Source organism: Anastrepha ludens, chromosome 2 (assembly GCF_028408465.1).
Source record: "Anastrepha ludens isolate Willacy chromosome 2, idAnaLude1.1, whole genome shotgun sequence".
Taxonomy (NCBI): Eukaryota; Metazoa; Arthropoda; class Insecta; order Diptera; family Tephritidae; genus Anastrepha; species Anastrepha ludens.
In genome coordinates, this window is record NC_071498.1 from 54,411,651 (window position 1) to 54,483,739 (window position 72,089).

The following is a 72,089-nucleotide window of genomic DNA, read 5'->3' on the forward strand; positions in this document are numbered from 1 at the left end:
TAGAGGGGGCAAATACGTCAGCTGAACAGGTGAACTTGTAAAAAAAATTGAAAAGTAAAACTACTTTATGCCGATTGAAATTTTTTTACATAATTGTAGGTAATAATAATAATAATTTTTTTGTGTAGTTGACGTGTTTTTCCCCCTCTACCGCGCAGCTGACTATTTTTTTTTTTTTATTCTAATAATTGTCAACAATACATAAAAAAATTTCAGCCGGTATAAAATGAGTTGATAGACATTTTTTTTCGACACGTTTCGTACCCAAAATCGACCCCTGGCCCCCGGACTATAATTAAAGTGTGACATTTGTGACGTAAAACGCATATGTATTTTGCCGAAATGCCGTAAATTGCAAAATTTTTCGAAATTCAAAAATCCGGCTGGGTGGACTATAACTACAACTTTATTTTACAAGAATTGTTTACTTTTTACAGATCCATCAACATTTCAAGGAGATATGATGCACGGAGGAGCTTTTTTTCATTGTACTTTGGGTCGCGTGATTTTTTTTATACTAATTTTTGTAAAAAAAAATTAAAATAAATTTTTTTATAAAATTTAAATACTAGTAAACAATGTGTAAAATTTTTAAATATTTATTTCTATTGTTATCCTTTCTACAGACAGTTTTTCTTTTAGCGCATTTTTGGCGCTGCTGGGCGCAAGTAACCCCTTAAACTATTTATAAAAAATATTCAAAAACTTAAAAAGGGTATCTTTTTAATATGAAAAATCTATCTCAACAAATTTAGACATTTTTTAAACTCAATTCATAGGAGCATTTCGAGCGTAAAACGATTTAGCTATTTCAGAGCATCGAATTTTCTCAAACGATAGTTACGCAAAGTCATTGGAAATTTTATCTGATTTGTAGTCTTAGTACTTAAGGATGTAATAAATCCATTTACTTGAATAAAAAAATAAATATTTCTTGGGACTTTATTTTAAAGGATGTAGAGATTTTAAGCCAATAAGCTAAAATTTGTCTACTTAGGGTATTTTTATTAAAATTATTAACATTTATTGAGCAGTAAAAGGCTTAACCTCAATACGCTACTGATTCGAATAAGAGCAGTACACTTTTTCTTCTCCTAAATCAAAATTGGAAGGTCAGCCGAAAATATAGATATGCAAGCACCTAAAGCATTTTTTATGACGTTCCTTAAACTTGCGATGATGATACACGTCTTATCACAGACTCATGGGCTGGAAGCTTAATGACAACAAGGCAAGAATTATCAGGCAAATATTTACATGCAAAAAAGAACAAAAAACAAAACAAAACAACACAAAAGAGTCGATTGGAATGAAGCAGAGTGGAAGAGAAAGCTGGCATATAAGTTCGTAAAACAGTTATAAGTCGCTGCTTGAGAATAGTTTAAAATAAAATACGTCTCGCTAGCGTGACAGGTATTTGTAATTATTTTTTGCCAGTCTTTTGTCAGCACAACAGGAACATATGAAAGTGTATTGCAAATATTCAGAGAATTACTTAAATTAAATTGGAAAAGAAACCAAAAAATGGCCCCCCGACCATTAACTTCGACTGCCCAACCGATCATCTACACCACCCACGGTCGGGTGTGTGGCCAACGGCGAAGAACGATTTATAATGATGAATATTACAGCTTCGATGGCATACCTTATGCCAAGCCACCACTTGGCGAATTGCGTTTCAAATCACCACGACCAGCAAACCCTTGGGTGGATGTGCGCATTTGCACGACACCGCCGCCAAAATCGGTGCAGTTCAATCGCTACACCAATAGGATAGAGGGTTCTGAGGATTGTTTGTACTTGAATATATATGCAAAAGAGGTATGTAGAGTATGTTTGTGTGTGTGTATGCATATGTATTTACACACAAAAAAAAAAAAAAAAAATAATAATAATAATAATAATAAAAATACAAAAAATCTCAGCTTAAATCCAAAGAACCTTTGCCGGTGATCGTTTTTATACATGGCGGTGGTTTTACGACTGGTGGTGCTTGTCGTCAAACTTGGGGTCCAGATTATTTTATGATGGCGAATGTAGTACTCGTAACTATTGGCTATCGCTTGGGAGCGCTTGGTGAGTATGAAGGGTTTAGTGAACGGGTGTCAGAGATTTGTGCAAATGTGTTTAAAAGTCATACATTTTTTTATTTAAAAATATTTACTTACGCGTATTGTTACTTCCAATAAATTTTGCCTAGAATACTTGCACGCAAATCTTCCATTCTTCGAAGCAAGGCTGCATGCATCCCACTGCCAGCTCATGGAATATGCGTACGACTCTCTCTCTCACAGCTTCAGCGTACACAAATATTGCTCCTTTTACTACAAATTACGCTTTACGAGGCAAATATGTAGGATATAAGGAAAGTCGAACTCTGGCATGCCGTAAGCTTGGCTCGAACCCACCTAACAGCCGATGCGTGTAAGCCGACGTATTTCTTGCTTTATTATTAAATTAAACAACTGTCGGGCACAAAAAGAAAATAAGAATCGAAAAGCTCAAATGAGGCATTAGGCTTTGCTGTTATCTTAGCAAAAGATGGTGAGTTACTGCATTCGAAAGAGCAGGCGAGAGCAGGCTTTACGCTAAACAGTTGGCGTTCGCTGACATTTGACGCATGCATACTTCTGCTTTTGTAGCATTAGCCTCATTGGGTAATGGCCACACATCGTAATTCTATCCTAAAAATAATTCGCATAAAAATGAGTCTGCGGCTTATAACTTGACCGCGTTCGATTTGTGACAGAATATTTAGACATTCTCCACAAGCTCTACGAAAAATTTATCCCTACCAATATCGTGTGAGTAACATAATTAAATTGCATTTTCTTTCAGGTTTCCTTCATTTCCCCGAACCGGAGTTGGAAGTGCCTGGTAATGCTGGACTTAAAGACATTATAATGGCTCTAGAATGGCTCAAATCAAATTACTGCAGATTTAATGGCGATCCCACAAATGTTACACTCTTTGGCCATAGTTCAGGCAGTATGGCAGTACAGTTACTCATTACGGTACCAAAATGCGAGGGACTATTTCACAAAGCAATTCTAATGTCCGGTTTTTTACTGCATATTCAAGATCACCCTGAACGCATCCATCAATATGTCACACACATTGGCTATAGGGGCGTAAAAGATAACAAAAAGATTTTAAAATATTTATGCTCACTTAAGGCGGAAAAACTGTGTGACTTGAAGTTTTTAGTACTAGATGAAAGAGATCAAGGTACCGGGTATATATTTTTCCCCTGCATAGAAAATCCAAGCGTGCCCGATGCTATAATTACAAAAAATCCACTCGATATGTTAGCTGACGAGGATGCTTGGTATCATGACATTCCTTTGATGATGGGCTCTACCACTGCTGAGTCGATGGTGCGCTATAAGTATTTAACGGAAAATCCGGAGGTATATAAAGTATTTGGTGAACGTCCGGAATATTTGGTGCCGCAGGAAGTTTCGCATTATTGTGATTTGACGACGCAAAAAAAATTTGCGAAGAAACTCATCAAAATGCATTTGGGCGAGAAGAGTCTGAATGCGGCACATGTAATGGAAATTATAAATGTAAGTATATACGAGCAGGGATTCAATAAGTACCCGTGCTAGAAATGAGGACACCGTTTTTTTTTTTTTCACAAAAAAAAAAAATTTTTGTTTTTTTTCAACATAGTCTCCTTTTAGAAAGATGCACTTCTCTCAACGCTCTCACCAATTTTAACCCCTCCAAAAAATTTTATTTCTTGAACTCTCCAAAATACGCCTCTGTCTCAGCGAAAACTTTCTCGTTTGAACGAAATTTTTTTTCCGCGAGCCATTTCTTCATGTTAAAGAACAAAACGCAGGGAACCAGATCGGGTTAATACGGTTGATGTGACAGTTTAGCGGCGACAACTCCGGTTAGATGTGCTGGTGCGTTATCGTGCTGAAACAGCACCTTTCTTTTCGCCAAATGCGGCCGTGTCTCCTTAAAATTTTTGTAAAAGCGGTCCAATAACTCACTGTAGTATTGTCCAGTGATCGTTCTTCCTTTTCCCAAAAAAATGCATGAGGAAGACGCCGTTGGCATCCCAAAAAATCGTCGCCATGACCTTTCCGGCCGATGGGACTGTCTTCGTCTTCTTTGGAGCAGATTCACCGGGAGAAATCCATTGTTTTGCTTGTTGCTTAGTTTCTGATGTGTAATGATGAATCCAGGTTTCATCAACGGTGACAACTCGTTGCAAAAATTTCTATGGATCTCGCTTAAATTGCTCAAAACAATGCTTCGAGTTTAACAGCCGCATCCGCTTGTTGCCCTTCGTGAGCAATCGCGTCCCCATCGGGTCGGCAATTTTTTCATCGCCAACTTATCATGTAAAATATTAATTGCCATTCCGGTCGACACAACTATGACCTCTGCTACTTCGCGCTCTTTCGTTTGCCGATGAGCGAGCATAATTTCGTTGACTTTTTGAGTGAGTTTTCTGGGTAACCACGTCTGCCGGACGGCGTGGGCGCTTCTCATCAAAACGAATGCTCGCTCTATCTAACTGTGGTCATAGATAGCGTAGCGTCCCCATAGACATCATCCAACTTTGCTTTTAGCTCTTCGCATCTTTTCCCATCCAAAAACAAAAAGCGAATTACCGAATAGCTGCCAAATCGAAATTAACCCTACAATCAGCCTGAAATTTGTTTTGCCGTCGTTGGATAGATAACAGCCTCGACGCTAACACCAACTTCCTTCAGGAACGCCCTTCTTCCTCAAACACAGGTACTTAAAGAACCGCCCTCGTATAAGGAGTTTTCGTATTATTATAATTCCATAATTGAAATTTAACGAATTTGCCTTTTCTAACTATATTCTGCCATATAGCTTTTATCATACGGTTTCATGTACCATCCACTGCACCGCTTGGTGAATTCGCGTTTAATACGCTCACAAGCGCCTACATACCTCTATCGCTTCGATTTTGATTCGCCACGTTTCAATTTGTACCGCATAAAATTGTGTGGACCAAATGTGCGAGGAGTTTGCCATGCGGACGACCTTGGCTACTTATTTTACATGCCTGAGTCTTTTAAACTCGAACGGAATTCAGACGAACTCAAAATAATCAAAGTTATGGTTGATCTACTCACCTCTTTTGCCGCTGTTTCGGATCCCAATAGTATGCGATTACATCCCATCCATTGGTATCCGAGGGCATCATGTGATACATGCCAGTGTTTCCATATTAGTAGAACGATATCTTTTGTCGAGTGGCCCGAGCTGGAAAAATGTGAACAGTGGGATAAGCTTTACATGGAATTCGGTTTGAGGTTATATTGAGTAATTAAATTTAAGCAAATTTTATTACATATATACATATTTTTATTGAAACCGTATACAGAATTTGTAAATAAAATAAAAACGGTTACATTTTTAATTGAAGTTTATTTCTTTATCCGTGGCAAGCGCTGCATCTGCACTTGGCTGTTTCAATGTTTCTTCCAATTTTTGCAACACTTTTGATAGGATTATTAGGAAATTACCGTCAGCACTTTCGTTGAATTCTCCTGCATCGCTTCAATCAACTCAAATTAATTTTCGTGAAGTAATAACTTGTTCATAGTAAAAGTCCCAGAAGGCAATTTGAGGTAAATATACAGCTTGTTAACAATAGAGCGAGGAGCTAAGGAAAATCGCACTGCAGTGATCGACCAGATCCATGTCAAGACTAATTAGAGATGATATCCACATGAAAACCTTCCGTCGTTCAACCTGGTCATCGTTTGGCAACGCACCTGAAGAAAATTAGACTCAACAGATGCAAGCAACTTCTTCTGTGGCACGCGGTCAACGACCATGAAAATATTATTTTCACAGATGAAAAAATGTTCACTGAGGAAGAAGCTTTCAATGAGCAAAACGATAAAATTGATGCTAAAACTTCTAGAGACGCAAAACATGTTATTCCAAGGGCTCAGCATGTCCATCATCCAGCCTCCGTAATTGTTTGGTGGGAAGTGTCTTGTAAAGGCGTTACACCTCCTCCTCTCTGCGAAAAAGGTGTTAAGCGTGGGGCATAAGTGTACCAGGAGGATGGGTTAGAAATTGTGTTGAAGCAGTTGAGGAATACTCTCTTCAATGGACAGCTTTGGATCTTGCAGCAAGATTCCACTATAGTCCATAAGGCAAACACCATCCAGCAGCGGCTAAAAAACACTATTACTGGTTCATAGCCTGGTTCATTGACTGTCAGCAAGTCCAAATCTAAGACCATTAGACTACAGTTTGTGATTAGAATTGCAGAATATAGCCTGCCGAAGGCCGCACAGAGAGAGTCTCAAATAATCTTTGGATCAAGCAGCGACGTAAATATCAATATCCAGCAATCACTGTTTAAATTTATGAAAAAAAAAATCACATTTTTACAGTGCTCCCACAAAGGAAAGCCTTTCGCATCTACTTATCTGTGGCCGGAACAACGACTGATTGAACGAGTGTGTGAATACGTATGAAATGAGCGGACTCAATTTCGCTGATCCAAATTTTCACTATTTTTGAAAGTATTGCCAAAGGTCAATTTAACCAAAAGCAGCAATGAGGTGCTGGTTTTTTTTTTTTCTTGCAAAACGGTTCGTTTTCTTTACTTGAAAATATTGATTTACAAAAAAAGTGCAGAATAACGACTCCTGATCTCTGGAAAAAAAATAAAAAAGTTGTCGTGGCTCACTCGCATGGGAGCCTTGACGTCCGGCGGCCTCCGAGCCACGAGCACGCTCAGGATCATATAACCCTCAATCAATAGAATTCTTCTCGCTGTTGCTGCAGTATAATTGAACACTGTTCTTTCTCTCAGCGCAGTATTATGGATTGCTGTTTCCATAACTTTTTAATATTTTGTAAAAAAAATAAATAATATAAGAATTGTTCTCTTTTGGTGGACTGGGTTTTTTTCTTGTTTCGTATTATTCTTTACACGCTTTATTTTGCACGGTTCCCAAGATAATTTGTAATAATAGAATTTTAATAGTAATTTTAGTTAAAATAGCTTTAAATCAAATCTTTAATTGATAAAGAGTGTTTATGAATGAAAATTGTCAGTTTTCGGCGTTTGTATTTAAGTAAAATAAGCGCCTGTAATTGAACATTTGTTCAAACTTATGCAAAAAAAATAAGCATTTTTCACGTCCAATATTGCTATTCATTCTCAACGATGATTTATAAAAGATACTATGAATAAAAAGGCTAATACAGTGACTGTATAATGTAATAATTTTCAAATTCCGTTCACGCACTTAGACATTATAAGCAAACATTTCGTGGTAGTAACAGAAAGCCAACCCGCCGAGTCCACTATGACATGAAAGCCGATTTTTTCTCACAATTTTGCCTCGATTGGGCAAACCTTGTAATCTATCATGCCTTGCGTCGTATTAGCTTTTCAACAGCCACGGATGCTCTTAATTTTTTTTACTAACACAGCGCCTCACCTCACATTCATTTTCAGTGCACACACAAAAAACTGACAGTGTTACAATAATACGAGTATCTGATTCCAAAATATGTCCATATTAAATACGGTATATGGACCACCCTGTATAAGTATGCACAATATTTCGGTTTAGCTAATCATTTCATACGCCCACAAACGTGAGTAACAGCAAACAAATCATTGAGTACTTAATATATGAGTACCTATGTAAGTATATAGAAGAGTGCACAAAGAGCCCAGAGTGTGCACAAAGCCTACGCTCTCAGCGCTCAAATGATACTCACTCAGCTGAGGGTCAATGCGCTCACGATCAATGGAAAGCTTAGATACTGATTTTCTCACTAGCCTATACTCGTGCATGATACTATTTCTGCTAGCGTCAATTTTTTCATTCATTCTGCTTTGCTTTCTCATTTTTTCAAAGCAACTAGTCTTTTTCACGCCATTCGTTTTAGTAGACGTTTGTGTTTCTCTATTTGAATATTTTTATTTTATTTATTTATTTTTTTCTTGTGCTATCTGCTTGTGTTGATAAAATATTAATTAACTGCAGAACGAAATGGCATCAACCGCTCAGGTTTTTCAAAAAAACAAGTAAACAGAAGCTTATCAATTATTATTACTAATGAAGAGTCAAAAGAAAACAAAGAAGAAATTTTTTTCGTGCAATATTTTTTAAGCATTTGAGGAGGTTGCTTGCACTTGAACAGCACCGCTCATCGAAGTCAGCTGACGGAAAGGCAAACGGGCAGCGAAAGGCGTATAGATAAAGACAGAGAATACCTACATATATAAAACGTAATGAGCGACGAGTAAGTAAACAAATGAAAATAAAAGTAAAACTAATAATAAACTAAAATTAAAAATAAAAATTAAAATTTTGTTAATTAATTCAAACTCTGCAATTATTTGCAGCGAATCTCAAAAGGCAGAAGAGCTTCTCACCCTGCCATTGGGCACAATTAGAGGCCGGCAATGCAAATCAATTTATGATCATAACTACTATAGCTTCGAAGGTATACCGTACGCAGAGCCACCGCTGGGCGATTTACGTTTTCGGGCACCAAAACCAGTCGCACCATGGACGGACATCAAAAACTGTACACAGTGTGCAAGTAAACCTTTGCAAAATAATCCTTTGACCAATGAAGTGGAGGGATCCGAAGATTGTCTGTACCTCAATGTTTATACGAAAACGGTAAAGATTAGAATAGGCAACAAAAAAACAAAAACGTATTTCAAAAGACGCGCCTAGATGTTGTTTTAAAATATAACGTAAAAATTTAGTCTGCTTCAGATTTCACTATTTTTATGCGAAATATGACTTAATAATTATGTGTGAAAAATTACATCCTTTAAATGTTCGCCATAGGCAGGTCTACAGGTAAAATCCGCAAAACAGTCGATTCATGAAGGCCCAATTGTTGAGCACACGGTGATATCTCTGCTGAAGATTGTTCAGTAACTCTTTGCGCTACAACAGTAATACTCTCAACAGACCGCCCAGTTTTTGTTTGCCACTTCTTTTTCTATCCTCGACTGAACCAGTTTCTTGAAATTTGTTCAACAACCTTTGAATGTCGATTCATTCGGATGAAAAAAATCAAATCAAATCAAAAAAATTCGGAAAAAAATCAAGAATTTTGCGACATGTTGCTTTTATAGATTGGCCATTTTCATAATAAGTTTCAATTATTTTAAAGCGTTGTTCAGTACTGTGAAATTGTGCATCTGTATACTTGAAAAAAGTCAAAGACGTCATAAAAAGGCACCGTCTAGGGTTTCAATAATAAAAGGTTTGCTCAGCAACCAGCTTTCTCGTTTTCTCTTGACAAACCGGCTTCCTTAGCAAGACACTGGGTTGCTACTCCAGAAATTTTGAGTAGAAGTGGAGGAAAAGTAAAATTTGTAAGAAAAACATTTCATTTCATTGACAAACCGGCTCCCTACTCTAGAAATTTTAAATAGAAGTGGATGAAAAGTAAAATTTGTAAGAAAAACATTTCATTTTCAAAAGCGTGTGCTATGAGCAAGAACTTGCTCGGTATGTCTAGGACCAAAACAATATGGAGTACATCGTGATATGCGGCTTAAATCAGGATATCACAGAGATTCTTGTTGGGGCAATGGAAGATGGAAATTTGGACACTCTCAGTCCAATGCCTTTCAAATATGGTTGCGGAAGTACTTACTGGGTTGCTTAAAAAATAAATAAGTTAACAACAATAGTCCATTTAGCAATGCAAAAATGTTAGGAATGTATGTATGAATACCCAAGACTTTGACGTCAAAACTCCAAACTTACATGGGGAAAGCATAATAAAGTAAGGTAACATAATAGCGTCATATTGGCGAAACTTCCCAACTTCGTGATCAGTTTTCAATTTAAAAATTAATTCAGAAATTATCATTCTGGGTTTAACCTTACATGTTTTTTTAATATTATTCCTAGCAATCTCCGTTTGTATTATTTATAATTTAAGTAAAAACAAAATATTTGTTGTTCACGACATTTATTTTTTTAAGGTAATTTGTTTCAAATATCGACCGCGACGTAATTCAGCCTTCCGTCAACACCATTTTTTAATGATTCGTTGAGGGACTTCGGTCGGTTTTTCGTGAAAAACTTCAGTAATATTGGCTTTCAAAGGCCAAAAACATGATTCAATAATTAAATGTTTGCTCAGTAAGCAGCTTTCTCATTCCCTCTTGACAAATAGGCTACCTTAGCAAGACACTGGGTTGCTAACTCTAGAAATGTTTATCAAAAGTGGAAGAAAAGTAAAATTTGTAGTAAAAACCATTTGTTTCTCGGTATGTCCATAACCAAAATGGTATGGAAAACATCCTGAGATACAGCTTAAAGCAGGATATGATAGCGCATCTTTTTGTGGCAATGAACGTGAAAGATGGACGTTTTGACAATTTGAGCCCGATGCCTTTTCAAATATAGGTTGGGAAAGAACTTACTATAAGGAATGGTAAAGTAAAGGGCCGTGTCTATGTTCAAAGTTTGTTTTTATTCAACCAACCGCTTTTTCTATGAAAGAATTCAAGGTCATAATATTTAGGTAACATAATAGCGTCATATTGGTGATACTTCGTAATCAGTTTTGAATTTAAAAATTAATTCGCAAAATATAATTTTAAAGCCATTTTTTTAATATCATACTTGGCAGTTTCCGTTTATACTATATTTTGTTTATAATTTAACTAAAAAAAGGACTATTCTGATACCATTTTAAGCAAAAAGGTACCTAATATCTCTATTTTCTCCATCCTTTTTAAATGCGACCTTTTGTAAGGGAGTGTCAGAATTCTATTGTCACAAGTGAGCAAACCTTGAATAATTGAATCATGGGCTAACAAGAACATTTTCAAATTAACATGTCACTTCAAAGTGAAAAACTAACAAATTGCGCATTTTATTATTTTTATTTATTTATAAAAACGCTTTTTAATTTAAATTTACGTAACAAGTTTTCAATTCTAACCCTTTCGAACCGGAAAACAACCAGCGGGAACATTTCGAGTTTAGTGATATAGGTATTTAGCTTCAGTACAGGCCCTGAAATTAGAAAATCTGAAAAGGAAGTCCACCACCCCCTCCAGGGGCTCTAGGGGGCGTGGGTTATATGTGTCCCATTAGGTGTTTTGAGCGGGACCTTTAAGACCCATTAGGTCTCTATATCATACTAATAAATAAATACCAAATAATAAGTTGGATGTTTCGTATCAACTAAAATAATGTTTTTCATTTATTTTGAGAAAAAAAGTTAAATTATATTTAATTCAGATATTATAGCAATCAACGCTTATGATAAGGAGCGAAACAATTCTTGCGTAGTGGAACTTCACCTTCTTCACATATTATTTTAGTACGCCTTTCAACATTTTTGAGGCGACAGCCAGCGCACCATCGTCTTGTGCTTCCTTCGATTGTTAGATGAGTAGCGGACTTTCCATAAGTCTTTTTCCTTTTGGAAATGTAACCAGACCTTCCACTGCGAATATTGGATGCCGTTTTCTGACCTTCGGCAATCAGCTCTTCTGCCAAAATTACCATGAAATGAATCAGTGGTATCTTTTGACGACGTCGTTCTGAATATAAAATCCATGAATTCACCACGGACATCATCAAAAGTCGATAAAAAATTTTCTCCACCACTTATTTGATTTTCGGTTCAAATCATATAAGTCGGCCATTTGATCTGCTCTATCGACTCCTCCCATAACTTCGCGATAAAACTACATCATCTTAAGACATGGTTTAGGTATTATTTGGCCATCCCTCTTTTGTATGCAGCCATTTCGGGTACATTAGTCCAGAGCTGCTTGTATTACAGAGTCAGATCGTCCGATATGTGAAGAAATGATGGGGGTTCGTTGAGCTTGAACAGTCTTTTGTTATTGGAAATTTTCATCAGGTATTGACCAAACCGTAACATTTTCAAATGTCGTCACATATTATTTTATTTATTTTATTTTCACCACTTTCCGTTGATTGCGACTCATCGTTTTCAGAAGAAGTATTTTTTCCGTTATCTTCGCTAGATTTTTCTGATAAAAAGCTTTCCTCTTCAGAGGGCTGGTAATTATCGTCACTGCCGTCTGAAAAATCGACGTCACCAAGGTCACAAGAATCGTCATACTCCATTAGCTGGGCCAATATATCCTCGTCATTTAATTTTCTCGACATATTTCACGGTTTTTCTGAATCAAAACAGGTTTATGATTAAGTATGTTAAACATTTCGAAAGGTTAGAGAATGTCGACAAGCTCTAAACGGGACATATTTATACCAATAAATAACGGGACACATAGATCCCATAAATAAAAATAATCGAAATAAAACTTAGAACTGAAATAATGCAAAATTAATTCACTTACCCAATTACGGTGATCCAATTCGAACTTAATTTTAGTAAAATCTACTATTTTTTACACTTATTTTCACTGAATCGAATATTCACAAGAAAATAGAAATTGGTTCAAGCACAGTCACGTTTAGAAGCAAACTGAGCGGCTTCTGTTTACTATTATTATTATATTACACAGAACCGTTACCTAAACGTCACTATACCAGACGGGACAGTTTTCAATGAGTTTTAATGGAAAATTTAGACTGAGTTATAAAAAAAAAATACCAGTCTAACGGTTAGACGCGATAGAAGTGAAACCTTCCGTAAAACAAACTGAGAGAGAATGAGACGAAAGAAGCATTAGGAGCGGGATAATTATAGGTTCATTATAATATTGCTATAAAGTTCATATTTTATTTTCTTCATTTTATTATTATTCATCCTCAATGTTTTCAATTTCAACAAATGATACGAGTGGCTTATGATAGCTAAAATATGATACAAATGCTTTGGTTTCGATGTTGTCAACATGTCTTTGAAATACCGCGTCAATGGTTGTTTTTGATCGTGTTGTCGATTCAGTGCGATTGTTACACATTTTTAAATTGAATGTTGTATTGAGAACGTCAATTAAAGGAACCGCTGTGTCCAATGCAAAATTTACGTTAAAATCGCGACTTAAAATCATTGGAACTTTATTGTAATCTTTTCTAAGTATCCGCGATACTTCTGGTGTATACTTTATTAAATTTTCGTGAATGAATTCCGTGATGCTATTTATTGATTGATTCGGTGAAATATAAATTGCCCCAATTAAAACTGTTTTTCCATTGCTCAATCTGGTTTCGCATGCACATATTTCTCCCACTTTAGAGAGCTGAACAGACAGTGATTCTAGTTGCTGTGCATTCAGATCTATCTGTGGAGTTACAATACGAGCACCGTCATTTTGATTGTGGTATACTGCAACACCGCCTGCAATTGCGGTAAATATTTAAAAATGAAAATACGAAACGAATATAAAAATACGGCCGCAATACAGCACACGCGGTTGCTATTATGAGCGTCGTAACGCATATATTACACAGACGTACTAACATACATACAAACATTCGTAGTACTCTTGGTGTAAGTAAGTATTAGGTAGTGTAGTATAGGTATACATAATGCCTTCTCGCTCACCGTGGCTCCGTAATACGCAGGTGCGCACACATACGTACCAGCATACATACAAACATACATACGTATGACGCTTGAACTAAACACCAAATCAAGTAATAGGCAGTGTAGTATACATACTACAATACTCACTATACTAGCGTGGCTCAGCAGTACGCAGCCACACACATATACGTATATCAACATATAACGCTTCGTAGCCAAGAGTGTCGCTTTTTCGTTTCATCGAGTCTCAAATCACTCCCAACGATTCTAAAGAAGTGTTCACTTCAAAAACTTTTGCTGGGACGTATGTGTCCCAATAGGTCCGAAAGGCTTAAAGTAACAAATTTGAATGTACATAGATAATACATTTCGTAATTTTATTTTGTGCTGACATCCGAATGTACACGGCGAAACAACAAAAAAAATAAATCGAATCAGCTGGTCTATGCTTACTTACTAACTTAGTTCGCACTACAGTCAAATGTTGGCCGCCGAATCCAAAATAGCGCACCAGCTGTTTCTGATCTGCGCTCGCTGGTGTCAATTAGAAATCCCGAACGCTTACAGGTCCTGCAGCACTTGATCCTTCCAATGAACATATGATCTTTCCCTTCCTGGTCCTTCTTTTTGGGGTACCGTTGCGTACCTTCGACTTGCTGGAGCGTCTTCGTTGATACGGCTGACACGGCCAAGCCAGCGTAGCCACTGTATGTTTGCTCGCTTAACTATGGCCACGTCCCTATGTAGCTCATACAGCTCGTTGTTTCAACGTACGCGCTTATACTCACCAACGCGGAGTGGACCGAAGCTCTTATGCAGAAGTTTTCTTTCGAAGCTGGTTTACGCAACGACCTTTAATAGACTCGTCTTGATGTGACCATTGAAAAAATGTGTTAATTTTCTCAACAAATTAAAAAAAATTGCTATTTTTGGAGAAATTTATTTCTATAGAAAAAAATTTCTGCAAGAAAAATGTTATTATTGAGAAATATTTGCTTGCTGATTGTAAGAGATTGAGGGGAGGAAAAAAATTAAATACATTTAAACAAAACCAGCAGTTGGGTGCGAAATTTTATATTACCTAGTGTTATCAACCCAGGTCATTCATTTCAGTTCTGTGCGACTTATCGCTAAAATTTGCGTGTACGAAAAATGCTTATCTATTTATTTATCTATTTTGCAGCTGAAATCCGAAAATCCACTGCCTGTCATGGTCTTCATCTATGGTGGCGCTTATAGTATTGGTGAGGCCACACGAGAATTATATGGTCCCGATTATTTCATGAGCGAGGATGTTGTGTTGGTGACTTTTAACTATCGTCTCTGTTCCTTAGGTGAGTTTAGAAAAATTTTCTTTTTTTTGGCTACTACAGAATGCTAGATTTTTAATTTTCTTTTTCGCCTACAGGTTTCCTCAGTCTCGCCGATCCCACGCTACAGATACCTGGTAACGCTGGTCTCAAAGATCAAGTGCTCGCTCTAAAATGGGTAAAAACACATATTTCACATTTCAATGGTAATCCCGAAAATGTTACTATCTTTGGCGAAAGTGCCGGTGCCGCCTCAGTGCACTTGCTTATGCTCTCTGAGCAAGGGAACAACCTTTTTAAACGTGGCATAGCCATGTCTGGTTGTGCCCTAAATTATTGGGCGAATATGCCACAAACAAATATGGCATATCGTTTGGCGAAATTTCATGGTTACACGGGTGAAAACATCGATAAGGCTGTATTCCAATATCTAAATGAGCTCGAACCTAACAAGCTGGTCGTGCATTCGTTGTTGAACGAAGAGGAGCAACGCAACTTATACATGTTTGCTTTTGCTCCCATTGTTGAACCGTATGTGGCAGAGGGTTGTGTTATACCGGAGCGGCCTTTTAATATGCTGAAGAAAGCGTGGAGTAATAAATTGTCGATGATGATTGGTGGATCTTCCTTTGAGGGTCTGTTTCTGTATAAGGTCGTTAAGTCAAATCCGGATATAATGAAACGTTTCTACAATGAACCAGAATTGTTATTACCCGAGGAAGTGCGTAGTGCGCATGATAAAAAAAAGAATAGGAAAATGGGTAAAAAAATGTTAGCGCTATACTTTGGTGACGAGGAACCCAACGACAGCGCGATCTTGAAATATTTAGAGGTGAATATGTGCCGATTCAAAGCGAATCTATTAAAGGTGGTGTTGGTAAATCAGCTGATTTGTTTTTTTTTTCTTTCGCCATGTCCTTGTGGCTGTCAGCTCAGAATGAAACAAGGCAAATTCATTATTTGTTTTCTAGTTTCCTCATGCTTTGATAATCAAACGTACAAAGCATTGTTGTTGGTATAGTGCCACCACCTTTAATGAATGCGCCTTTTGCCGATTTCAAATATTGAATTATCACTCTAACATGAAACTTTTCTTCTCTGCATGCAGATCTTAAGCTATAAACTTTTTTGGCATGATATCCATCGCACCATTATGGCACGTCTAAGCTTTGCACTGGCGCCCACTTTCCTCTATCGTTTCGATTTCGATTCGCCGGATTTCAATTTGAACCGTGCCAAAATTTGCGGTACGGATCAAGTGCGTGGAGTTGCACATGCGGATGAATTGTCCTATTTATTTTATTCGCGTCAATCACATAAGTTGCTTTCCAACTCAGCGGAGTATAAAACTATAAGACGTTTGATTGGCATGTGGACCGCCTATGCGAAGAGCGGCGATCCGGACTGCGACGAGTCAAATCCGATTGTATGGGATGCAGTGTCGAAGTACTGCAATTTGCGTGCAATGAATATAGGTAATGAGCTGGAGTTTAAGGAAATTCCAGAGAAAGAAAAATTAAAAGTGTGGGCCGACTTATACACAGGTCCTTCACAATTGTGTGGAGCGTCCTCGGTGACGGACTACGATTGGGGCAAGCCGATACCTACTATAATATAAAAAGTGCAATTTCAGATGTATCTGTAGCAAATGTTTTACCTCTACTAAAAATTCACGTATCAATTACGGTTCTGTTTTTATGCAAAGATATTTTAAGGTACTCTCAGGGGTGTGATAAGAATTTTTATATAACAAAATAATTTTATGTAGTGTAATAAATTTTTTGTAAATAGTTTATTTCTTTCTGTATTGTACTTATTCTCTATAACGCAGGTACGGTCAAGACTGCCTCATAGGATGCATTTTTGTAAACTCTTCGAAAGAGTTATCATCGAATTTGAACCGCTACCAGTCGGTGCTACGCTACCTAGAATACCCGGGTTTGAATCCGCTTATTGACTATCACTTCAGCAGCATTCCCCAGGAAATTTAGTGGAGATATTTTACGCTGCTAGAAGAACAACAGCTGAAAATGATAATTCGTACCTTGTAGAGTGATATCTGGGCGTTGAAATCGTTAACTTTCAAGGAACCCATTGAAAAAGTGAGTGGAAAGGCAACCATGGAAGCACTGGCAAGAATTATGGCCAACATTGGTGGTCCCACCCAGAGCAAGTGAGCGCTTGCCATTTCCATGGAATGACTCGGGTTTTTCTCATTCTCATGTCAGCCGGTTCTACGTTACCGAAATGACTCGGGTTTTTCTCATTCCCATATCAGCCGGTTCTACGTTACCGGAATGACTCGGGTTTTTCCCGATCAAGAGCTGCCGGCCCAGTAAACTAGTCCAGTCTAGTGAACTGTTTATCAGCGGTCTCAACTAAAGTTGACGAGTCCTCACTTATATATGCAGCACCCATGTGGGGAAAAATACTGACACAGAAAGAAGATGGAAATAGTTTCGAGAGTAAGTGCCATTCGAAATACCTGCGCTCTTAGAATGGTCTCATATGACGCAGTGAGTGTCATATCGGGCATTATGTCGAATATGCAGAATACATGGCAAAGTCAAAAGTCTAAATAGACGACTTACGGCTGACGAACGATAAGAAAGACAGAAGAGTATGGCTGACTAGCAATATCGCTGGGACTAAGCGACAAAAGGAAGGTGGACACACATACTTATCGGTAACGTACAGACATGGGTCGCGCGAAGACATGGTGAAACGGATTTCTAACTGTCACAATTCCTAACGCGACATGGCTGCTTCAGAGAGTACCTTCATATAATATATAGATTTGGTCATGATAGCGCAATGGAGTGCTCGTTCTGTGGTAGTTGCAGTGAAAATGCGGCACATATCTTCTTTTCCTGTCCAAGATTTATGTTCGAAAGGACGACTATAGAAACGATAGTTATAGAAAGAGTTACGGCAGACAATATGGTAAAGCACATGTTGTTATCGAAGTTGGGCTTGACCAAAATGAAAAACAGGTCCGCGAATGTGTTCCAAGAGCTATAAAAGAAAGAATGGCAGAGCAGCACAGAAAGGAGACAACGAAACAATGGAGAGTAGACCAATGTGTAATGTGAAGAGACATAAATGGTCCAATTTGGCGCTGCGAAACAATACCCCACAGAGGTTGGTGTTAAGGGTTTAGTACGTAGGTGCACTGTTTTATAAGTCTCATTTAATAAGATAATACTGACTGTGCGTGGTCCCAAATGAGCGAACGGCATGAATCTGCTGGACTTCGTTAAGTGCTTGAACCAGCTACCAACATTCCAACGTTAAAGTCGGACGAAGTGCCCAAAATAAGTAGCAAACTATTACCTCGAAAACCACCAGGAAAAGACAGTAACGTTTCCACGACAGTCGGTTCTACGTAACCGGAACGACGGAACCGGAACGGATTTATATCGGACCAAGGACTGTCAATTCAGCTGCGTTCCCGGTATATACATGGGGGAATGTTAATGTTCCTATAACAACAACAACAACGGTATCCCAAACATCACAGCTGAAAAAGATGTTACAATAAGAGGTGTTATTTTGATATTCAAAGACAAATGCTATTTTTTAATGTAAATAATCGGATGTTTATTTCATTATAAAAGGGAAGATATGCCGTTAACAGTGCAAAATAACATCAGGCAAATGACCACCCCGCGACCACGCTTACAGGACAATATCCTTTTCATGAAATTTTCCATAATCTAATTGCAAAGTGGCTGCCCTATGTCATCGATACCCTCACGAATTCCATCTGAGAGGTCTTAAATCGACCCTGGGCTGTTGGCGTAGACCTTCTCTTTCACGTGGTCCCAAAGAAGAAAGTTACAAGGTGTTAAATCACAAGAACTCGGTGGCCAATTGTGATCACCTCTTCGAGAGATAACACAGTCCGGAAACATTTCCCGCAAAATATCAATGGTTTCGTTGCTTGTGTGGCACGTAGCGCCGTCTTGTTGAAAATAAACGTTGTCCAGATCAATACGATAGCGCAATCCATTCACCTGTAACACCTGTTATTGGAAAACCCTTTTATATTCAAAATGTACCCGCAAGAACGCCGTTTTCTAAACATCTGGTAACTGTAAAAATTGATACTTATACCAAAAAATCCAGACGGTTGTCCTCCTACTAAATTTCGTCCCTTATTCACGATGAACCTCAAGCTATTTGAAGTTGTCATCATAAACCGTGATTGGACCCTTTTCTGTGGAACATCATACAAAATTACATTTTGCGGCTCAAGGTACACAAAAAAAGGGCCTCATTCATCGGTTTTGCGGACTATGTGTCAATAGTTGTAAACGTGAAAACTAGCTTCTACTAGCTATGTAAATGGCTCAGTGATGGCTAGGGGCAAAAAGTTAAAGACAGGAGCCGAACTCATTAGCTACCGTAAGTGGGTTGAAAGGGCCAAGCTCATAGTGAGGTACTGAATTATCCAGTCCAAACTATTCGTAGATGGATCATCGAATTAGCTTCAAGGATCACTTGGAGTACGCTAGAAATAAAACTGTAATTGCGACAGTAGCCCTAACCAGCATAATAGCGAATATTACAGGAACAATGCCGCAGGCAAGACAAGTTCTAGCTGAATTGGTAAGGTCTATGCTCGACTATGGCTCGACAGCCTAGTGTGACGCATTCATGTACACTACATACTTATGTGTGTAGGGAACATTAATTCCATGTACCGCGTATGTCCTGTTAGAGTCTGCTTTACCTTCCGAAGAGTCTCAGAAAAAATGGTGTCCATAATAGCTGGCCCATGTCCACTCGATCCGGAGGAATAAGACTACTCGACCTCGGGGAATTAGACTATCCAAATCCTAAGTGGTCACAGCTGCTTCATATTGTATCACTGTTGCTTTGGGCACAAAGACATTCCATATTGCGAGCAGTGCACACCAGCATTTGCAGAAGATGCCAACAGGTGCTTTTCGTGTACCTCTGATTCAGTGATCTAAAAAATAAATTGGAAGATAGCCTCGATTGCAGCGTCGCGCTCGAGAACTTAGTGCCACTGATACTGAAGAGACACAACGCATGAAACGAAGTACAGAATATGGTTGCCAAAGTGATGCAGCAACCCCGCCAGTTCGAGAAGGCAAGTTGGATACGTGAATGTCAAGAAAGTGCATACGTGAATGGCAAAGGAGTGCACCATCAAACCTATGCAGAGATGAAAGAGCAGGTCAATTGAGGATAATACACTTAACAACAAACTTCTCTATGGTATGTGCAAGGACATGGTGGGTAAGAGCGTACAGATCCACCAGGAGTGACTCTCTCCTGAAATGATTTTAACTGCGAGTGATAACAGATAGATGGAACTTCTGACGTATTGTATGAGGACAGTAACTGACGTTGAGTCTAATGCTGACACAGCATACGGGTGAAATACTTCAGGATAGTACCGGGATGATCAAGATAGTACCGGAAGGAGGTTTAGTTCGGTTTAAAGTCCCACACTGACGGAGTTAGGCTTTCGTTGCTTCCTCCTCCATCCGACTTATCGACAGTTATCGGACTCTAGTGAAAAAGGGTTATCATTATTCCAAAAGTGATTACCATTAAGCCAAAAAAGTTACTGAACGCATCGCTAATAGGAGGTAATTTCTCTTCTTGATTGGCGCGATAACCACTTATGCGATTTTGGCCGAGTTTGGCAACCAGTCGCACCCCAGTCATTTCTTTCTCATGCTAATCGTCGCCAGTTGAGCACACTAAGTGAAGACAAGGTCTTCTCCACCTGATACTTTCTCGTCCTCTGCTATTGCCAACTGGTACCGGATCAACTATTAAAAAATCGTCTACAGAAACTTTCTCTCAAACACTCCAAGCGTCGCTTCATCGGATGTTGTCACTCTCCACGCTCCTGCGCCATACGTTAGGACGGACAGAGTTAGCTTTGTTCGCCGAGAGAGAGGACTTTACTGCTCAATTACTTACTTAGTTCAAAGTAGCACTTGTTCGCAAGAGAGATTTATCGTTGGATTTCGAGGCTGATATTGTTATCGGTGTTAATGCTGTTCTTAAATAAACAAAGTCTCTTACAACCTCGAAATTATAATCGGAAGTATATTACAGGGTCCGGCACTGGAAGTATAACCAACAAAGGCACAGCTGTCTGTTAGTTGGCTAAACGACAGTCCATAGTATTGTTTACAAGCACGCGGAAGCATATTGCCGAGAGTAAACGCGAAACGCATTATATTTGGCTGGAAAATCACAACCAGCGATTGTTCGTGAGCTCGAGCACCTTAAAGTAAATAAAGGCTTTATTTATCGCGCCACTCATCTTTATAATGATACAGATAGCATCGCGAAACGTCATGTAGGTGGTCATCAAAAGACTGCAACGTCACGTGAAATGGTTTAAAAAGTGAAGAAGCGACTTTAGCGAAATCCTCGACAAATCGCGAAAGAACTGAAAATATCTGACCATAGCATCCGCCGTATACTGAAATATGATCTCAAAGTCAAGTCTTACAAGATCCAAAAGGCACATGATATCACACCAAAGCAGCAACAAGTCAGACTTGAGAGAGCGGAGAAGTTGCTGCACTTGGCCGAAAGCGGTCAATTTCCATGTTCCGAACATTGTGTTTTCTGACGAGAAAATGTTTCAAATTGAGCAATTCGTAAACTCCCAAAACGGCCGTTCATTCGAGAATCTGAATCATCGTTTGGCCATCTGGAGGCAGCACCCACCACAAGTAATGGTTTGGGCCGCTGTAACCGCAGATGGGCGCTATCCAATCGTTTTCGTCGCGCCTGCCGTCAAGGTAAATACGAAATATTATCGGGAAAGTATTCTGGAGGTTGCTTTGAAGTCGTGAGCAGACAAACATTTCGGTAACAGACCATGGACGATTCAACAGGACTCGGCACCGTCTCACAAACCTTGGGGGAACCAAGAATGGCTAAAAAACAACATGCCGACCTTCATAACGTCCACACAATTCGTCTCAAATTCACTAGACCCATAAATGGATTATCCGATTTATTATTCTCTTTCGGCCATTTTGAAGAGGAAGGTCCGAACTAAAAGATACATCAGTCTCGAGGCGCTGAATAAATCCATTATCCTCGAGTGTTTTACTTACGAATAGGTATTTTACTTCAAAAGATATTTGAATTAATTCGTGTGCTAATTTCATCGTACGCAAGCCTTGCTACTAATTAGTATCCAAATATTTTCTTACAAAGTGGTATGCCATAGGTACAAAAAAAAATTTTCAAGCTAATTTTTCATTTTGAATTTTTTTTTTTGCTTAAAATTTCACTCATTTTCCCAAAGAAACGAGAAATAGAGATATGGAAAAAATCTGTTTTAAAGGATTTTTGCTCTTCTTTACAAAAATGTGAATGTCCAGGGTTAGCTAGGGCACGACTTCCCTCTTTCGGTAAGCCTTTCTTACAGCAAATTGATGAGATTTCAGATATTGAGATAAAGAATTTGCGGCTATACTTGGATCTCACAAAATGGATCTGACTTAAAAGAAACAAAAAAAAAAAAAAAACAAGACATCATCCCACGAGATAGTGTATTATTTCAGTAGAAACACTCAACCACTTCAACAACAACAAAGGCATCTTCAAACGTTTCCGATTATTTTAAATTTTTATTCATTATTTTTAGTTGATAAACTTTGTAAAAAAAGTTAAAAATATTAAGAAGAAACACAGTTTAAGTTCGTAAATGTGAGGCCCAAGAACACCCAAATCAAAAAGAGTTTAAAAAAGTTATGATAAGTAAGTTAAAAAGTAAAAGTTATGACAAATTAAATAAAAGCGTCCAATAAAATTGTTGCCCTATTCACTCTTTCAGTTGAAAATTTTTCCAATATTTACAAATTTTTATTAATTTATTTAGAGTTCGCAAGAGGTCTCAAATGAGTACCAAAACACTTTTTTAACGAAAGTGGTATTTTGTATGAATTTGATTTATTCGAAATTATTGCTTTCATCTCATTTCGTTCACTTTTTGGTGTCTACTACTTATTTAGAAGCAGATTGTCATTTCGTACTTATTCTTGGTTTTTTTTTTGTTTGCTGTCATCCACATACAATTTACACAAGCGGAGGGTTAAGAATATACACACCGAAGGCCAATAACTCAAAAAAGCGTGAAGTAATTTAAAATTTATTTAAAAGCGAAAGTAATTTGCGGTGCTTATGTGAAGGTCGTAAACCAACACATTTACATAATTTACGCAAACAAGAAAAACTTTGTGTTTCTTTTAGTCAGTCCTTAACTAATTAAAATAGACTAAAGTATGTACCGGGTGTTTTTAAGAGCTTGCGAAATTACAAGAATACAAAAACCAAAATATTTTTGGACTGAATTTATTTTTTTGATAATCCGATAGATAATTTCATGGCATTTATTTTTTAAATATTTTAATTATTTTTTAATACAATATCCGGCATATCTCCACCACCCAAACAAACGTTTAGCTACGCATGAACAGGGTTTGATTGAAAAGTAACGAGCCTTATTTTTTTTAAGCAGTTTTAATTAACCTCTTGGCTTATACAACTAATATTCTTCAAGTCTTTCCACTGCAGGAAACATTTTTTAAACTCATCCGCCTGAATCGCGTTCAATTCGGCTGTCATAGTTTTTTGGATCGCCTCGATGGAGTCGAAACGCCTCCCCTTCAGCTTTCTTTTCAGGCACGGAAACAAGAAGATGTCCGGAGGGGACAGGTCTGGGCTGTAGGGAGGGTGAGGAGGCACCGGAACCCCCATCTTGGTCAATGCAGTGATGTAGAAGAAAGCGGTGTGCGCCGGCGCATTGTCGTGATGACGAGGTCGGGCCGACGTCCTCCCGGCCTTCCTTGAACAACTTGTGCCACCGTTTTACCTGGGCACTGGACAGAGATTGGTCCCCGTAAGCCTCCTTGAGTAGCCCAATGGTTTCGGTACTCATTTTGTTTAGCTTTACGCAAAATTTTATCGAGTAACGTTGCTCCAACGATCGCTGCATTTTCGCCACTGCAAAATCCTAACACACTTTTAAAACAGCTTTCACGCGCCGAGCAACGAACTGGGACCGGTTTCTAGTGGAAGGGGAAGGTCCAACGATCATTTTCCCCCACCAGCCGATTCGGTTGATCGCTTGGCAGACACTCCGCGCGGGAAGGCTCATTACTTTTCATTCAAACCCAGTAAATATAAGGAAAGAACAGACAGGTTTTAGACGGCACAAAGCATGCATGGATCGTATATGTAAATAGCATACGAATATTCGTTGAGCCATCAAATGAATGGCGATCCCTACTCTATCTTATTTTTATTGATTTCGAAAAAGCATTTGACCGCGAAGAACGCAGTGCAATTTGGGAAGCGATGAGATGCAAAGGCGTGCCCTTAAAACTGTAAGAAGGTTAGTAAAGGCATTCTATGCAGACGCCAGCTGCAAAGTTATTCACAAGCAGATGGTGAGTGAACGAATCCTAACTGAAAAAAGGTGTACGCCAGGGATGCGTACTTTTCTCCCTTCTATTTAACATAGCTCCCGATGTGATACTAACGTCGGCTCTCAAATTGAAAAGAGGTATTCGCTGGGGCTTAACAGATCGTCTAGAAGTCTTAGATTATGCAGACGATATCTGTTTACAGGCGCATAAAGGTCCTCATTTACGCCTGCGAAACGTGGAACTTGCTGCAAAAAGATGCGCAAGCACTTCAAAGATTTGTAAACCGCTGTTTGCACAAAATCATGCACGTATTTTGGCCAAATACAATTCAAAACACCGCGCTCTGGCAAGCCACAAAGCAAAAAACGATTGAAATTGAAATAAATAAACATAAGTGGAACTGGCTTGGCCACTCCCTACTTAGATCAAACAACAACATCGCCAGAAATCCACGGCTATGAGTTACATGGTTCATTCCGTTAGTCCAATTTTCGACAACTTTTTCCAATAAATCTGAATAATTAATCTAAGTGAGCGAAAATATGACCCAAATGATGGTCATTTGACTTCGATTCTTGCACGAGCTGTATTTCGTAGGCACGTAAGCCTAGATCAATACGTAAAATTTTCCACTTAGTCAAAGGACAAAGGCCAACAAGTTGAGAACGACTACGAGTCGACATTTCGGCGTCTTCTTCAACACTTTGCCCTATGAACTTCGCGAACAGATTTATTATTTTTCTTTTTTCAAAGGAATTTTTTCACATTGTTCTGACATTAAATGATTCATGACGACTTACCAAACCTTTTTTGTTAAAATTGGCGCTTTCACCCGCTTTGGGTGTTTGGACGAGCTTCTCCTCCTATTTGTGGTGGGCCTCTTGATGTTGTTCCACAAATGGAGGGACCTACAGTTTTAAGCCGGCTGAAACAGCAGATATGTTTTATGAGGAGGTTTTTCAAGGCAGAAATACACTCGGAGGTTTGCCATTGCCTGCCGGGGGGCGACCGCTATTACAAAAAACTTTCTCTTCATTTTGGTGTTTCACAGAGGTTCGAACCTATGTTCTTCGAATTCCAAATGATAGTCACGCACCAAGCGATTTGGCTACGGCTTCGGCTTACCAAACCTGAACCATATTGAAGAAAAAATTCACCTCAGTTTGGCATTTTCAGCAGCCAAACCATAGTTATATTTACCCATAGTTTTCATGCAGCTAAATAAAGGCACCCGATACATGCATGAATGACTGTCATTTTTTATGAATATTTAGAAGTCTATAGATTCATTTGTAATATAATTAAAATATTTTTCACTAGAAGGTGTCCGCGGCTTCACTTGCGTATAACACTTAAAAAAACAATGGCAGCATTAAATTTTTGAAATAGAAAGTTGGTTAGTATTACTAGCAAATGTAGAAAGCGCTTGAGCTACTTACTTGGCCACAAACAAAATATAATTTTCCATCTTGAATCCAACTGGAGACCAACTGGATAAACAGTTGATTCATCTTCTTCAGCAGTAAAATCTATAGAAGTATATGAACGTCGCTTCATCTCCGGTTTTCCCCCCAGAATGGTGTGGTTTGAGCTGAGCTGATTACTCATTTTTTTGGTGGTTTTGGTGGCGCAAAATTAATCATCCTATCGAAAAATTTATAATTTATGCAAATGTACGACGTTATTCATATCATATAATCACATTTGATACTTATGAATTAGACAGCTGCAGTATAAATGGGGCTCGTAAATGTCAAAATTAAGATTTCTATCACTCAAAATCACTTTTTTTAAGTAAAAAAGTTGTTTAAAATCAAAATTGAGTGATTAATTTTTGGGCCATTTGGCGATTCGATTCTGTTTTTCGCCTAGTGCGGTTTCAAAAAGTATGTAGAAAATACTGTATAATATATAGGAAATACTTTATGTTATAAGGCAACCGGAATACTTTTCGAAATAAAAAATAGATGACAAAAAAATTAATTAAAAATATTAATTTTTTTATTTAATTCGCAAGTCTTTAATACGCAAAAAGAAAGTCCCGGAAATTAAGGCGATTTTTGAGCGACTTCAAACCGTCCTCTATTAAATTGAATAAGCTAAAAAAAATGCATGCACAGATACTTTCTAAAACCTCGGATTAGGTTAAGTTAGGTGAAGTCGTTGTCCTTCGACTATCCGAAGACAGTCAGATGCCTTTGTGATACCTCTCTACTCTACTTGGTCCTCTCTAAACCATTGTGAGGCCTTTTAAAAAGCTGGCTATACTACCTAGTTTGAGATTCGCTACATCCGCAATGTTGTCCAGAAAAACTTAGATCGAGCAATCTCAACCGTTTACGGTAGTAGTCCGGTGTAACGAACGAAATTTCGACGTTTTTTCATGAATCTTTTTTGAAAAGAAAATAAAATGCGATCGTTTTAAAGTTTTTACATGTTTTTATTGGTGTTTTGAGGTATATAAAAAAAATATTTTTAAGCTAATTTTATATTAATTTGTTTAAAATTTTTGACTTCAAAGTGGAGTCCTTAAAAAAAAGATGAGTTGGTTCGGGGAAACACACAGCCTTCCAAAGTCATCTGAAATAAAAAATTCAAAGAGATTATTATTCTGTAGACTAAATTTTAGGTCCCGAACCTAAAATATACGTAAAAATAAAAAAAATAAAAAAAAAAATGGCGGACTTGTGAAAAAAGTTCTCAAAATCTAATTTTTTTTCTTCATAAATTATTTAAATTAAATAGTTTTTTATTAAAAAATTAAAGGTTTTAAAGGTCCGGGATCTAGATATATGTGTCTAGAATAACGGGTTAAATTTTTAGACAAATTGGTTGAATATTTTCGAGTCAGTGATTCCCCGAAATTTCGAAAACATGGTTCTGAGAAAAACGCGTTTAAAGTTTCGACAACAGCTGCTGCTGGCGTGTCACACGCTTGCATACACACTACGGCGCGCTCTCTTATTTTAGCTATAACTTTAAAAATAATTAAAATTTCTGTCAGAAATTATAGTATATTTTTAAGATGTTTTTCTTCCAAAAAATGTAAAAAAAAATTCGATTCTTTGAACCCGTCACACCGGGCTACTACCTTACTACAGAGCCATGCACCCGCATAGAAGGTATTCCACTGTTTCTTTTATAATAAACTATACGTTTTATTCAACACAATTATTTTTTGAAATATAAACTTTATTAAATTAAAGCGTTTACAACCGGAGTGATCTGCCAAGTGGTCTAGTTGCAACAACCAGCACTGCTGTTAATTCTAATTGGAACAAGCTGAACCTCGCTCTCTGTCACATCTCGCTGTTAGCTGCTCTGTTTGCTCTCACAATTATTCAATCAATCTTGTTTGGAGTCGTTTGCTGCTAAATGCACTGATCGCTTTCGCATTAGTTCACCCACGCTTGTTTTCGAACAATTAGGTTTATGCGAATGATGTCTTTGCTGTTGTTATCCACTGATCGCTGCCACGGCAATTGATTCGCACTTGCTTTACAACTACTGGGATGTAAAGTAGTATGAGTGTGATGTCGTTATCGCTGTTACTCCTTTTACGTGGGTGACCAGCAGTTATTACTGCTTAACTTATATCCTGACAGCTTCTACAATAATTATTGGGTGGTGCCCCTAATCTACTGGCATGTCTTCCTATTAGACAGTGCCCAGTTAGGGCACTTACTACGATTATTAGATCCTTAACTTAAGTCGACTCTTAGTGCGACCCATGTTCCATTCCGGCCACGTTTGTCTGCTTATAGTGCATTACTTACCTGTTTCCAGTTGGAATTAGCAACATTAATGATGTGCCTGCCTATTAAAAGTTTACACTCCACCAATCGCATAGGTATGTCAACCTTGTCTTGAGCAATTTGGGGAGGGCAGCGGGCTAACTCATCTGCCATACAGTTACCGTTAATGTTAATAGAAGATTAATAGAAAAATACTGTGCATGTTCATCATATTCAAAATATTTTAATTATTAAGTTTTTTGTGTTAATACCGTATTTTTACAATTTGTTTCTTCATATGAAATTTTACCTCCAACTAATTGAGCTCTCAATTCGTCTACGGATTGCTTTTTTAATTTAATGCCTTTAATGCAAGATTTGCGTTTTACATTTTACGCCCAATAATTACAATAAAGTAATAACGAAACTGGCTTCATTTTTTTTTTCAAAATAATCGGTTTGAAAATCAATATACTTCTGCATTCGCTTGAACCAATTAGCAAAGCACTTTTGCCACTCAGAACTGGATATCTCCAAAACAAGTTATTTAAAAGCTACAGCAGCATCTTGAAGCGTTGACAAACGTTAATTTCGCATGTTTTCTTTGATATTTGGGTACAAGAAGAAACCATTAGGTGCCAAATCAGGGATGTAAGGCGGATTCGTTCTTTTTTGAGGGCCAAAACTCGTCTTGCGTCAGCCGATGCGTGAGAGCTCGCATTGGCTTTGTAAAAGATGATAGTTTTCATGCTTTATTTTCGCGATTGAGTTTCTTTAATTGTCCGGAAACTTCTAGCAAACAAATGGTTGTGTACAACATCACTCAGATTTAATTGATTTAAGTTTCTCTAAGTTTCCAAAAAACAGACGACAGTTTGCTTGGAAGTGCTTCTTGCGCTAACAATTTTTGGATTAAGCTTTTAAGTCTTGCAACACTCATTTTGTAGATTGCTGCTTTGCCTCCAGTCCATTTGCACAAATCCATAATTCGTCATCTAATACGAAATCATAGACATGTCTTAAACCACTGTGGCCGGATTTCTTCCAAATTTCTTTACACAAATCGACATGAGCCCGTTTTGGGCAATTATCAAATTATGCGGTATCCTATGAGAATAAATCTTATTGATGAACAAATTTTAACGCAATTTTTAATGTATGCTGATCCCTCCAATGGCCAAGGATGTTTGCATCTCGTGATATGTCATTTGACGATGTTGAGTTATCAATTGAAGCAGATCATCGATTGTTTCTGGCACAACAAACGTTTTGGGGCGACCACCGCGAAGTTCATCCTGCAAAGATGGACGGCCACGTTGGAACTTATTGCACTAAAGCTTCTCACTGGCTGAGTGTGGTGTTTCAACGCCAAAGGTTCAAAAAAGTTGATCAATACATTTCTTTCTTGGAAGTCACTTCGAAAACTATAATAAATCATAGTACGAAACCCAAAAGTTAATCCGATTTTTTGTGCCAACTTTTTTCAACTCACTGAAAAAGAACAATTAAAGCGAAAACGTTAAACGTAATGCAGTAAGTTTTGCTAAAAAATACAAAAATAAAAATATCGAATTACAGCTCATCACACGTAACTTTTCGAAGGCCACCCAGTTAAATGGCAACCCTCGCATATATGTAAAGGGCGACGGTAAATATTTGGAGATGTCAGATTATAAATTGAAATAAAACAGCGAAAGTTTATATTTATTGGGCAATCTTTATTATTTTTGCCCATTGCCACTTGTAAATTACTTATAGACAGGGAGACCATCAAAAAGGTAAATACAATCTGGCAAAACCTCACAACATGCGAACTAAGCAGACAGACATGGCCGAACTGGAACAGCGGTCGATCGAAGATCTTGCTAAGATTCAACAGAGAATCTATAAGAAAAATGATAGGTGCTTTAACTGGTCATTGTTTAATAGGCAGCCACGCTAGAAGGCTAGGACTCCCTTACTTCGATTTCTGTAGAAGCTGTCTTAATACAGAAGAAGAGGAAACAGTCAGACACCTTTTTTGTGAGTACGAAAGCCTAGCTATGAGAAGGCTGCGCACTCTCGATACAGCATTTCTAACCGATGTAGCGGACATAGCCCATCTAAAACTAACGAAGCTCCACTCGTTTATTAAAGCAACCGGATGGTTTGAAAAGGAACACGTAGAATAAGGATAAACTCCAGTGGTATCACAATGGACCTGCCGAAGGTCTTACGACAACCACCCTACCTACCTACCTACCTATTATTTTTGTGTAGAACCATTCATGACATTTATTTTTTAAAGATAAGCCGTTTCAAATATCGGCCGCAACTGAGCCGTAATTCAGCCTTCCGTGAACACCAATTTTAAATAATTCGTTGAAGGACTTCGGTCGGTATCTCGTGAATAACTTTAGTAATATTGGCTTCCAAAGCCTTCATCGAAGATGATTTATCCACAAGACATTTAAACTTTACATACCCCCCTAAATAAAAGTCGAAATGTGCCACCAGTCCCAGACGAGAGCTAAATTGCTCACCAAAACGACGCTGCACCAAATCCATTGTTTCACGGCGCGTATGGCAAGTAACGCCGTCTTGTTGGAGCCAAATGTTGTGGAGATCTCGGGCTTCAATTTATGGCATGAAAAAATCATTTGTGATTTCGCGATAGCGTTCGTCATTTACTGTTACATTAGCGCCTGCCTTGTCTTTGCACAAATATGGGTCGATAATTCCTCTAGTCTATAGGACGCACCAAAGGATTGTTTTCAATGGATGTAATGGGTGTTTTTGAAGGGCTTCGGGTTGTTCTTCAGCCCAAATATGCAATTTTGCTTATTGCCGTAGCCATTAAACCAAAAATGAGCCTTGTCGCTGTACACCATACGTTTGCCTAAGCGCGCGATGAACACTTTTCACAGTACGTCGATTTTCGTACTACAATTTTACGATTTGTAAACTTTGTTCAGACGGCAGTCTTTCTATGATGAAATGTCTATGAATGCTGAAAAAAATATGTCTTTAGTTTGATAGTAGTCACGCGTGATCTGCCAAAAAATCCCTCCTATCTGATCACCCTTTATAATACATAACTTTTTGTATAGCTAGTAGAATAGTTTTTACAGCAGTTTTCACAATAGTTTCCGTACAATAGTTCTTTTTAATGCTCTGAAAAGCGGCACACTCAGTGAAAAATCGTAAATTCAAAATTTTATTGTATCAAGCAGCCATTTTTAAATATCCGGTATTGGTTAACATTTTATTCTAGATTTTTTATTAATGGCATACTCTTTAAGTTAAAGCAGTCAAGATATCGGGCTCTTGATTTAACATTTAAAAGAAGACATACAGCAAAATAAAAAATCTTTGTTTAATAATCCTTAAAAGTGAAAAGCCAAATTAGTCGGAAATGATCTACATAATAAAATCACTAATCGATTAGGTTAGGTTAGCCAGGTCTTTTGTCTAGGACAAGACAGTCGTTGGCTCTAGGGCCCATTGTGATAGCCGCATTTGATGTCCATCCCCTAACTAAGTTGCTTAAACAACTTAGATATTTTTAAGAAGGTGAATATGTAATCCCTCCAGTGAGACATTTTGCAAATTTCCTATTTCTTCCAAGAAATATTGTAATTTCCAAGATATTGAGCATGGCAGGTAGGTAGCTAGGTGAAATGGTTGAAGTGCCAGTCTGGCACTCTTCAAGTAGCACTGAAGCGCCGTTTTGATACCATTATGAGACCTCCAACAGCAGATATCTACAGCGAACCAGAGTTGTTAATGTACTGAAGAAGATTGATGGGATTGAGGTTGGCGCACTGCCCCAGACTGTCGAAGAAAAGAGCAGAAAGTGAGCTTAATCGGTTAGCAGCGAAACCCAGATATCTACAGAGAAAGTAATCAACAGTCTCTTTCTGTGAAAGGTCCCCACAACTTCTGCAAGGGGGGTTAAATGGTAACCTTAGCTTTTCCCCGGGTGGGCCGATCGTCCAGTGACCGGTAAACACAGCTACGAGTTTGGACATTGAATGGCGAAGAGTCAAACGACTTTCTGAGTTCTTCGTATATTGTACTGGAGCCAAAGGGTTTTCGAAATAGCACATGAAGAAATACAGCTCCATCTTTTCTGCGCTTTCCTGAGAAATAATTTGTGCAGTTCCCCTTTAACAACTGCCGGGGGGAGGCCGATTACCGGTAGGAGGTCTTTGAGGTCAATTCAGTCCATTTTGCATGCCTGCAGGATCGCAAAGACTTCTGCTTGAAAAACACTAGCAGGGTTCGGCAGTTTAAGGGAGATAGATAAATTGGCTGAATTAGAGAAATCCCCTGCTCCGACTCCCGGTTCCATCTTGGAAACGTCAGTGAAGACAGAGATGAAAGCTTCGATGCAGATTTTCTCCTCGATGCAATCCTGCCTAGTTGGAAAGAAAGACGAACGAAAGCATCGCTTCTTTGAAGTGCAAGACATTCACGGAGGAGGTGTTGTACCGACTCAATCTTTTCAACAACTCCTTCAGAATTCGTTGTGAGATACACCCATTCTCCGTAAGTAGCTAAGACAACTTTTCGGGTAAACCTGTATTAATTATTAGAAATATATTTTTAATTCGATTTTTTTAGTTTCCCAGAAGATAGGTGGCAGCACCAGCTAAAAATATTTTTTTAATTAAAGCTCTCTTAACGAGATGGCTGAGTCATTTCACCTAATGATAGCATGGGTTCCTGGCCATTGCGACATTGAGAACGATATAGGTATACCCTTGCAAACATGTAGACTACGTATCCGCGAGGAAATTATAAGAGTAACGAACGAAAGATGGCGTAACGAAGCCACTTGCAACGCGCAGAACTTCTACTAAGAAGAGATAAGCAAAGTCTTAACACACTGATTTCAGTCATTACGGGGCATTGCCTAATCGGTAGGCACGCCCAGAGAATGGGTGTGCAAACACATGACTTCTGCAGAAGTTGTTTAGACGAGGAAGAGGAAGAGACGATCCCGCACCTTCTGTGTTACTGTCCTGCTCTATCCACACGTAAACTCGCCATTTTGGGCGGACATTTCTTCAATGAGTTGGAAGACCTCGGCTCTGTCGAAATTAAGGACCTTGCGAAATTTTTAAATAGCACACACTGGTTTCAGGAGGGATAGGGGCTAGTTCCTCACGCGGCATCACAATGGACCATGAGCCTGAGTGTGTCCTACAATGGACAACCGCTTCAACCTAACCTAACCTTGTTAAAACACCTTTCGAAATAATAAATTCGAGATAAGTTGGCATTTTTGCAATAAAATTCAGGTGACAACGCAATCAGAAAAAGGGCTTTTGGAATAGATTTTGCCTTACAAAAAAATTTGCCTTGATACCCACGCTATAAGCCTTATCTCCATTTCTTAATAAACTACTTTCTTTTAAATGCAAACAGGCGGCGATATCCTGTTAAAATAACTGTTGCGCACAAACCATCTACGCGGCAAACGTTAAATCGGGACTGTAGTTTTGAAGTGATGCTCCTCCGCTTATACTTCCTCCGTAATATATCTATTACTCGTAATAAATATGTAAATATAAGTAGAGCTTCAAAGGTAGCAATTTCATTTAATTTTTTTTTTAATCACTTAATTACACCTTTTTAGCTCTAGTAAAAGTGTATTTTTATTTTGCTAGTTAACATATCAGCTGTCTAGAATAATTGGAATGCCGTAAAAAGTGTATTTTATGCAACTACCGTATGCCGGAACAATGAATGATTAGATAAAAAATATATTTCTTAATTAATGTGTAACAACACGAAACTGTTAAGAGGCTGATGTAACACTTGGGCGGAAAAGTCACGGGCCTAACAAAGAAAACACGTTTTTGTTTTTGTTCAAAATTAGCTTTATTCATCAACGTAAATTCCATCAAGAACAACGGAATCATTACAGCGCCGTTCTAAAATTTCAATGCCACTTTTGTAGAACGAACGTTTTATCTTTTGTCTCAAAATACGAAAGTTTTGATAGATAAAAATGTTGACCCAGCCACTTTTTTTTAAATATTTTTTTGATGAGTGATGTAGGGTTCAAAATGCCTTCGCACTTACGACGACCGTCGTCTACTGAGTTGGATGGTGGGGCTACTAAGGCAATCTTCATCTGGGAAGGATGTCTTCCCCGGACTATTTTCTGCATTACTTCGGGAAGGCCCTGAACGGCATCCATGAACAGGACCACGTCTGGGTTCACGATATTTGTAGTCAGGTTCATGCTATAGGCTGGTCTTCTTGTGCCTGTACGTCATTGCGAGTCCATGACTCAAGTGTGTGTGGTTGTCGTCGGTCCATCAACCAACTGCTGCCAATGGTGATGCTACGCCTGGTGCTGCTACTATTGATTGCTGCCGGTCCTAGCGTTCCCAACCTATATGGCGGAGACGCATTACGATTTTTGTTTCAAAAACTAAAACTGACTCCCAATTTCCGCTGGTTGAACACATATCTCACGTGATGGTGTTTAAGGCTATTGGATGCTACAGAATTCCCTCAAGTGTATCTCTTTCTTTTTTAAAGCGGTCACAGTACAAAATTACGTTTTCCGCTCTGCACAGAAAGGGGTGTCTGACAGCTTAAACCGATGCAGGTATTCTCAGTAACAGCCATGTCTGCTCAGCAATTGGGTGAGGTAATAGTCTACGTGCATGTGTTTCCTTATAAGCCACTCATCGATGCACGTAATGAGTTTGTATGCCCAGCGCCCGTTTTGAGACAGCTCTCAACGCTACTGCCATCGTCTAATTGTCAGCGCCCGTTCAGAGGCTTTTTGTGCCGATGTAGGCCGATCCCCCTGCTTGCTGTAGAGTCGGCTCACTTCCTCTGCGAGTATGTCCAAAGGAAGCTTTCCTGCAATGACACAGTTTGCGTCGTTCGGTACGGTTCTATACGCGCACGCTACACGCGGCGCGCTTCGCCTGTGTGTTTGTGTGACCTCCTGAAACATAGACTTTTTGCCCGCTGCCAAGATAGCTGCCGCATACAAGATGAAGGAATCAAAAAACGCCCTTCTATGTTAGGGAGAATTCGTGTTAAATCACCATTGACTCTTGCCGCTTTGGAACTGGCATTAATCAAATGCTCAATCCAGACGTCAAGGTATTTGATGGCCTTCTTCGACGGTATTTGGTGATTCCCTATTCAACCCAGATACTGAAAGCTACTTATGCACAGTCCTGGTACTGTTATAGCAAAGATAGAAATTATTTTGTCCTCCAATTCTTTCGTATAAGTTGAACTCCTGTACCATTTTCGGAAAAGTATTTCCGCATTTTCCGTTTTTGGTTAACTTACTTTCAAATAGTAAAAACTGTGCCTTGTCGCCATATTTTAGCAGCTAACTAAATGGTAAATTCCAGAGGAGAGTTTTGTTTTGTTAGGAGCTTGTCGTGCAGTTTTCCTCTCAGCCTCTATAAAATGGATACTCGTATTAGCGAGAAGAGAAATGATAAATAAGAAAACAACATAAATTGAAAAAAGTAAGTTTCAAGATTTTCTTCAAATTGAAGAAGTTTCTGTGCCAAAAGAGTTTTTAAATAGGCCACTTCGGGAACTTGAATTAGTTTGATGATAAAGATTTATTTGCTTTCTCGAATCGAGACAGCCAATATCGTTGAACGAGTTTTATTTGCCAATAACGAACTAAAAAGAGAAATTAAAATGCTAAAAAATAAAAAATCCCCTGGTTTCGATATAATCACTGTAGAAATACTCAAGCAGCTTCCACCTAAAATTCTTGCACCAAATTCTCACTAGCATAATAAAAGCTTCTTTTAAGTTTCATTACGTACCCATTCTCTGGAAAACTGCGGAGCTTATTATGCTCCAAAAACCAGGCAAATCTGGACACGAAGTTCTATCGTACCGTACCAGTGATCTCAAAGCTGTTGATTAAAAGACTCAGTAAAATAATAGAACGAAAAAAAAAAATTCCAACACATCAGTTTGGTTTTCGAAGTAAACATTCTACAATCTACAGGTACACAGGATCACGCACGAAATAGAAAAAGCACTCGAAAATAAAAAAGTATGTTCTGGAGTATTCCTCGATGTGGCAAAAGCATTTGATAAAGTTTGTCACACAGGTTTGCTTTTTAAACTAAAATTAATACTTCCTAAGCAATACTTCAAACAAACAGTCGGCGCACTCGCGTATCGGCACCCACCTCACTGTAGACAGTTATAATTTCGAGGTTGTAAAAGACTTCGTTTATTTAGGAACCAGCATTAACACCGGTAACAATGTCAGCCTTGAAATCCAACGTAGAATCTATCTTGTCAACAAGTGCTACTTTGGACTAAGTAGGCAATTGAGCAGTAAAGTCCTCTCTCGACGAACAAAACTAACACTCTACAAGACTCTCATCATGCCCGTCCTAACGTATGGCGCAGAAGCTCGGACGATGACAACATCCGATGAAGCGACGCTTGGAGTGTTCGAGAGAAAGATTCTGCGTAAGGTTTTTGGACCTTTGCACGTTGGCAACGGCGAATATCGCAGGCGATGGAACGATGAGCTGTATGAGCTTTACGATGACATAGACATAGCGCAGCGAATAAAGATCCAGCGGCTTCGTTGGCAGGGTCATGTCGTCCGAATGGATACAAACGCTCCGGCTTTGAAAGTATTCGATGCGGTACCAGCTGGTGGTAGCAGAGGAAGAGGAAGGCCTCCTCTGCGTTGGAAAGATCAGGTGGAGAAGGACTTGGCTTCACTTGGTGTGTCCAATTGGCGCCGGTTAGCACGAGAGAGAAACGACTGGCGCGCTTTGTTAAGCTCGGCCAAAATCGCGTAAGCGGTTATCGCGCCAATTAAGAAGAAGAAGAAGCAATACTACGAAATTTTGGAGTCGTACTTATCAGATCGCTATTTCCGAGTCAAGCAAGATAATGCTTATTCAAGTCTTCGACAAATAAATGCAGGAGTACCTCAAGGCAGCGTTCTTGGGCCTCTGCTGTACCTTATCTTTACACATGCCCTACCGTCTGATCCTAATTACGTCACAGTAACGTTTGCAGATGACACCGCCTTGATTGCAGTTGCATTACAAACCGCGTTAAATAAGATCTGCCAGTGGAATAATACATGGAAAATTAAACTTAATCAAACAAAATCTGTACACGTAGTTTTCACAAACACTAAAATACAACATATACCACTATACATAGATGATCAACAAGTCCCATACTCAAACTATGCGAAGTACCTAGGAATGACACTTGACTGCAAACTTCGATGGAAAGAGCATGTCAAGAAAAAGAGGAAAGAATTGGACATCAAACTCAAAAACATGCAATGGCTCATGGGTAGCAGATCAGCTCTCACGGTAGAAAACAAGCTGTTAATTTACAAGCAGATACTAAGGCCAGTATGGAGTTATGGTGCGCAGCTATGGGGGTGCGCCAGTCAAAGTACGAAAAACCAAATCCAACACTTCCAAAATAAGGTCCTTAGGTGCATTGTCAAAGCACCATGGTACTGCAGAAGTTCTGACATTGAGCGCGACCTCAAAATAAACTCCGTCAACACTGAAATCGCAAAGATTGCAGTTGCCCATAAAGAAAGACTAATAAACCACATCAATGAAGAAGCACTTAATTTAATTGACCAACGGATTAATACGAAGGCTCAGACGCACTAAACCTAGCAATCTCATACCACCATAGAAACGCTTTATGTCATGTAGAGTGGAAATTGTGTAATGTTATCATAATTAAGTTGCTTGTTAGTCATTTGTAAATATTTATGAACTAACATAGTTGCAATAAAAAAAAAAATAAAAAAAATTCCCAATAATTTTCGAATTGTTTTCCAAGCCAAACGTTCCTTGAAGGACGTTCACATATGCCGTGATTAGCAATAAATACACAAAAATATTGCTAGCCGGTCACCTAAGGCGAATTAGCTGATTGAAAAAGCTTATACAAAATTCGGAGATGGCGTAGGGGCAAAATTAACTATCCAATTTTGTTTTTGAACAATTTTTTTGTTAAATAAAAGAAATGATTTTTAGTGGTGGAAATTTTTATTTTGACCTTTACTTCCTGCATCTGTTTGTATACTCCAGCTGTCTAGTTCACAAATTTCAAATATGATTTACGCACGACTGCGTTGCTATCTTATCATTTCCACTATTTCGATATTCAAATTAAATTTTTTTTGTCAGGCCTCTTATGAACGGCAGAACCTCGTGCTTATCAGATAGGCAAGGTCATCAGCGTTTTGTTTTTGCGGTATTGCCTATACGACACGTTTTCTTTACCATTTGTGGTAATGTAGTAAAATAATGATTTATTGTTTTCAAATAATTACATAGTGGGGCCATAAATGGCAATTGCTACTTTTATGTCTACATATCTACACGACTCACTTTATCTTTGCGTTATTGTGAATATTTTTCATTAACGTAAGAATTGCCGAGATCCATCAGAGTTACCTTTCAGAGTTTCACTTCTTATGTCTCCTGTTAAGGTAAATGGCCCAAAATAGACAAAACGGATAAGAATAATTACGCTAAGAGCTTTTAACAATTAATCGCTCGCTCGTCATTGTCAGAAAAGTGAGTGTGTTTGTGAAAGTAATTTATATATTTTTGTTCCATATAACAACACAAATTTTGTTTTTTATATATATAAAAAATCAACAGGACTTTTTAACAACTTCAAACTCGGACTTTGTTATATTTAAATTGAATTTAATAGTCTGCAAAACTGCATACGGTTTTGTTTTTGAGAAATTCTATTTAGAAATGGTGTGATGAATGGCTTGTGGAATTTTTTTTAATTTTTGCAAGAAATTCGAGAATTTAAATTATAAGGTTTTCGTTAGGCAATAAAAAAAATAAATAAAAATAAAATAAATAATTGGCGCGTACACTTCTGTTAGGTGTTTGGCCGATCTCCTCCTCCTATTTGCAGTGTGCGTCTTGATGTTATTCCACAAATGGAGGGACCTACAGTTTCAAGCCGACTCCGAACGGCAAATATTTTTATGAGGAGCTTTTTCATGGCAGAAATACACTCGGAGGTTTGCCATTGCCTGCCGACGGGCGACCGCCATTAGAAAAATGTTTTTTTTTTATTAATTTTGCTTTCACCGAGATTCGAACCAACGACCTCTCTGTGAATTCCGAATGGTAATCACGCACCAACCCATTCGACTACGGCGGCGTTAGGCAATAAGCTGTAGTTTTCTAAAAAAATAATGAACTTTAAAAAAAGAAAAGAAAAGTAGTCAAAACTGGTCAAAATGTTGATGTACCATCGTTTTGTTGCGGAGTATACAGTACCTGGCCATTGAATTATGACCGATCGCATTTTTTCTGAAAACTAAATATCAGGTAAAATTTTCAATCCAATTTGGGTTTTTCCAAATAAAAAAGGGTATTAGGGGTTTTAACCTGTTCTTAGATGTTCTTAAGAATTTCCGCTCAATTGGCCTGTTACGATTAGAAAAGGATCCGTTTTTTTGCTTATAAGTGAAAAGTTAAGTGTGCAAGTGCCAGTGCGAATTAACTCGATCTTGTGTGAAGAGCATAAACAAACGAATTGAGATCGTCTGAAAAGTGAAAGAAATGAATATTCATATATGTAAAATACAACAACAGTAAGTACAAAATATACCTATCTTTTGAATTTTTCACGTGGCTTATCCTTTTTTTCAATTTAACCAGTTTTTTTTAGAAAATGTGCCGAAAGTTGGATTTGACATCGGAACAAAATCAACAAATTGCAGTTCTTTTGATAGCCAAGAACCTGAGCTATGCAGACATAGCAAAAACCGTTGGAATATCCAAGGTGTCTGTGGTAAATGTTGCCAAAAAGTGGAAAAATACCAACAACGTTTTAGCGGTAACTTCAAACAATCGCCAAAATTGTCGCCAAGAACGCATCACCTCAACCAGGCAGGATCGCAAAATCATCCAAACAGTTCTTTGGAACAGAAATGCTTCAAGTTGGGTGATTTTAAGAGAGGTTCAGGAATCTGGAGTAAATATTTCGGAAAGAACGTTACGACGACGCTTATACGAAAATGGAATTTTTTGCAGACGTCCAACAAAAAAGCCAAAACTGGCACCGTGTATGCGAAATCGGCGGGAACTTTGGGCACAACTTCACAGACACTTCGACGCGGAATATTGGAAAAAAGTGAATTAAACAAAAACATCTTTTCCTTTGTCAAATAGCAGTAAGAAGATGTGAATATTCACACTTTCTTGTGGTTTTGTTCTTCTTCTTACAGATCATCTTCAGCAAGGAATGCCGATTGGAAGCGATCACAAAAACAGCAAATTTTGTTCGCAGAAGAGCCGGAGAACGCTATTCTGAAGATTGTGTGCTTCCGGGTGTCAAAATGGAACAGTTCACAGGCACCTGGTTCAGTTGGGAAAGATTTCAAAGCTGGAAAAGTGAGTTCCGCAAAGACTTTTCATCGCCAACCTTTAGCAGAGAGTGAATACAATAATCCTGTTCGCAAACGCCAATGGTTAGATAAAGATGAAACACCTGAACTGACCTCTAGAGATGGTCTTCACCCCAAGAAGATTCTCCTGTATATTTGGTGGGATATGGACGGTGTTGTTAATTATGAACTTCTGGAACCAAACCAGACGATAACTGCTGATTATTATTCCCATCAGCTATCAAACCTGAATTAGGCACTTAAAAAAATCGACCGTCTTTAGTGAATAGATACGCAAAGTTTTGTTTCACCACGACAACGCAAGACCTCATACCGCAAGGCAAACATTAAGCAAGCGGAACGAGCTCGGATGGGAGCTCATGCTGCATCCACCATACTCTCAGGATATTGTACTTTGTGATTATCACCTTTTCCGTGGACTTCAATTCCATATGAGTAACAAAAACTACTCCTCAAAAGAAGCTATAAAAAGGGAAATATCGAAGCGTAGTTTGGCTCCAACGACAAAAAATTTTTTGAGCAGGGAATTAAAAATTTGCCTAAACGTTGGGAAGACATTTTTAATAATGAAGGAAAATATATTATTGATTAATAAATACTTTAAACATCTTTTTTATTAATTTTAAAACCACCTTTAAAAAACGCTCCAATTTATGGATTGACCTGATAAATGTGTTATGGTGATGTAAAATAGATTGTTTGGAATATTGGATATTGAAAAACAGAGTTTTAGAAACCCATACTTGTATTTAAAATTTATGTTAAGAGAATACATATCTTTAAAAAGGGCCGAAAAACACTTCTTTGCTGCATTTGAGGTTATGTAACACGATAAGGTACTCCTTTTTCAAATAGGTCGTTATGGCTTCTTCGGTATAATCTGGTTTTTTCCCCCTATGACTACACCTCCATAGCTTGAATTCGTATTCAGTAACTTCAAAAGTTTTTAGAATTTCTAAAAACGTTTTAAATGTTAAGAAGAAGTAAGAGAAGTAGACCCTGTTATCTTGCATAACCTCAAAAGGAGCAAAAAATGAGATGTGCACTTTCGAAATATCAAATTTTATAAGAATCAACAAATTCTCAATAGCATTGAAATTTTCGCATCAAAAGCATTTCGAAAGAGTAGATAGTATTTTTTAGCCTTGTTCTTGATTAAATTTTTTTTTAACTTACAGTTTTAGTAGCTTTAAATTAAAAAGAAGAAACATACACCAAACTCAAACATTTTCGCATTTCGGATATAAAAATCACAAAATCTATTGCGAAGTGCGAAAAGTTGGCAACAAACGCACTCTTTGATGGGTGCAATCTGGTTTCTGTCATTCTTGAAAAAATTGAGGTATTAATAAATTGTTAATTTTAAATAAAAAACAAAAAAAAAATATTTTCTTGATTTATACGAATGTTTTTTCTCTTTGAAAAGAATTTATTTGGTTTGAAACGCCCACCTAATATATATTTCTATAGCGTTTTTCAATAGGTGCGCTTCAACTTTTTTCCGATAGGGAGGGCGAACGACGCAATATTTTTTATTTTTCGCTTGTCATTTGTAAACTTCATTAGTATACATTTCATCATGGAACGCTACACACTTGAGCAACGATTGCAAATCGTGAAAATTTTTTATGAAAATAATCGTTCTGTTACTGCTACTTTAAGAGCATTTTTTCCAAAAAATCATCTTCAGTAATGAACCTCACTTTTGGTTCAATGGCTTTGTCAACAAGCAAAAAATGCTTTACTGGGCAGAAAGCAATCCACACGTGATTGCATCCCGAAAAAATCACTGTTTGGTGCGGTTTACATGCCGGCGGCGTAATTGGCTCATATTTTTTCGTTGACGAGAACGATCGCCACGTTACTGTGAATGGAAATCGATACCGCGACATGATAAACGATTATTTTTGGCCGCAATTGAATGGTATGGACTTAGACGACATGTGGTTTCAACAGGACGGGGCCACAAGCCACACAGCACACGCTACAATTGATTTGTTGAAGAGTAAGTTCGATGAGCGCATTATTTCCAGAAATGGACCGGTCGAATGGCCGCCGCGCTCGTGTGATTTGACGCCTCTAGACTATTTTCTTTGGGGTTATGTGAAGTCATTGGTCTACAGCAACAAGCCAGCGACGATTTGTGAGCTCAGAGCCAATATTGAACGCGAAATTGCTGGAATTTCGGCCGATTTATGCAAAAGAGTGGTCGAAAATTGGGTTCAACGATTGGACTTCGTAAAACGTGCACGCGGTGGTCATGCAAAAGAAATCGAATTTCATACCTTAATGTATATGTTCAAACTCGATAATAAAAAAAAATTAGTTAAAAAAGTCAAACCGTTTGTGTTTTATTCAAAAAAAAAGTTGAAGCGCTCTTACTGAAAAACGCTTTATTACGCGTCAAAAGTGTTTACTGGCGTCATACATTACTTTTCGTTGCTCATATTTCTTACTATAAAATACGCAAAAACTTCATTATACGATGAAATTAGCAAAACAATTACTTATCTCAATGAAAAATTTTGAGGAATTACATTTCATGCATAAAATGGACTTAAAACCCCTTTAAAATGTAAAAGGAGTCTAAATTTGCCTCAGAATCAAGAAATGGTTTTATCGACCACCCGAATGTACATATGTCGGATTTTGTGTAATACAGTTTGACAATTTTAAATTTTGTTATCAACTGGACCTCATGCGGCCCCGACACATCTGAATTTAGCACATCATTTGGCGAACAAAAATTTTCCTCAACAGCCTTAATCCGTAAAATCCCTAAATAAGATGAACTCAATTTTTACTTGGCCTGCTTTGTTACTTACATATTTCTGCTTATCTCAATGCTGCGCCACTTAAGTGGAACATTTTAAATTTTATTTTAATGCGAGTGCATAAATCGCGTTGAAGGTCAACTGCATCAAACTGTACCCATATCATAACAAAACTGCAATTTTCATTTAAGTAGGTCAATTCTTAATACTCTGCGGGTCAAGCGTATGAAGTAAATTAAAATTTTGAATTCCACTCCAACTACGTCAAGATATTTTTTATATGCATTTGGATTTTTCCTACTATAGAGAGGTACATATAAGTATATGGAGTGCGAAACCTCTCGATTATCTTGTGTCTTATATCTGCATAGAAATAAATTTTTGTAAGCCCAAATTCAAATAATCACTGATAACGGGCTCTCTAATCACTCCATCATACGATTTTCCTGAGATATACCCTATGATCTGAATGTTTAAATAAAACCAGAGTTGAATTTCAGGTAAATTTATTTTATCTCCTACAAAATATGACCTGTCTGAAGCAACACACATGTGCGAATGCTTAACCCAGTCCTCAATGCACCCCTGGTAGGCCGACGAAGGGCTTCCTTCGTCGCATTCTCTTTCTCTATCGACTGAAATCTCCTTCCACGAATTGGTAACTTCAACTTGGGAAACAAAAAGAAGTCGCACGGGGCCATATCAGATGAATACGGTACTTGCACGATGGTATTTACTTGGTGTTTGGTCAAATAATCCAGCACAATTTGGGCTAGGTGCGATGGCGCGTTATCATCATGCAAAATTCAAGAATTGTTTGCCCACATTTCAGGCCGTTGGCGACATAAAGCATCTCCCAAACGCTTCAAAACGGATAAATAATATTCTTTATTGACTGTTTGGCCCGATGTAGTACCTTGATAATCATAAAAAGCAGTAAACATCACCTTCCCAGTACTTTTTGATTATAGGGTATGTACATACATTCTGAATATGAATCAAATCTGGCCATAAATACGACTTTTTGAAATATCTTTAACGAGCGCCGCTTATTTAGTGAGTTATGAAGGAACTTAAAGGCAAAGAACGAACAAATGAACAAATTTCCAGTATTGTTGTATGAATAACATATTTTGTGTACTTTTTGATTTTCCACAATTCGGTTTAGGTAAGAACCAGGCGACTATATGAAGAAATTTGCCCAAGAGGAAGGTGCCTCCTCAATTGAGTTAATCAAAATTTTCAGCTCTTCTGCCAAGTCCTTGCCTTCTCGTTACTTCCATAAAATCCCACATAAATATTAGAATTTCCCCCCTTTTCATCACCTAACGGTTTATACATAGCATTAGATCATATGTACTACCACGTTGGAGAGCATTCAGAAGGTGTGGCGAAAATCAGTTCATTAACCGGCTCTCATCAATTTTGAAAGAATCAGCTGATTTGCTAATGTCGTAGGGAATGTGAAAACAATTTGTTTACAGCACAAAAACTGAGATTGTGTTGGGGAAAAAGTTATATTGGGGGTATATAATAAGTCTAAACAACGGCTGAATGCAGAAGTGTAATAGCCTAGGCAAACGGCGGCTTTAATAGGAATTACCGGCGCAGTTAATTGTGATTAAAATTGTAGTGTAATAGACGGATTAGAATTAACTATGACTACTATGAGGACGGCGCAGGGCTTAGATAAGCGCGGGTTTCTCCAACTACATAGCCTCTACTAAGCCAAAACCGTTAGCACATAATGAAGAATCACATCCTGCACTAGGTGACCCCGCTGTTTAACTCAGTAAGATCCCTTGCTGTCAGATGACAAACAGAGTCTCCTACTGAGATTACTGGTGGGTGTAATCACAGGGCACAACGCCTGTGATGATTATATGGCTGCCATGGGGGTAGAAGACAGCACGATATGCCTATCATGTTTTGAAAATGACGACACTGCAGAGTATTTTCTCTGTAGTTGTCCGGCGTTTTCCCGAATCAGGCTTAGAATATTGGGTTGCGATATACTGAGTATGGATAGAGTTCACACTCTTCCTCTTCCGGATCTCTTGAGATTTATTTATCAACGAATCCGAGAGATTTGTGGAAGAGTGACCTCAAACTAATTTATGCGTCCTACCACCCTCTTTTTATCTTTCCTATCTCTATGCTTATCTTTCCTGCTCTTTCTACTGAAATCTATCCGGGTGTAGTACAATGGTCTTTTGACTGAGTGCTTGGTCTTATCCGACCCCCCACAAATCTAATCTAATCTAATCTAATAGACGGTTGTTACGCGGATTAGCGAACAGCTGATTTGTTTTTTGAATAGTTTTGCCAGTAAAAGATGGATCGCAGGCGACAAATACGGGCATTAGCTGCCCTGATACTAAAAAATACTTATTTATTTCAAATGTCTTAAATTGCTTTTTCTGAAACTGCTTTAAAATATCAAAACAATAAATGTCATTTTGAACGCATCAGTGCAACTAGCATGGCACCCAGTCTTTCCTATTATTCTATTTAAAAGTTTCATTATTTTCCATTCACGATAGATATTAACTGTCATTATTTGGCAATGTTGTCATCGAAAATTCTAAAATATAAGAATTAAGTCTTGTAGTCAATCCGCATTAGTTGCACTTCATTCCTAAGATAATTTCGAATTAAATCGTTCTTCCCGATTAACACCACCAACTGTCTAGGATATAAGGAGACGTGTGAAAAGAGCGGGAAAAATTCCACTGTTTGAGCCGTCGATGAGGTAGCAGCCGAAGTTACGCTCACAATTTTGTTTAGCATAGTCAAACCTTGTAATCATCTTTAGTAGTACCCTACAAAGTTCCTTCACAGTTTTTTAGTTTGGTGAAGCCAGTTGTGTGTTACGGCATTCCTAAATGGAGATAAAAAGTAAAAAAGTCAGTTCATTCATCGGTGAAACCTGAACTGAAACGAAAAGTTAGAGCTACGAAGCGAATGAAAATGTGTGCTTTTCATTAACTCAATACAGTGTCGAATGCAATAGCAAAGCAGTGGGTCCAGCTACTCCTTTCTGATAACAGATGATAATTGACATGGCTGATGAGGTACTTGTAAGTCAAGCATCAAAAATGTCGTTAAAAACCAATTCGATTGCCAAGAGGTTAAAGATTACTCAGAAAATAATTGGAATCCTTTGCTTGTTGGTTTCGGAAAGAGGCTCATTAATTCCTAACAATATTAATAGCTTACTTTTCGAAGCAATCCACTTTTTGCTGGAATGAATATTTATTCATTCTTTTGACACTTTTCAAACAAAGATGTATGGAACCTTCTGCAAAAAATGTACCAAGCGTAAGCAAGAGAATCCACAAGATTCCATGGTATACGAAAAAACTAAAAAGATAATGAATTCGAGAAATAAGTTTTAAAAAACAATTTAACTAACAAATGCACAAACATAAATGCAAATTTAAACACTCAAGTAAAGCTCTCCAGCGAAACTATATTCGTAAACTTTCTCTTAGACTAATCTTAAGTCTTTTTGGCGTTGCGCTAAGACCAAAAAGTCCTGGTCTGCTGTTTCTTGCGAAGTATTTTACAATGGTGCTAATTCTTGAAAAGCTAATTTCACTATTGATTTTGGCACTCTTTGGCTGTAATGGTTTGTAATCGAGTTCAGAGCATTAAAGGCTCTTCGGTTGCGGATAATGATAGTTTATCATCTTATTTCTTCAAGAAATGTTCTGCTCTTACATTCAATACTTTGTTAATTTTTAATAAATCTCTTTACTTTGACAATTTTATAAAGGTGCGGTAGATCATTTCCATCAGACTCACCCATTCAAGGCTGGCAAAAATTAGTGCTAACTATAGGCCTATTTCCAAACTGTCTAAAACATCGAAGTTATCGGAATGTAAAAGGGGTTTTCAAAAGACGCGTCTAGATGTTGTTGTAAAATAAAACATGTTAAAATAAACTTTTTTTCAGATTTTACTATTTTCGTTCAAAATACGAATCTTAACACTTAAACTGAAATGTCCACCATAAGCACATCCACAGGCCGTTATACGAGAATTAAAGTTTTCAAGGACACGCTCACACATGGTCGCATTGAGTTCAGCAATCTCAATCCGAATGTTGCGTTTCAGCTCTGCAATTAATGTTGGCTTATTCACATAGTCTTTACTTATAAAAAATCTCTGTCTGGTCTACCAGTCTACCCTCGGCAGAACCAGTTTCTTGAAATGTTTCGCCATCCTCGTCGACTCATTCGGACGAAACAAACAAACCACGAATTTTGAATATGTTTTTCTTAGAGATCGACCATTATTTCCATAGTAAGTTTCAATAATTTTAAGTCGTTGTTCTATCGTGTAAATGTGATAAAAAAATATGGTATCATCTAGGAGTTATTAACTACTACCATTTAGGCGTTACTTTTGAAAGACCCTTTATTATCAAACAAAAGTCGTATTTCGACGGAAAGCGTTACAAATCCAATAACCAGCATAGTTTCATGGCTTGCAAATCAACTGTCACAAATTCTGCTGTATTCACCGAATTGTGTATGTCTGCTCCCAATGACAGGCTATCAGTTCTATACGGACTTTTCTAAGGATTTTAACAAAGTCAACTACTCAATTTTAATCGCCAAGTTTGGTAAAGTCGTACCTTTTTTGTCGTTAGTGTGCAGATGTCCTTGAAAAGCTTTCTTCTCATTCTTTCGGTGCCTATTCCGGTGTCCTTCAGAGCAGTATTCTGGGTCCATTACACTTCATTACCTTCATTATTAATGATTTATCTGAGCGTTTTTAATTTCCGGAATTTCTTTTATATGCAGATGATTAAAAAAATGCTGAAATCATTTTTAAGTCTTTCCGATTCATGTAAGCTCCAATCAGTTCTCAATAGCGGCGTGGCGGCTTCGTGTGATAAAAATTGCGATCACATTTTAAGAAATGTTTTATGATATCCTTTTCTAAGTCTAGGCAGTCATTTACTACCTCAAAATTGAACTATGGAATCGCGTCTCACCGTTATTAATGAAGTTGTTTTGTATTTAGTTTTATTTACTCTATTTATTATAAATTTTGAGCTGTGTTCTTCTGAGCTTATAAAATTTTAATTGTTTTCATAAGCCAAACAATAAAAAATTAAAAAAAAAAGTTTCTTTCTTTCTCTGAGTGACTTAATTTCTAATAAGATGTGTTTTTCCGGTAAAAGATCAATGGTTTCATTGCTTATGTGACACGTAGCGCCGTCTAGTTGAAAATAAACGTTCTCTAGACCAATACCATCCAATTCCTGCTACAAAAAATTCCCGCCCAATCCATTCACCACCGTAACTGTTGCTCCAGCTTCATTTTCGAAAAAGTACGGCCCAATGACTCCGCCGGACCATAAACCGCACCAAACCGCACAAATCACACATTAAGGATAAAGAGGCTTTTCAACTCTTGGATTTTCTGAGTCTCAGATCCCACAAGTTTGCTTGTAGACGAAGCCACCGAGGTGAAAATGGGCCTCATCACTTTATATGATTTTTCGATGGAATTTCGGATCATTTGCATGCATTTCAACGACCCAATCAGCAAAGACACGACGTTGTTGATGATTGACCGGCTTGAGTTCCTATGTTAACTGGACTTTATAAGCCTTAAGACCCAAATGCTTATGCAAAATACGGTGTAATGACGTTTATGGAATGCCTAATTCCAAAGAATGACGAGGAATGGACAAACCTGGGTATTCTCCAACACTTTCGGCTACAACAGCAATATTTTCGGCTGTTCTTGAGCGACGTGCACGGGTTTTATTCTTCACATCAGTAACTTGTCCCAGCAGCTCGAATTTTTTCACAAATTTCTGTATTGCGGTCCGACAAGGTGCTTCACGATGACCCAAAAATGTGCGAGTTTTACGAATAGTCTCTGCCAAATCTTCACCATTTTTATAGTGAATTTTAATAACTTCAATGCATTGTTTAAGCGGGTATCGTTCCATTTTTATTAATGGCGTAGTTTCTTCTTGTCAAATATCAAAAAATGACAGCTTCAAAAGTGACAACTACCGAAATAGAGGGCTATTCAAAACAACACCTGTTATTGGAAAACCCTTTATAATCATATTCTACAGCTGCCCTCATCCCAAACTAAATTCATACGTACCTGATCCACATGTCTAAATGATATTCGCACCATCTTCTAGGTCAGTCTTATATGGGCTCCGGGACAAAGGGATATTGAGGAAATTTCAAGACTGATGAACTAGCCAGAAAGGGTACTAATCTTTGACTTCTTAAAAACATAGGCAATATTGAAATCCTTATGGCAAATTTGCAAATTAGGGATACAAAAAATATTCTCCACTAGGCCAATAGGTCATGGAGAGAAAATAATACTTGTGTTGCAACCGCACTTATTTGGCCACAAATGGCAAATAGATAAGAAAAGATTAGGAGAATTGCTGAACATTTGAAGAGAGAACAGCTTGAAGGTGGAGGTTTGTGTTACCGGTCACTGGCTGTTAGGTAGGCGCACTCTTCTAGGCTGGCAGTATTTTCTCTAAAATACGGCAGAAGTTGAAGAGGCTGAGCTAATGCCTAGCTAAGGCTGGAAGAGGAAGAAGCAGTAGAACACTTCCTCTGTAACTGGCCAGCCTTAGCTAGGCCTATAAAACTTCTGCCGTATTCAGGAGAAAAAGGGCCTAGCTAAGGCTGGCAAGTGTTCTACTGTTTCTTCCTCTTCCTCTGTAACTGCCCAGCCTTAGCTAGGAGTAGAGCAAGGAAAACACTCTTTTTACTTTCTTACAGAATTTTCCGCTGTTGAGATAAAACTTATCCTATGCTTTACAAGAGCATGTAAATGGTTCCAATGATGAATAAACACTGAAGTTCCCGTGTTACTCAGTGGTACCACAGCGAATCAAATGGATTAAATGGATTCTAAACCGACTGCCACAAAAAGCTAACCGAAACTAAGTAAGTAAATAAATAAATAAAGTAATATTTTAATTAAATATAAATTAAATAAATTAAAATATATAACCTATCGCACAGGGACTTGTTTGTTATTGTTGTTGTTGTAGCAGCATAAACATTCCCCATATTTACATACATACGAGGAATGCTGGTGGAGTGACAGTCCTTGGCCGGATATAAATCCGGGTCGTTTCGGCAACGTAAAACCGGCTGTCGTGGAAACGCACTTGGTGACACGTGCTGCTAATTTGTTAATTCTTTTCATTTCAATAAATTCTTTATGATTTAATTCTTTAATTCATTCACATGCAAAAACCATATAAATCCAAATCGAAATCCAAAAATCGGTTTTTGAGCCTCTTTAAACTGGCATTGCTGAAATTCAATGGAATATGAAATTACATACCTGAATCGTTTCTGAAGATTATGATTAAAAAGTGTGTAGCTTTGATGAAAATTTGTTGAATTGTTATTTAAATTTGCACAAAAAATTACACATGGATTTATATGGTTTTTGTAGGAGATTTAACTATATTTGCATAAAAAATCATTAGAATTAATTCAGAAATAAATAAAGTGTCAGAAGTTGTCGATAAGGCCTAGCCCAACAATTATTTAACGCGTGTATACATTTATCATAAGGCCGGCCGCCGTAGCCAAATGGTTGGTGCGTGACTACCATTCGGAATTCACAGAGAGAACGGCGGTTCGAATCGCGGTGAAACACCAAAATTAAGAAAAACATTTTTCTAATAGCAGTCGCCCCTCGGCAGGCATTGGCAAACCTCCGAGTATATTTCTGACATGAAAAAGCTCCTCATAAAAATAGCTGCCGTTCGGAGTCGGCTTGAAACTGTAGGTCCCTCCATTTGTGGAACAACATCAAGACGCACACCACAAATACGAGGAGGAGCTGGGCCAAACACCCAACAAGGGTGTACGCGCCAATTATATATATAATATATATTTATTTACATTATTATTACATTACATTTAATGCATTAGTTTTTTTTTGCATTTTTTTTAGAATAGGGAAAAGGTCGAAATTCTGTGAATGTCTAAAAGATATAATTTCGCGTAAACTGTGACAAACCATTTGCCATAAACTATGCATACATATATTATGTACATATCTAAATGTATGTATGTAGGCGCGTATGTATGTAAGAATCAGCACCCTCTAATCAAACAGCAAACTTAATATCAAAAGAAATGTTCAGTTGGTCTTGAGCAAGCGACTCAAACAGTTGATTCGTGTGTTGTAGCGAAGTGGTGAAAACTATTCCATCTAATTGTTGTACAGCAACAAGTTAATAGATACAATTAATTACGAAAGTGCAGACAAAAACAAAAACCCTCATGAATTGGGCGTAAGTACTCCAGCAAGCACAGCAGCTGAATAAACGTACAAAAAATGTAAATTCAAATGAAACAACAAAAAAAACTAATAATCATTAACATAGATACATATTTGTTTAGTTAACTGTAAGAAACGACATAAATTGAATTAAAAAAATATATATTAGAGAAATTTCGCTGGAAGGTCATGAGCAACTGCTCACATTGCCGCTGGGCGAGATCAAAGGCCAATGCTGCCAGACAATTTATGCGCAGGCTTATTACAGTTTCGAGGGCATACCCTATGCTAAGCCACCGCTGGGAGAGTTGCGTTTCAAAGCGCCGCAACCTGTTGAACCTTGGACTGGCGTGAAGGATTGCACACAATGTGCCAGCAAGCCGCTACAGAAGAATTCACGCATCGGCAAGGTAGAGGGATCCGAGGATTGTTTATATCTGAATGTATATACAAAGCAAGTAAGTTACGCATATACACTTTAGTTGCAAATAATAGCAGAGCGATATGTAAATACATATGAGTTTTGGTGCTTTTTTTATTTATTTTTTTTTTTTTCACTTTTAAATAGAAACATAGTTCATACTACTACGAAAAATATGTAATTTCAAGTTTCAAACTGCGTAGAAATTCAAAAAAAAATTCAACAAATTTCAAATCTAAGTTTCAAACTTTTAATCAGATTTCTTAAAAAAATGTACAAAAAATTGGATAAATGAAAAAAAAATTTATTTGTATTGTAAATTAAAAAAAAAATGGATATTGGATCACATACAATTTTGGTTTAATAGGTGCCAGCTCAAAGTGGCCTAAAACTCGCGCTAATTTTGGACAATTTTTTTTGTTGCCGATGTTATGCTTTTGCTTCCATATAACGAATGCCCGAAATTGTTTTTATATGGGGAAATTGCACAAGCCCGCTAGAAAAAAAAAAAATCAAAGATGAACGCGATTTTGGAGCCTCTTAGAACCTCTTTTGGTTTTTGTTGTTTGTCGGAACAACTAGCAAGCGCAGCACTCAGACAACATTACTGCACTTGGATTCTATTTTTAATTTTCTTTAAATCTAACCGACCTCCGAAGAAATCTGAGTGCATCTTGTGTTGCGTAACACATCAGTGCCAAAGACTTCAAGCCTGAGTCGAGCGAAGTTCAGGCAGACGCACAAAAAGTGGCCCGCCGGCTCATCCTCCTTTTCACATGCTGGACAGAGTGTACTGTCTGAGAAGCCTATCTTTTCCATGTGTTTCGCCCACTGAAAATGACCCCTCATCAGTCCAACAACCCGCCTACAGTCCTTTCTGCTTAATGGCAGGAGAATCTGCGACAGTCGGTCGGACATGCTAGGTAACATTAGTTTTGTCCACCATCTTCGAGCTTACATTTTGTTATATAAAAATTCAATTGACTAGAAAACTGCATACTCGAAATTTTCCTATGATTCTGATTAAAAAGTTTGAAATTTTATGATTTTTTTTTATTTTGTACAAAGTTTGAAACTTTGAGTTATACGATTTTTGTTGTAGTATAGATTATATTTTTTATAAAAAAAATAGTAAAATTTTTGCATTATGCCGCATTGCTATTATTGTGTACACAGGTGTATGTATGTGTGTGTGGAAAACGGCATAAACATATAGTTATTGTTTGTTAAAAAATTAATTTAAAGCTTATCATCGGTTAAGACTACTTTTCTTAACTAATCTTTTCACTGACGCATACAAATTTATTTTTAATGTTGCGTCTATTCTTTTACGTCAATTTGTAGTTGAAATCCGAGCAACCGTTACCTGTCATAGTTTTTATCTATGGTGGTGCTTTTTACCAAGGCGAGGCCACGAGAAATGTTTATGGTCCGGACTATTTCATGAACGAGCAAGTCGTACTGGTTACACTCAACTACCGGTTGTGTTCCTTGGGTGAGTTATTTCGTATCTCAAAATTAGTATTAGCAATGAGCGGACTCGTATGAAGACAAGCAGCTACAATTCTGCTCGTTCACACTAACAAAACTCAAGTAGCGAAGTTCTTTGTGCAAAGCAACATTTTTGTTTCTAAAATCAAAGTGATACGAATTAATTTTTCGTATGGTGAGATTTCGTACTTTTAAAGGGATGGTTCGGAATTACAGCTTCTTGTTTCTCTACTTCTTGTGCTGAAGAAAATTTAATAAATTTACTTTGATAAGATAACTTTGTTTTTTCTAACAACTGTGCGTTAATCGAGGCTGAAGAGTGGAATGCTGAAGAGTGCATTTAAGGGTAAAATTCAATAATGAATTTTCTCCTCTTGTTAAAAAGTTAGATTTTAAAGGAAAAAGTATAAGGTTTTATACGAGTGTAATTAAAAAAAATTAAAAATGTCAAATTACTTTATGGCTCTTTTAGAAAATCTGAAAAATAATAAGTGGTGCAAAATTAATCACAATTAATCAATACCATCGAACGTCAATCATATTGGACGCATGTAAACCAAGCAGCTGCAGTATATAAACAGGCAAGCAATGGAATCCAATTGGAAAATCTTGTGAATTGGCTCTGCACGAGTGCATTAGCATAATCGAAAAAGGGTTGGAAAAAATAGAGTACACTCTTGGTGTGTTTGTGGACATTGAAGGAGCTTTCGACAGTGCTACATTTTACTGCGTGTGCTCTTCTATCAGAAAGCATGGAGTAGCAGAAATCATTGTCAGATGGATTCACTCTATGCTATTCAAGAGACTGAAAACCAATGAAGGAGTCTACGGTGTACTCTCTCCCCTACTTTAGTGCTTCGTGGTGGACTCTCTTCTTAACAATCTCCAGGAAATTAGACACACCGAAGCTTATGCGGATGATGTGTGCGTTCCAATCTCAGGACCGTCACTAGTAGCTATATGCAATAAAATGCAGGTAGCGCTAAACCTAAGATTGATCATTGGTGCGAATTGAATGGTCTTTCGGTGAATCTGAATCCGAGGAGAGGATCGCTTGAACACTAAATGTCTTCTGGCAGTGTAAGAGAACCTTTGACAAGACATGGGATCTGATTACACCCATTATTACATACGCCTCTGTAGTCTGGTGGAAGGTTACTATGGTTAATTCCAGAGTAAAACCCCTAACTAGACTACAAGTGTATGTTTGGGTCTTACAGGTGCTATGAGTACGACATCTGGCGATGCCCTTAATGCCATCCTTAACTTAGGTACAATCTCTAGATCTTCAAATCCGGAAGCAGGCAATGAAGACGGCGAACAGGCTCAAGTCAAACGGAGTATAGGGAGACGAAGAATTCAAAGGCCATTGTCAGATGTGAAACGATTTGTCGGAGCGGTGCACACTGTTCTCGATGCCAGTGGACAATCAAGTGCTTTACGTTAGCTTCGGTTGGAAGTAGGAGATCAATGGTTAAGTTCAGAGAACCTGTTAACGGGATCTCAGCACATCTTCCTCACCGAGGGATCCAAAACCAGCGCTGGTGGTGAATCCGGATGGTGCCTAGACGAAGACACTAAGTACTCCTACGCTACAGAACAGATGGCTAAGGTATTCTTAACGGAAGTCTACCTTCTGCTCAAATATGAACGAGGCGTTATCAATAAAACGGTCCGCGGATGACATATGGCAAAAATATTTTTTTTGTTTTTTGGTAGGACTGTTATAAGCTTACATGACAAATTTCAGCGTGATATGTCACATAGGTTGTTTTCTGTGCTACTGTAAACAAGTCAAGCTCGAGTGTCAAGCTGATTATGAGTGGACAGTTTGTTGAGACTTGAATGTGAAGCTATTCAAGGCTTTGAAAACCGATTGGCTATCCAAAAGTATTTTAACTTTTACTTTCTCGAACCTCTTTTGGAAATGATTTCCACCGTTTCCATTATGGCGAAGAGCTCCGCATGGAAAATCGTGGTCTCTGTACTTAGTGGTAGGATTTGTGTGCTTTAAGCCCCACTATTTCTGCTCTTACTCCTTGGAGCGTTTTGGAACCATCTGTGCACCATTTTTGTGAGTCGTCATTTATCCATGTAGGGTTAGTATTCTACTCTTCCCTAGATGGGAAGATCACCTTGTATCTCTTTATAAAATTGCGAAAGCACCTTTTAAACGCGTTTGAAGAGATCCATCAGCGAATTCTCCTTAATGGCCTCTATCGACTCAAAGCGGCGTCCATGGGGTGGCAATTTAAGTTTTGGGAAAAGGAAGCAGTCCCTGCGTGCGGCAAAATCCGGTGAATGCGGTGGTTGTTCGATGATATTTGTCGAGTTTTTGTTGAAAAAAGTGTCCACAATAAGAGCCTTGTGAGACGGTGCGTTATCATGTTGTCCATGAGTTTTCTTTCCACAAATTGACCCGTTTCTTACGCACATTCTTTCTCAAACATCGCATAACTTTCAAATAATATTGCAATTAACCATTCGAAATGAATTCCAACTGCACAAACCATGATAATTCAAGAAAACGAGTAGCATGACTTTCACTTTTGACCGACTTTGATGTGGTTTTTTGGGTTTCGGCTCATGTGGATAGCGCCATTCAGCCGCCTGTTGACTGGTTTGCATGTCAAACTCATATTCCCAAGTCTCATCACCTGTTATGATGCGCTGGGTAAACGTTGGATCCGAATTCACTTGCTCAAGCATGTCTTCAGCCACCTTCTTGCGATGAATTTTTTGAAAGAAATACAACTCTTTTGGAACGAGTCGAACAGCTACGCGTCTCATGCCCACTTGATGGTGTAAAATGTTGCGAATTGATTCGTGAGACAAGCTAAGGTCACGAGCTACCTCACTCAAACTTAAATGATGGCTTTCCAGCTGCATTTCCTTGACTTTGTCAACGTTTTCATCCGTTGAAGACGTTGATGGACGACCAGATTGGAGCAGACCTTCCACGACTTTTCGGCCTTCTGCAAAAGCCTTATACCACTCGTAGACTTGTGTTTTCGATAAAGCACCAGCATAACTCGCCATATGCTTTTTTCAACGATTCGACACATGAAATCCCGTTGAAAACATAAAATTTAAGACAAATTCTTCGTTCGCTATTTTTATCCATAGTGAAAATCGCAGAGCACATCTGCGGTTGACTGATACAATTAAATGTCAAAAACAAGCTAATTGACAGATCACGCTCAATCTTTGGACACTATAGAGGACATATAAGTAACCCTCGCTTTTTAAATGAACAACTCCCAATATGTTTTTGACAGAATGTAGGTCTCTACAGCTGTTATGACCTCTTCATTTGATGAAAAACGCTTTCCACGCTGGGGGCCAAATCTGGTGAATATGGCGGATGCTTCAACAATCCGAACTTTAATTTATGATTTTAGCCATTGTGAAAATGCTCTTGTGATACAGTGAATTGTACTGATTTAAACATTTTTTTCTTTTGTAAACTGGGTCTTTTTTTACGAATGTTTTTGTGTAGCTGGTCCAAAAAGGTTACAACAATAGTCGTTTTTCTACCCTCGACAGAACCAGTTTCTGGAAATTTTTTCATCTACCTTTGAATTGTCGACTCATTCAGACGATTATTTCAACCAAAAATAGAGGTTAATTCTTCTTGACTACATCCAGTCTGTGCGATTGAGAAACCTTATAAGGTTGTTTACATCTATAGCAGCCAGCTCTTCGAGGTTTTCAAAAAGTGGTTAGCCAAGGGTTAATATTCTTGCATTTCATAGGGCAGGGCAATCCTAGAGGAAATGGAAGATAGTTTTATTTTTATCCGGTTGATTACAACTATGAAAGTATACTTATATATTGCAAGGGATACCCATTTTGGCTGCTTGCTCTTATATGGGCCAGAAGCCAGTCGGCTTGCCGCGAGTCTGCAGGCATACCTTCGTTTAATTTTTTTTTATTATTTACAATGTAACTACTTAATAAATTATAAACTAACGAACAACTTGGATTTAATTTTGTGCAATACAACTAAATTTAATAATGCTCTGCCCAAGGCTGCGTGAGTAAATGCGGGTTTTTTCGTTTCAGCATTTCTTTCCATTCATCGTGATCAATTAGGGCTGAGCCTTTGCTCTTTACATAGTGGCGTAGTCTTTCCATATGCGATTTAGCATTTATGTTGATCGAAGTGGCAACTGATTCGATGCCAAGGTCGTGCTCGATATTATTTTTTTTCGATATATATAGATTTTATATTGGTTGAGCTTGAGCAGCCCCATAGCTGGATCCCATGGGTCCAAATTGGTTTAAGCACCTGCTTAAATAAAAGCATTTTATTGTGTATGGATAAGGCTGATTGGTTGCCCATAAGCAAGTGCATATTTCTAAATCTGAATTCTAACTCGCCTTTTTTCTTTTTAACGTGAGCATTCCATCTAAGCTTCGTATCTAGTGTCATACCTAAGTATTTGGCGTTGATGTGATACGGGATTTGCACGCCGTTTATGTATAGTGGCAGATATTGGATTTTCTCCTGTGTGAAGTCTAAGTGAACCGAGTTTGTTTCATTTAGTTTTATGCGTCATTTAATGCTCCACTCTGAGATTTTATTTAAATAAATTTGAAGGTTTTTGCAAAAGTCAGCAAAAGTCTTCGTATTTTATTCGGAAGAAACGATCCGATTGGTACGATTTTAGAATATTAAAATATTGTGTTGGTAGAAGCGCTTTTATTTTGTTGAGGAGCCCACCGTGGCAAACTTTGTCAAGGGCTTTAGACACGTCCAGAAAGACAGCAGAGCACACCTTTTTTTCCTTCCTTTAATGTTTGTGGTTGAAGATGGGCCATATGTTAAAACATGGTACCGTATAGGAATTATTTACTACTGACATCTCAGCGTCACTTTTGAACATTTACTTATAAACATTAAAAAAGTTGTTGCCAACAGATACTAAATTCCCCCCTTTTTAATAGGTTTTCTCAGTCTGGCTGACCCCGCGCTGCAAGTACCCGGCAATGCTGCGCTCAAAGATCAAATTCTCGCGCTCAAATGGGTGAGACAGTATATCGCACATTTCAATGGTGATCCCAACAATGTAACGCTTTTTGGTGAGAGCGCCGGTGCGGCCTGCGTACACTCGCTAATGCTTAGTGAACAGACGCGCGATCTCTTACAACGTGTTGTACTTATGTCTGGCTGTGCACTAAATTTTTGGGTTAATATGCCGCAAACGGATATGGCCTATAGATTGGCAAAATTTCATGGCTACAATGGGGAGAATATTGACGCAGATGTGTTATGCTTTCTACAACAATTAGAGCCTGACAAACTGGTACAACATTCACTACTCAATGAAGAGGAACGCCAAAAGTTATATATGTTTCCGTTCGGCCCCATTGTAGAACCATACATTAGTGAGGATTGTGTATTGCCAAAACGGCCGTTTGAGTTGCTAAAAAGTACGTGGAGTAATCGGATGCCATTGATTATTGGCGCCAATTCCTTTGAAGGTCTCTATATGTACCAGCGTCTGAAAATGTTTCCACAAATAATGCAGATGCTTTTAAACTATCCTGAACGCATTTTGCCGGAGGATGCAAAATCCGCTTATACGCCCGAACAATGGCAGGAAATGGGTGAGAAGCTGCTGAAGTTATTTTTTAGTCCTAAGCAGCCGAGTGATCGTTCGATGTACAAATTTCTCGATGTAAGTTTAGAGTTTTTTTTCAAAAATTAAATACGCCACAGAAATCTATTGCACTCAGAATATTCACATGGAAATATTTATGCAAAATTTTCGGTGTCATATTTAAAAACTGCTTTTTATAGATCTCCACACTTTTATTTTATTTTTTTTTTTTGATACCGTTTCAGATCTATGGTTACAAGCTCTTTTGTCATGACATCCATCGCTGCATCTTGGCGCGTTTGGCTTATGCGAATGCCTCTACATATCTCTATCGTTTCGATTTCGATTCACCCGATTTCAATCTATATCGTGCCAAGTATTGCGGACTCGATCAAGTGCGTGGTGTAGCTCACGCTGATGACTTATCGTATACGTTTTTCTCAAACGATTCATGGAAAGTCAGTACCGATTCGGCAGAATACAAAATTATCAGACGGCTAATAGGTATTATTGCGGCTTTTGCCAAGAACTCTGATCCTAATTGTAGCGAAATTAAACCCATTGTCTGGATGCCGCTAGAAGACGCCAACCCGAATTTGGCACTGAATATTAGCTACGATTTAAGTATAATGGAGTTGCCGGAGAGTGCGAAACTCAATGCTTTGGATGAATTATTTGCATTGAAAGAGCAACTGTATTAATGGGAAAATTTGCTCTTGTGCTCTCGTCATTAGGTCACTTAATTTTTTTTTTTTTTTTTTTTGAAAAATTCATAAGATTTTTTATGATAAATTTTTTCCGTTAGTTTTTATAAAAATATAGTTCAATATATAACAAACACTTGTCAAATCAAAATTCGAAATTTTATAGAAAATTTACAAAAATTTGTCAAATTTCAAAAATTAACTTCAAAATTTTCAACTTTTCATTTGGCATCTTTAGAAAATTTCAGAGTATGCAGTTGTATGGCCCATTCAATTCTTGTTTAATGAAGTGCGGGTTTAAGGGGGAACACCACTGTGAACGCGTGAAAGTTAAGTGATTTTCATTAATTTTTTTATAAGTAGGGATGATTATTTGAGGATCGGACAAATTATAATTTATTTAACACTAGCAAACCCGGCCCGCTTCGCTGGGCACACTAAAATAGAATAGATATGGTTTAGAACAGAAAATATATGATTTTCATATTATTTATTTCTTTATTCTTTATTCAAGCGCTTTGGCATAAACAATATTTTTTGTTTTTCTATTTGTTTTTGAGTAAATATAAAATATAAATTGAAAATCAGGAAAAAAGATGATTGTTTTTAAATTTCAAATCAACGCATATGAATAAACAATCGTCTTTTTTCCTGATCATCCATGAATTTTTCGTTTCAATTTATATGTTTTATTAAGCATTGGAGCTTTTTTAACCATTATCCATTTATATTTTCAAAAAAACAAAAACGAAAAAAATTGTTTTTTCCACGACCACATACAATAATTTCATTCGGATTTCACATTAAATTCTCAAATTTCGTAAGAAATTATTCACTGTTCCAAAATCCACTCCAAAAAAATTCGCAAACAATTTTTACATGTTGCACTTACGTTTTTTCCTTATGGCATCCAAATCAGAAAGAAATATTGACACATTGCAACTCACACTGTCAATTTGACAGTTCAGTTCCGCCCCAAGCGTTAAAAAAGTAAGCGACGTTATGGCTGGCTCAAAAGAACGCTGTACCCGTTGCCACTGCTCCGAATTAAAACCAAACTTTACGAAACCCATTTTCAATACTTACTTAACAATGTGCGTAAGTTTGGTTTAATTCGGTGCAAAGACACGGCGGGTCCACGTTTTGGCATATATTTCGAGACCCTAGTTATCAGTAGGTATGAAAATTACCCCGTATTAAAGCACTTATCAACAGCTTTCATTTGATACCCATATTGTACATACACAACCAAAGGTTACCCGGGTCTACGTTTTGACCTATATCTCGAGACCCCAGTCACGGAGCGGCATGAAAAATACTCTGTACTAAAGCATTCGCCAACAGCTTCAATTTGATATCCATATTGTACATACACGTCCGAAGGTTACCCGGGTCCACGTTTTGACCTATATCTCGAGACCCTATCTACCAATAGGTATTCAAACTATACGGAAATCATCTTCAGTACCTACTTAACAATGTGTGTAAGTTTGGTTTAATTCGATGCAAAGACACGGCGGGTCCACGTTTTGGCATATATTTCCAGACCCTAGTCATCAATAGGTATAAAAATTACCCCGTATTAAAGCACTTATCAACAGCTTTCATTTGATACCCATATTGTACATACACAACCAAAGGTTACCCGGGTCCACGTTTTGACCTATATCTCGAGACCCCAGTCACGGAGCGGCATGAAAAATACTCTGTACTAAAGCATTCACCAACAGCTTCAATTTGATATCCATATTGTACAAACACATTCTAGGCTCCACGTTTTGGTCTCTATCTCGAGACCCTAGTCACGGAGCGGCATGAAGAATACTCTGAACTAAAGCATTCACCAACAGCTTCCATTTGATACCCATATTGTACATACACATCCGAAGGTTACCCGGGTCCACGTTTTGACCTATATCTCGAGACTTCAGTCACGGAGCGGCATGAAAAATACTCTGTACTAAAGCATTCACCAACAGCTTCAATTTGATATCCATATTGTACAAACACATTCTAGGGTCCACGTTTTGGTCTCTATCTCAAGACCCTAGTCACGGAGCGGCATGAAGAATACTCTGAACTAAAGCATTCACCAACAGCTTCCATTTGATACCCATATTGTACATACACATCCGAAGGTTACCCGGGTCCACGTTTTGACCTATATCTCGAGCCCTATCCACCAATAGGTATCCAAACTATACGGAAACCATATTCAATACCTTCTTAACAATGTGTGTAAGTTTGGTTTAATTCGGTGCAGACACGGCCGGTTAGCGAACACACACAAAAAGTTGACTTTATTTTTTATATAAGATTTTTTTCAGTTTGTGTCCGAAAAATCCAAATATCTTACGGTACCCTATTTTTTTCCAAAATAAAATGTAATCCATGTTACTCTTGGATAATGTAGTTTTCGAATGGTGAAAGAATTTTTAAAATCGGTCCAGTAGTTTTTGAGCCTATTCGTTACAAACAAACAAACAAACAAACAAAGTTTTCCTCTTTATAATATTAGTATAGATTACAATTGTTATTATTAATAAAATCACGTCCTAAGAAACTGATACACCCTGGTGACCACGATACAGCGGTGAAAAATCATCTGAAAGCAAAAAACCAAAAAAATTCTTAATCTATACCTCAATGGCTATCGTCGTACGTGGCGGCTTTTTTTATATTTTTTTTTTGCGAAAATGGTGCAGGTTTGAAAAATGAGTTTGTGTTTCTACCCTTTTTTTTGTTTTCCAAAGGCTTGACAAAATATTAATTTTTGAAATTTTAAAAAACGGCTATGTGCGACTGGAGCCAATACATGCACAAAAATTAAAAAAAATTATATATATATCGGTTCATAAGTCCTTGAGAAATCGAGGCCACCATGTTCAGAAATGTCGTTGGGCCTTTGTAACTCACCACCTGCACTTTTTATGTTGGGTATAACTTCGCCAATTTTCAAGATTTTAAATAAAAATGTTTTTTACATATTTTTGAATATATCTACCTACTTTAAGAAAATGCAAAAAAATCCAACTGTTTTAAAAATCACAGTGGTGTTCCCCCTTAATCGCGTAGATTTTTGAAAAAATATTTTGCATACAGTGTTGACAATTTTGTTTCATGTAAAGTGAATATTAGAAAATAAGAAGATAATTGTATATATGTATAAATGTATGTGGATTTTAGTGTCACTAATATGAGCAACGGTTTTATCCTACTTGTGGAATTTAGTCAAAATTTGCTTAGAAAAAAAAGTGTCTAACGAATTATATGAACCAGTCATAAATTAAGCCAAAACAATTTAAGTTCTAAATAATTTGTATATGGTTTTCCAATAAGGAGGGCTCGAAATGGAATAAAACAAGCTACTCGTGAGGTATTAATGAAGATTTTTTTTTGTTTTTATATGGAAGGTCCGCGCTGCATGGAATATGGACTCGCTGAAATGTTCGACGAGGCCGCACATAGTCACGCGGTTCCATTAGATTCAATGTTCAGTTTTCTTCTATGTAGATATAAAAGAATTTCAGCAAAGTCCTGAATTATGTTGCCTATGAGAACATAGATTGATAGCGGTTACACCTATGACTTCAGAAAATCTCAGAAGAAAAAGTCTACCAGCGTTAAATTGCAATTTTTCAATAGCAAACTCACATTCATGAAGTGAAGGTGGATTGGTCATGATCTTCGAAAGAATCCCGCAGATATATGCAAGCAAGCACTCGATTGGAACCCGCAAGGCAGTAGAGAAAATGAACGTCCTAGTCGCACTTGGAAGAGAACTGTCGAAAAAGAAATTAAGGCTGCAGGGAAAACTCTCAATGAAATCAAAGTCATCGCGAAGGATCATAACCGTTGGAAGTGTGTTTTGTAGAGGCCCTATGTCTCATCAGGGAGGACAGGAATTACGAGAAATTCACGCGTTCCTCGCCAGGGATGGCTTTATCTTCATATCATTTATTTGAAATTTTTATCCTTACCCCTGCTGCTCAATCTTATTACTTGCTATCGGAATTTGACAACAGTGTCTAGATAATAAACAACATATTTTACAGACGCTGTTAAAACATGGGAAAGTATATTTACGACAAGTTTGAATTAATTTCATTTTAAAGTGTGTATATGAATACGCATCGGTTTTTAAATAAATAAGTAAACATTTTATAATTAATACTGTGAGTGAGTGAGTTTTCATAAACACGTACGAAATTGAAGTGCTCCAGAAAAACACCAAAAAGGCATCTTTAGCGAACGCCAAAAATTGTAAACTGGGTGAAAGTCGACGGGACCTGGGACCCTTCTGCGGACTCGTTGCTGACAATTCGAATTTTACATTTTTGGTAAAGTTATATTTATTTATATTTTTATTAGAAAAAACAAAAACTACAAAAGGATTTCGACTGGAAAGCTTAAAGAGAAAATCACTCAAATTGATCATATCGGTAAACAAACAACATCAGCTGCTCTGTTCTGCCAAACTAGTAAGCAAAAGTAGAGTTGTCACATTCTTCAACACGAAAATTAACAAGCTACTGGCCGCTAGATGGCGCAACCAACGCCACCTCCAGGGGGAGGCAAACATTCTGAAACCCAAAAATTATTACTTAAATTACAAGAACTAGAAAAATTGTGCTTTTCTCTGCAAGAAGAAAATAAAGTTCTTAAAAGCGAATTGAATAGTATAAAAGCTACAACTGAAAGGTCAACTACACCAATACTAACGGAAGTAGAATATCATACTGATGAAGAACAGCTTGAAAGAGAAACCAAATGGGTACACAACCTGTCCAAAAGAGCAAATAAAAAAAGAAAAATGGAATCATCCCCAGAAATCGATCCACCTACTCAAAAGGAGCAGGTTAAATTGCCAGAGCTACGACCACCGCCAATAATATTAACAAATCCAAAAATAAATCACCAACAACTTCAAAAAAAAACTGAAAGATAACATAAATAGTAATTTTATAATTAAGCTGATTGGCAAAGATATATATAAAATCAATGTCCAGAATGGAAGCGATTACAGGAAAATTACAAAAATATTTACTGAGCTAATGTTCCCATGGCACTCATACGAAAACAAGCAAACAAGGCAGATAAGGGTAGTGGTTAAAGACCTACATCACACATGTCAACCTGAGGATATCATTGAAGATCTGCAAAGACAAGGTTTAAAGGCTACAAACGCATATATATTAGAAAATTGAAATGGAAAACCAAAGAGCCCTTAAACATGTTTACCCTCTGTTTTGACCCAAATGAAGACATAAAAAAGGTCTATGAGATTAAAAACATACTCAACACAATCGTAAAAATTGAGCCATTAAAATTATCTAGCTTAATTCCCCAATGCAAGTCCTGCCAGGGTTTTATGCACACCAAGAACTATTGTTGCAAGCCTCCAAAATGTGTTAAGTGCGCTGGTAATCATTCAACTCTTGAATGCAAGAAACCAGACAAAGAACCACCAAAATGCTGCAACTGCGGGCAAAACCACCCAGCAAGCTACAGAGGATGTCATGTTGCCAAGGAGTTGCAAAAGCTCCGTAACAAAAGCGGAGTTAAACACAAAGAAGAAACTGGCAAAAAACCCCCAACAGCAATACGTCAAGCATTAGCTATGCCAAAACACTCTGTAGAACCAAGAACGACTAAGAAACCAACACTAATACCGGGTAAACAAACATATGCAGACGTAGCAGCCCAAAAGGAAAATACGACAGATAAAGATATATTGACACAAATTTTACTTAAAATTGAAAAGCAGTTAACCTTAAACCAGGATCTACTGAATCGCGTTGAAAAACTTGAGCAAATTATAAATGTCTAAAAACACAATAAGAAAAAGTTTAAAGATAATGGCATGGAACGCGAATGGAATCTTAAAGCACAAAAATGAACTTGAGCTTGTACTTAATCAAAAAAGAATTGATATTTGTTTAGTATCTGAAACTCATTTGACCACCCAAATGTACTCTACATTCAACGGATTTATAATGTATTGCTCAAATCATCCTCTAAACAACGCAAGAGGAGGTAGCGCAATTATTATTAAGAATTCGATTGAACATTTCGAAGAAGAAAAGATCAGCTCCACTGAGTTTCAAGCGACAACAGTTGGAATCAAGTTTTGCAATTACCAACTGTCGGTAACAGCAGTATATAGTCCGCCGAGACATAACATAAAGTCTACAGAATACACACAAATTTTAAATAAACATAAAGGAAGATTCGTTATGGGAGGCGATTTCAATGCAAAGCACATTAACTGGGGATCTCGCCTAACGACAACTAAAGGTCGCGAACTGTGGAAAGCGGCACAACAATGTGGTTGTGAAATATTCTCAACTGGCAATCCAACATACTGGCCAACAGACATTAATAAGACTCCAGATTTGATTGATTTTTTCGTAGTCAAACAACTACCATACAACATCATAACTCTGGAGGATGGTTTAGATCTTAATTCAGATCATTCACCTATATTCATGATTCTTGATGGTGAACCAAAAATCAATGAAAGTAACCTGCTCCTTTCAAATAAATATACAGATTGGCAATACTTCAAGACTAAACTAAACACATATGTAAACACGACAAATGAAATCGATAATGTTGACGAAATTGAGAAGGAAACAATAAAGCTGTCAGCACAGATACAAAAAGCTGCTTGGTTAAGTACACCTGTAAGAGTCCAAAAAATTAATCGCCAAAGATATCCTTCGAATATAATTGAACTCATAAAGGAAAAAAGAAAAATCAGAAAAAAGTGGCAGTCGATTAGGTCTCCATCACTTAAAACACAATTAAACAACCTCACCAAAACAGTGAAATATGCTATTCAAGAAAATAAAAACAGAACTTTAAATATAAAGCTACAAAACCTATCTGCAGATAAAACCTCTGATTACTCTCTATGGCGGACTACGGCACATATGAAAAGACCAATTCAACATAATCCCCCAATTAAACAGCCAAATAGCAACCAACCTTGGGCAAAAACCGATTCGGAAAAAGCTGAGTTATTTGCACAACACCTCCAAAAAATTTTTAAGCCATTTGAAACGATAAATTACACTTTGTTTCCCCATACTGTGCAAGAATCTGTTGAAATTACAAGTTTTACCACTGATGAGGTAGCAAATGAAATCTCCAAACTAAAACAAAAGAAAAGTCCAGGATTTGACTTAATCACAGCCGAAGTGCTAAAGAACTTATCTTACAAAGCGCTAATCAAACTCACTTTAATAATGAATGCATGCATTGAATTTAAATACATACCAATGCATTGGAAAATTTCTGAAATTAAAATGATCCCAAAGCCAGGGAAAAATCCCAACGAAGTCACATCTTACCGCCCAATAGCATTACTCCCAGCCATCGGAAAGCTATTTGAAAAACTATTTTCCAAACGATTAAAGGATATAATTTCTAATAAACAATTAATACCATCTCACCAATTTGGATTTCGAGAAAAACATTCAACGATAGATCAGATACATCGTATAGTACACATCATAGAAGAGGCCATAGAAAACAATCAAGTGTGTTCAGCAATATTCCTTGATATCGCACAGGCGTTTGATAAAGTGTGGCACGAAGGTCTAATCCGTAAGCTCAGAGCGATGCTCCCATATCAATATACTTTGCTATTGGAATCATATCTCACAGACAGATATTTTAGAGTGAAACAAAGACAAGCATACTCAAACATTAAAAAAATTGAAGCTGGTGTACCACAAGGCAGCATTCTTGGGCCAGTACTGTATTTGCTCTATACTGCAGATCTACCTGTTTCAAATACAAGTAAGATAGCCACTTTTGCTGATGACACGTGTATCTTAGCCTATGGAAATAACGCAAATGAATCAACTAGAAAGTTACAGGCATCGATAGACGAAGTTGTCGCATGGACTGAAAACTGGAGAATCAAACTAAATGAAAGCAAGTCTGTTCACGTAGACTTTACAAACAAGAAAATAGCCTATAACCCAGTGAAAATATCATCTGCTACTGTTCCATATAGTAATACAGCAAAATACTTGGGTATGACTTTGGATGCAAAGCTCAAATGGAAAGAACATGTCAAAATTAAAGCAACTGAAATCAACTTAAAAATTAAAAAAATGAAATGGTTAATTGGCAGAAAGTCTACATTGTCAATACAGAATAAATTATTAATATACAACCAAGTAGTTAAGCCGATATGGACATACGGCATTCAATTATGGGGATGTACCACTAAATCAAACATTGAAGCTGTACAACGCCTGCAGAATAAGATTCTCAGAGACATGGTCAACGCACCTTGGTATGTGCGAAATCACGACCTGCACAAGGATCTGTCGGTGAAAAAAGTCGCTGATATAATCCAAATTCTTACAAGTAACCATGAAACCAGGCTGAAAGAGCACATAAACCCGGAGGCCGCAGAGCTTACCAAAACAGTCTGCACAAGAAGACTTCGAAGAACTAAGCCACGAGATTTAGTCGCCAACGCTGTATAATTGTTTGTAAAATATTTATAATTGTTTTTAAATTTCAATGTTAAGGATAGAATAATGTTACTTGTTAGCTTATGCTAGGCGTAATACCATGAAATGTATACAAATTTTACAACGTTTCAATAAAAAAAAAAAAAAAAAAAAAAAAAAAAAAAAATTTATAATTAAAAAAAGATTAACTCAAATTTTGGTATTTTGATCTAGGATGGCCAAAACGGTATTCAACGTTTCATCATAGCCAATTGAAACTTTTTGAAAATTGCCGCCGAAATTCTTAATTAATGGTTGCAGCAGTTAGTTGTAACACTAATTTAAATCCAAAAACAAACTTAAGGGGACCCGGTGGTCTAGAGCACGAAAATTTCAACTATTTTCTCGATTTTTTTTTTTTTGCTATTTAAAATTAAAAACCGATATTTCAACTTTTCGTGTTTGATTCTACATCTATTGAGCATACAAAAAATTTTTATTTTATTTTAAATTGTATTTTTTATTATAAAAACACCGCTGAAGATGACCCTCGCGCAAAATTTTATCCAGACGGCGTAGGTGATTTTGAGACTTCTACTCATCTGAAACACAAAATTCAAGAAGATTATTTACCAGAAAGTGTACAGTTATGGTCGAAGAACAAATCGAAAAAATTAAAAATTGACAAAATGGCGCGCCTTTAAAAAAAGTTCGTAAAATTGGGTCTTTTTCATTAGTTTCCTAGTGTACAAAATAGGAAATTATTTAAATAAAATTATGATTCTAGTTCCGACGATAGGCATATATGTACATATGCATGTTGTGAACAAAATATTCAAATTTGAAGTAATTCGGTTAGATTTTTTTTTCACCCCCCGCGGTGCCGAAAATGTCGATTCGAGCAAAATTAGTTTAAAGTTTGAGGTACAGGAGCGCGCGGACCGCTCTCTACCTAGTTAATAGGCTGTAGAAGCTATAAGATTGGAAATTTCCGCATGAAAATTTCACAGTATCTTAAGATTCTATACTTTCGAAATATCGAAAAAACAAAAAATCGATTTTTTCAAATTTCTAGACCACCAGGTCTCCTTAAGAACCCAACAAACCAATTAGTGCGTAAAATTTTTCACTAAGTTTAAATTTAATTTAATTTTTCTTCTGTCTTGTCGTTCTCGAGATATCGTCAAATAACTGTTTCAGATTAAGGAAGAAATGTGGGTCATAAAAATGTTCAATAATAGTTCAGAATTCGTCAATCGAGCAAAACAAGTGATAGACATATAAAATTAAAGGTACACAAATGTGATATCTTTCATATTCGTTTTTCAAGTTTGATACCTGCATTCTTATCGTCGTTAATATGCAGTTTTATGATTCAAATCTAGAATCCATGGTAAATTTTTACTAGGGAAACCAACTAGCGATGTCACAATTATCGATACTGAGTTGCCCAATTAAGTGTATTTTTTCTCATGCGAATAATTTTATATCTGATGAAGACTTTTTTTACATATAAATATATCTCACATTTTTTTAGACATATGAAGTTCAAGAAATGAGTAAAACAAATAGAGTAAATTTAAAATACATTAAAAACGCTTGAGATTTTGAAGTTTGAAAGAGGCGAAATTTTGAAATTTAAATTCGGCGAGCAAAGAAGCACCGAGATATTGGTAACTCTTAAACACTCAGGCTAAAAATCCCGTTGTATTCAAAGCTCTGGAAGGAATTTGTAAAAGGGTTGACTATCTAGAAAAAGAGTGAAGTAACTGGGAGAAGGGTATAGGACATAGTAGACACAGATACAGAGATGGGTAATCTTATGAGAATTTTGCACATTCTTTGGCAAATCTGAAAATATCCTACAGTTTGAGAGAACGAATATTACTCATTCTCATGACATCGGAACCCAAAATTCGCAGCCTTCCTCTCGCAAAGGCCGAACACTCACAACGAAAATGCTCAGCGCCATACGCCTTCTCTAACCAAGACAGGCAAATCGAGTCCTCTATTATTCCAATAGTGGTCATATGCTGGCGCAATGGGTTGTGTCCTGAAATAATACCGAAGACAGTGCGACAGTTTGCTGTTCGGGCTTGTCACAAATCACTTTGCAGTTCTGCTGCGTTCTAGACCGGATCATCGCTCTTTATGTGTTATAAACTGCATACATAACCGCTGATAAAAGTTTAATAAATAATTTTATAAAAAAGTAGCTGTACCCGCCACGCGTTGCTACGCCAACAACTAAAATCAATTTAAGAAAAATAACTTTAAAGAAAAATCAGTATACAAATATACAATTCATTCTAAACCATTGTATTGATTTTGTTTATTTCGAAAAAATCGGTTGAATAGGGCAGAAGTTGCTACTCTGCAGCGCCACCTGGTGGCGAGTGGCGGCAATGAGCTTGTTCTACAAACCTTCTCTCTACATATGTATATATACCAATTTTTATAATAATTGGTCCAGTAGTTTTTGAGTTCATCGAGGACATACAGACAAATATTTATTTTTATATACATATAAAGAAGATAATTATTTGAAGTTGTGGTTCTTGGGTAAAAAAAAATATTTTATTATTTATTATTATAATTATTTTTAAACCAGTATAATCATGCCACCAATCAGGCCGTGCATACTTCATTAGGCAAATTCGAGCCAATATATTGACTATTGCATTCCGGAGTCAGTGAGGTAATAGCCCGGTCGTAGTACCAAAAATAGCGCCAACGTAACGGTTGAGTTATTAAGCCATTGGACAAACTAAAAAAAATCCATTTTTAAGCTTGTCTTAATACTAAAATTACATACTTAATGGATTAATGTGGAAAAAATTTTAATTTTGAATTTTGGTACCACTCCTTTCTGTGCGATTCGTACCGCACCGAAAACTTCAAACTCGTTTTTTAGAAACTAAATATTTCAAGCGGTCGGAGTCCTAACTCAAACAAATATCGACATTAATTAATATAAAAATATATAATACTATAATTAATATACAAGTAATTTTACATACCAAAAAAAAATTAAAACTTAAATATACGAATATCGTCCCACTATACTCTTTTAACTACCTCCACTGTATTGTGAAGTGCAAAATAGGCTACTTAACAATACTCTTAGGGCATTGTTTGAGTCGATGAATATGCACCATGCAGAGAGTACAATGGTGGCGCCCAAGAATGATAGAAACAAGATTGCGCCCATCAGAGCGTACGTGACGTCACGTTTGCTGAGTTGTGCAGTATTGCCAACCATTTGCTCTTCGCAATAAATTTAGTGCTTTTTTATACCGAAAATGCGAAAATTTTGAAGTTTCGTGTTTGTTTCTTTTTGCGTTTAATTTAAAGCTACCGAAACTGTAAGTTAAAAAAAACTGTATTATTAAAGAAAGAATGTTATAAAAGGTCACTCTGAGAAGGTTTTAGTGCTAATGAAAATTAGTTGATTCTTATAAAATTTAGTATTTTGAAAAAATGGTGGGGAAAATCTTAAATATTTTGCAAATCATATTAAATTGTTCAACCAAGTCGTGGATCTGCACATTTTATAGTGTCTAATATTGTTGCACAGCCGCTGATAAGATTGAACAATGTGTGACTGTGGATTTTAATAGTGCTGATGGAGTTGCGCCAGGAGAAGTGCCTTGAACGGATGGTGCCACTGGATGGATGGCGGAGGCAGTGTACTCAGTCCGTGGATCGGTGCTCAGTTACTATTCCTATAGATATTTTAAAACATTTAACTTTAATTTAATGAAATATTATAAACATATGTATGTATGCTTTATTGAGGTTCTTACTAGCACAATTTTTCACTGCACATTTCATGTTTTCTTATTTTTCACTTATACGAGTACACTTTCACGAATTATCTTATTTTTGCGTAAATATT

At 37.4% G+C, this 72,089-nt stretch overlaps 2 protein-coding genes across 2 annotated transcripts; both read left to right on the forward strand.

Annotated features, from left to right (window-relative positions):
* The first annotated feature begins 1,026 nt into the window (after positions 1-1,026).
* On the forward strand, positions 1,027-16,596 carry LOC128862525 (uncharacterized). The gene is made up of 8 exons (XM_054101242.1): positions 1,027-1,821; positions 1,926-2,076; positions 2,839-3,569; positions 4,861-5,309; positions 8,381-8,663; positions 14,675-14,825; positions 14,900-15,633; positions 15,910-16,596. The coding sequence occupies exons 1-8, from the start codon at positions 1,525-1,527 to the stop codon at positions 16,417-16,419; spliced, it is 3,306 nt and encodes a 1,101-aa protein (XP_053957217.1). The 5' UTR covers positions 1,027-1,524; the 3' UTR covers positions 16,420-16,596.
* Positions 16,597-51,370: 34,774 nt separating this feature from the next.
* Positions 51,371-59,742, forward strand: LOC128871217 (esterase B1-like). Its single transcript, XM_054113312.1, has 5 exons — positions 51,371-51,508; positions 51,665-51,953; positions 53,261-53,411; positions 58,358-59,091; positions 59,259-59,742. The coding sequence occupies exons 1-5, from the start codon at positions 51,498-51,500 to the stop codon at positions 59,712-59,714; spliced, it is 1,641 nt and encodes a 546-aa protein (XP_053969287.1). The 5' UTR covers positions 51,371-51,497; the 3' UTR covers positions 59,715-59,742.
* Positions 59,743-72,089: the final 12,347 nt, after the last annotated feature.

What these genes read in the sequence shown, in the direction of transcription:
- LOC128862525 (XM_054101242.1), top strand. Translation starts at nt 1,525, where the DNA reads ATGGCCCCCCGACCATTAACTTCGACTGCCCAACCGATCATCTACACC. An exon ending in ATGGAATTCGGTTTGAGGTT is followed by an intron (nt 5,310 to 8,380) that starts ATATTGAGTAAT and finishes AATTATTTGCAG; the next exon opens with CGAATCTCAAAAGGCAGAAG. An exon ending in TCAATGTTTATACGAAAACG is followed by an intron (nt 8,664 to 14,674) that starts GTAAAGATTAGA and finishes TCTATTTTGCAG; the next exon opens with CTGAAATCCGAAAATCCACT.
- LOC128871217 (XM_054113312.1), top strand. An exon ending in CTACCGGTTGTGTTCCTTGG is followed by an intron (nt 53,412 to 58,357) that starts GTGAGTTATTTC and finishes CCTTTTTAATAG; the next exon opens with GTTTTCTCAGTCTGGCTGAC. An exon ending in CGATGTACAAATTTCTCGAT is followed by an intron (nt 59,092 to 59,258) that starts GTAAGTTTAGAG and finishes ATACCGTTTCAG; the next exon opens with ATCTATGGTTACAAGCTCTT.